This window comes from Zingiber officinale, chromosome 1B (genome assembly GCF_018446385.1).
Source record: "Zingiber officinale cultivar Zhangliang chromosome 1B, Zo_v1.1, whole genome shotgun sequence".
NCBI lineage: Eukaryota > Viridiplantae > Streptophyta > Magnoliopsida > Zingiberales > Zingiberaceae > Zingiber > Zingiber officinale.
Genome location: NC_055986.1, coordinates 119,054,228 through 119,126,316, shown reverse-complemented (window position 1 = coordinate 119,126,316; position 72,089 = coordinate 119,054,228). Strand labels below are relative to the sequence as shown.

At 37.4% G+C, this 72,089-nt stretch overlaps 4 protein-coding genes across 16 annotated transcripts; 2 read left to right on the top strand and 2 right to left on the bottom strand.

Annotated features, from left to right (window-relative positions):
* The first annotated feature begins 37,362 nt into the window (after nt 1–37,362).
* LOC121975565 lies at nt 37,363–46,928 on the top strand. 9 transcript variants are annotated; one of them, XM_042527285.1, is made up of 6 exons: nt 37,363–38,352; nt 39,000–39,115; nt 39,296–39,388; nt 40,205–40,431; nt 43,012–43,756; nt 44,550–46,928. In XM_042527285.1, exons 1-6 carry the CDS (start codon nt 38,321–38,323, stop codon nt 46,766–46,768), a joined length of 3,432 nt encoding a protein of 1,143 aa, XP_042383219.1. In that variant the 5' UTR covers nt 37,363–38,320; the 3' UTR covers nt 46,769–46,928. The 9 variants fall into 9 exon arrangements, with proteins under 9 accessions (XP_042383219.1, XP_042383228.1, XP_042383234.1 ...); XM_042527294.1 differs by lacking the exon at nt 39,296–39,388 and having other exon boundaries at nt 39,000–39,156; nt 40,225–40,431; XM_042527300.1 differs by lacking the exon at nt 39,296–39,388 and having other exon boundaries at nt 37,364–38,352.
* A 2,549-nt stretch (nt 46,929–49,477) lies between these two features.
* LOC121975535 (homeobox protein HOX1A-like) lies at nt 49,478–57,733 on the bottom strand. 5 transcript variants are annotated; one of them, XM_042527246.1, is made up of 8 exons: nt 57,636–57,733; nt 55,327–55,772; nt 54,505–54,670; nt 54,297–54,420; nt 54,106–54,218; nt 53,456–54,004; nt 51,813–52,145; nt 49,478–50,508 (listed from the first exon to the last, which is right to left on the bottom strand). In XM_042527246.1, exons 2-8 carry the CDS (start codon nt 55,737–55,739, stop codon nt 49,999–50,001), a joined length of 2,208 nt encoding a protein of 735 aa, XP_042383180.1. In that variant the 5' UTR covers nt 55,740–55,772; nt 57,636–57,733; the 3' UTR covers nt 49,478–49,998. The 5 variants fall into 5 exon arrangements, with proteins under 5 accessions (XP_042383180.1, XP_042383189.1, XP_042383193.1 ...); XM_042527255.1 differs by having other exon boundaries at nt 57,627–57,728; XM_042527259.1 differs by lacking the exon at nt 57,636–57,733 and adding an exon at nt 57,490–57,508.
* Nucleotides 57,734–61,096: 3,363 nt separating this feature from the next.
* Nucleotides 61,097–63,763, top strand: LOC121975524 (indole-3-acetic acid-amido synthetase GH3.8-like). The gene is made up of 4 exons (XM_042527233.1): nt 61,097–61,481; nt 61,573–61,674; nt 62,067–62,898; nt 62,979–63,763. The coding sequence occupies exons 1-4, from the start codon at nt 61,141–61,143 to the stop codon at nt 63,531–63,533; spliced, it is 1,830 nt and encodes a 609-aa protein (XP_042383167.1). The 5' UTR covers nt 61,097–61,140; the 3' UTR covers nt 63,534–63,763.
* An 889-nt stretch (nt 63,764–64,652) lies between these two features.
* On the bottom strand, nt 64,653–71,771 carry LOC121975517. The gene is made up of 6 exons (XM_042527221.1): nt 71,483–71,771; nt 70,468–70,673; nt 67,738–68,053; nt 65,876–65,983; nt 65,145–65,389; nt 64,653–65,060 (listed from the first exon to the last, which is right to left on the bottom strand). Exons 1-6 carry the CDS (start codon nt 71,696–71,698, stop codon nt 64,979–64,981), a joined length of 1,173 nt encoding a protein of 390 aa, XP_042383155.1. The 5' UTR covers nt 71,699–71,771; the 3' UTR covers nt 64,653–64,978.
* Between the last annotated feature and the right edge of the window lie 318 nt (nt 71,772–72,089).

Here is a 72,089-nt window from a genome sequence, read left to right as displayed (position 1 = left end):
GAGATGTTGAACATGCTCTTAACATGTAGTCAATATGAGGGATTAGAGATGTTCATGATGATGTAAATAATTTAATCTGGGGTAAAAGCAAGCCAATAATGTCTTTGATTCGTTCTATGGGCATTTATGTCTCTGATTCGTTCTGTGGAGCAGCTAAGTAAGGTGTGACAATCTTCTTAGCAATTGAATGCTCACTGTACTTGCTGTCGCACGAACCATTTTCCCTAATGTATGGAATGGATGTTCTTATTTGGTCTTGGTGACTAAATTTTGCTCTGGTCTTCGTGACTTGATCTTCATAAAGTCTTCGTGACTTTTTTGGTCTTTGTGACTAAATTTTGCTCTGGTCTTCGTGACTTGATCCTCATAAAGTCTACGTGACTTATTTAGTCTTTGTGACTAATTTCGCTCTGGTCTTTGTGACATGATCACCTTGTAGTCTATGTGACTGACATGGTCTATGTGACCATATGGATTCACTTGGACGAGTGAGAGATGTTGGGCGTTTGGGCGTTACTGGAGAAGAAGGGTTTCCCTTCGTTACTCTCCTTTTGCTGCAAACGCCAAGGAGACGAAGGGGCGTCCTTTCCCCTTCGTCTTCCATAGCCTTCTTATAAGAGGCGTCCAAGTGCAGATCGACAGAGAGAGCTTTTGGCGAGGTGATCAGGGAGCACCGAGAGATTGTGTGAGAACAAAGGGAGAGCATTCGGCTGGGATTTGGCTCGTGAACTTTGAAGCACTTTCCAATTGCTCCGTGATCGTGCTTCCGACAGCGACAATCTCTTCATCGATCGGCGTCTTCGGTTGCGGTTCTTCGGGAGATCACTGTGAGTTTGTAATTATCGCATCGCTTTGTTTTATCTTTGTATAGTTTCGATTTCATGCTCTCAAATTACCAACACTGCACACTTAGACATAAGGATCAAATACACAGGATCTAACTTAATTTGGTTGACCACATCAAAACTACCACGGGGTACTTAGAATCTTGTCCTTTTTTATGTGCATCAACCCAAGTTAAAGTTAGGGTTAAACATAAAGTAATAAGAAGTTGCAATTAGAATAATACTTCGTGACGTAAAAAATTAAGCAAGTACGAATAAATTCATACAATGTCCGTATTACTCTCCCTTAACTTGTGTCTATTTTTCTCCTTTTGATCACATAAAAAAATAAGAGAAAAATATAACAAAAAGTTAAACACATTTAAAAAAATATTCTAGAGATACTTACAATTTGAGAATTATTTTCGAACTCATGTCATTTTTACTAATTAATCATCTATTTTGATAAAAATAATATAGAAATTAATTATCTATTTTAAAAAATTTTGAAACTTTTTATCAAACTTCAATAGAATAATCTTCATAGTAGAAAATTTTTCACAGAAAAAAAGTTAGTTTAACAAATAAAATTGATTTATTTTATCAGAACAACCAATTTTATGAAAATAAATTTTAAAAAAATTCATCTCTGAAAATTCTTCTAACATTTTCTAGGTATGAAAAATAGATTGTTGAATACTAAAAAAAAAATTAAAGTTCCTGAATTTTTATTTTCCTAAATTTTTAATATTAAAAATTAACTTTTTGAAAAATAATTTATAATAATTCAGACATTATTCGAAAAAATTTAAAAATATTTATAAGGATAGAGAATATTATGTTTTATCATAAAAAGATAGTTTTATAAAATAAGTCTATGAAATAATTTAAAATTTTAAAATATAATTTTTGTTGATAACTTCGTAGAAAGTAATTTAACAGAAAAAAAATGGTTTAACAGAAATACTGCTATTTTATAAATATAATTTGAATATGAAATTCAAACAGACAAATTAAAAAGAAAATGTTTTCTAATAAAAAATTTAGGAATTTAATCAAAGAAGGATTTTGGAACCCAATATAGGTTCCTATCTATTGCATTTATTAAAAATTCCAAAGGTACATAATTTCTAGAAATTTTCCTAATTTATCCTTGGTGATTTCTAATGTACCAGTTGATTCTATTATTATTTGTAAATTTTAATTTTCGATAACTATTGGAATTCAAACATGCATAGTCATTTTCTAATTTATATTCATGCTTTCAATTTATCATTTTCCATTCTTAGATTACCATACATTATTATGGGGCATGAATTAGCCAAGGTTAGGTTTATCTTAGCGTTTTCTCTTTTTAGTTTTACTAAATCCTTGGAAAATACCTTAATAAATTGAAATGACTTTTCAGGAGGTAAGACACGTACCTTACTTACCTCGTATTCTAATGTTTCCTCTTCAATGTAGCTTTCTTTTGAAGATCCTCCCCCTTCATCAATGCTCATCTCTGAACTGATTTCATCTTCTCGTTGATGGTCGGCTAGTAGAGCTAGTCCGGCGTAGGCCTCGATCTCAAACTCGAAGGACAAAGATTCATCCCATGTCGCCTTTAAATTCTTGAGTTTTGATCTTATTAGTCTTTTGCCCTTATCTTTTTCCTTTTTCAATTTGGGGCAATCGTCCTTGATGTGCCCTTCTTCTTGACAGTGGTAGCATCGAATTTTCCTTTTGCTTTGAAAGTCCTTTTTCGTCTGCGATTTGAATTTATTAGATTTAATAAATTTATTAAATTTCTTTACCAATAATGTTATGTTATCTGCGTTGATGGATGCTTCGAAGTCTAAGTCTGGTCCACCTTTCTAGACTTGCAGTGCTAGGTTCTGACTTGGTCTCTTTCTTTGTCTTGCACACCGAGACTCGTGTAATTCAAAAATGAAAATAAGATTTTCTAATGTATTTACCTCGAGATCTTTGGAGATATAATAGGTGTCTACTATAGATATCCATTCTGGTGTTCTTGGGATCGCATTTAAAGCATACCTTTGTGCGCCCCGATTAGTTATCGTTTCTCTGAGGTTTATTAATTCTGTGATTAACTCCTTGATGCTTCCGTGTAGATGTGCAACCAATTCACCCTCTTCCATTCGAAGGTTGCTGATTTGGTTCCGGAGCAGGTCCCATCTCGCGAGCTTTGCTTTGGACGTTTCTTCGTGTCGCTCCAGGAATTTCTCCCACATATCCTTTGCTAATTTGTATGCACCAATTCTACTGACTTCCTGCGGAGGTAGTATGCTCAGCAGATAAAATTTGGCTCGCCCATTAGCTACGAAGTCTGCTTGTTCTTTCTTTGTCCACGAATACTCTTCTTTCTCAGCTCCTTGTTAGTCTGTGGGGACTATAAAATCATATTTCATAATTAAGAGAATTTCAAAGTTCGTTTTAAAAAAATATCCCCATTCGGTGTTTCTATTGCGGGAAGTCTTCCTTGAACTTCAGTGGATAAATGCTCGGTTCAACCATTATTTTTGTACTCCAGTCGGCGATTAGTCCTTCTGAAGTGGTTGGGCTCTGATACCACTTGTTGGAATAGCGGGACGACAAGAGAGGGATGAATTGCTTGTTAAATATAAAATGAAATATTTCCTGATCTCTCAAGTCAGATTAGTAGCAATCGCACAATTATAACAGGTTAATTGAACAACTACAAAATAAAAGAGACAGAAGAATTTACTTAGTTACAACCTAGTGTTAGGACCTTGGCGTCCGCTAGAGGGGGGCTGAATAGCGTCTCACCCAAAATATCGCTTCCTATGTTAGGATGTATACTAAAAGTCTAGCTTTTGGTATAAACATTTATCTAGAAATAAGAATAACATTGGTCAAATGTCTACATTTATGATAAATGTAGTTGTTCAATTAATTTATATTGTAGATAATATGGTGTGTGGTGTCATACACAGAGGATCATGTTATCAGTACCTTATAAATTATAAACAGTAGCTCACGACCAAAATGGAAAGGAACAAACCATTGGAAGGTCGTAGTGTAATTAGGTATTAGTTTATCTTAACTATATAATTACACTAGTACACTTAGAGTGTATTGAATAGGACCATCAGAGGTCGTTTCTTTTATACTGACTTTATAAAGGAACAAAGACCTCAGTTATTATGGAAGTGTGTGCTCTTAATCCTAATATAATAACAAGCACATATATTTGATATTTATTTCTTTAATTTATCAATGGGTGAGATTTAGTTCGATAAATCAATAAGCCCGATAAGTTGGGAAATGATATCACTTATAGTGTGTGTTGTTGATTATAGAAGGAAACTGTGTCCTAGTGATCTAGGTTGATAATGCCCCCAAGAGGAGCTCATAAGGATTGTCATGTTAAACCCTGCAGGTGGACTTAGTCCGACATGACGATAAGGTTGAGTGGTACTACTCTTGGACTAAGATATTAATTAAATGAGTTGTCAGTAACTCACTTAATTAGTGGACATTCGACATCTTAAACACAGGGAGACTAACACACTCATAATAAGAAGGAGCCCAAAATGTAATTTGGGATTGGTACGGTAGTTCAATAATAGTTCTCTAGTGGAATGAATTATTATTGATAAAATTAAGTTGTGTGTTCGGGGCGAACACGGGATGCTTAATTTTATCGGGAGACCAAAACTAATTCCTCCTCTCAGTCCCTATCGTAGCATCTTAATTATAGAGTACTATACCCACCTTCTTACCCATCCCATAGGGGCCGACCAAGCTAGGGCCGGCCAAAGTTTGGTTCATGGGTGCTTCAAGATGGCCAGCCCTAGCTTGGGTTCAAGCTTGGTGTGGTCGGCCCAAATTAAAATAAAAAGATTTTTATTTTTAAAATTTTTCTTATGTGGATAACATGATTTAAAAGAGAGTTTAAAAATTTAAATATTTCCTTTTATAAGATTCTACAAAAGATTAAGAGAAGAGCTAAATCTCTTTCCTTATTTGTAGATTAAAAAGGTTTATTTTAATTTTGGTAAAAACTTTCTTTTTAACCATGTTCATGATTTAAAAGTTTAAAAAATTAATAATTCTCTTTTATTAGTTTCTACAAAAGATTAAGAAAAGATTTGATATCTTTCCTTATTTGTAGATTGAAAGGAGATTTTAATTTTTAGAGATAACTTTCCGAAAATTATCCACATGTTTAAAGAAAGATTTAATTTATAAAATTTCCTTTTAACCAATCATGAAGGGATAAAAATTATTGGAGAAATTTTTATAAAATTTCCAGAAGCAAATAAGGAAGTTTTTATTTGTGTTTAAAATTTTTATTTGTTTGGAGATTTGGTTTGGCCGACCATTATAATAATGAGAAGAAAAATTATTTTTAATTAAATAAAATTTTCCTTTTCATGGCAAAAGAATTAATCAAGTTTTTATTAAAATTTCCTTATTTGCCAAGACCAAGATTATAAAAGAGGAGGTGGAGGAGCCTTTATGGGTGAACAACCTTTATTCTTTTCCTCCCTCGCTTCCTTGGTTTTGGTGGCCGGCCCTATTTCTCTCCTCTCCTCTTGTTGGCCGAAACCTATCTTCTTGGTGGAGCTCTTGTTTGTGGCCGGATCAAGGAAGGAGAAGAAGAAGAGAAAGCAAGCCTCGGCTCTAGCATCCCTTGGAGCATTGGTGGTGGTCGAAATTCTTCATCTTTGAAGAAATTTATTGTGGCCGAAATCTAGAAGAAAGAAGGAAGGTGGAAAGGTGGTTCTCATCTCGGAAGATTGTTGCCCACACAACGTCCGAGGTTAGAAGAGGAATACGGTCGAAGATCAAGAGGTTTTTGTCTTCAAAAGAAAGGTATAACTAGTAATGTTTTTCCGCATCATGCTAGTTTTATTTCTTTGTAAAAATATCAAATACAAGAGGCATGCGATTCTAGTATTTCAAATTAGTTTTCGATGTTGTGTTCTTTTGTTTTCTTTTCGAACTTGTGCTTCGATTGCTCTTTTTGGTTGACCTAGAGTTATTTAAGAAAATTAAATATTAGCTTTCCTTAAAAGGCTTTGTCTAGTCGGTGGTGGTTGTTCCCATATCCAAGAAGGCCATGTGCCTTGCCATGTCAGTACTGGAAGCCAATTTTGGAAATAGATATTTAATTGTCTTCGTAACCTTGGTGATTTGAATCAAACGTGTTAAGTTCCGCAGGAGATCCAAGTCTAAATCTAAAAGAACAAATAAGTTAAACTTAGGATCAAACGTGTTAAGTTCCGCAGGCGATCCAAGTTTAATTTAAAAGAACACATGGTAGCTAGGAAAAGGTTCAGACCTTTGTACAAAATTTTTGTATAGTGGAACCGTTAGGCTTTCCGAGTAGCAACCAACAATTGGTATCAGAGCTAGGGTTTTGCCTCTGTGTATTTGGTATTAGTTTAATTATGCACATGCCATACATAATTTAGGCAGGATAATAGTAGGATTGCTAACTTTGTGAATGCAGGATCCAACTATTATGGCTTATAGTTATTATGTGTGTGATTGGACCCTTGGATATGTCAAGGGCATTTATTGTGTGTGCATGATTGTATTATAAAATACAACAGGAGCTGTATTTAGTTTTATTGGGATTTTATTTTTGATCTAGATACATGTACATTCCTTCGAGGAATATAGGATCAAAAAATGTAAAATTCTATTTATGTCGCGGATCGAATCTTGTAAGGCGTGGAACCTTTTGAGGACCAGAGGCGCAGCGGAACAAGGAGCAAGATGGATGCGACAACTAGACCCGGTGGCGGTGGCCAAAGATGGCAGCAGCTAGGGTTGGCGACACACGGAGGACAGCAATAGATAAAAGCCATAATAGTTGAAAATTAGTTTTTCTATTTATTGCTTTTTATGCTGTGTTGTGTGTGCTTGTTAGTATGCATGCTAAGTAGGCTAACATAGTCAAAATTTCTCACTTTAAATAACTAAGTGGGAGAGGGATTTAATTTTTAAATAAATTCCACGGTCTCCATTACTGGTTTATAAGTGATGCAACAAGCTTGCGCGTTGGCTCTGAGTGCCTTCCTCCATATCGGATGAGCTTGTTTGCGGATCACTAGCTTAAACTTCCATTTTGGATGACTATAGGAAGTTAATTAAGAGCGTGTGATCTTCCCCATCGGAAGGGGCACAATCTTATTAATGGACTTAGTGTCAAGTAATGGTATACACTTAGGCACGTCTAATAGTATCCTCCCCATCGGAGTCACTGCTATTATTTGTGTGGCCAAAGAAAACCAACTATTAATTTGTCAAATAAATAGGTTGACAAGATAATAAAATTAAAAACTCCTCTTACAAATGTTTGATTTTGTATACGTCCACATTATCGTGGCATACAAAATTCAACGGTGTTTGAGGTAATTTTATTTTGTCATAAAGATTTATTGACAAGATAATTAATGGGTAAAACCCTCCTCTTACAAATGTTTAAATTTTGTATATGTCCACACTATCGTGGCATGCAAAATTTACGGTGTTTGAGGTGTTGGTGAATTTAAATAATATTGTTTAAGGAATCAATGTTATTTTAAATTCAAAAAGTTTTGACCAAATATTTGATCAAAGACAGATCAACTATTAATTTTATTCGTCATAAAGTAAAGTTGACGAGATAATAAAATTAATGGATAAAATCTCCTCTTTGATTTTGTATACGTCCACACTATCGTGGCATACAAAATTCATAGGGATTTTAAAGAATTGATCTTGACCAAATATTTTTATGATTCTTAGGATTTAAAATGTTTGTCAATCCCCTAGTTGTTATACTATAGAAAAGACTTAGTAGTCTCAATTGTAATGATTGAAAATAGGACTTGGACATTAAGGTTGACTGTCTTCTTAGAACTAAGAACAATATAGGTGTATTTAATTCATTAGTTGAAACATGTTTAGTGGTGTTATCTACCAGAACCTGGAGTGTGGATACAGATGTCATTAATCATGTCCGCAATTCATTGCAGGGTTCCAGGAAACCCGACAACTAAATGAAAATAAAAACACCGTCCGCATGGGCACTGCTATAAAAATGGTAGCTGTTGCAGTGGGAGATGTTTATCTTTTGATAAGAATAAAATATGGATTTTAAGTAATTGTCTTTACGTACCAAGTTTAGAAAGAACTAGTTTTCAGTTTCTAAACTATTCAAAGAACTTGATATTCTACTTCTTTTAATAACAAAGTTGTTATTAAGAAAAAGAGGGAAGTTATCTGTTCTGGTACGTTGGTTGGCAATTTATAAATCCAATAACTCCCACGATGCAATAAATGAAAATTAGTAACACATCTTCTAACTTTAAGAGAAAGCAACCTTCGGAAATGAACCAATTATATCTTTGACATCTAAGGCTAGGTTATATTAACTTGAGTAGGATTCATTGGTAGCTGATGAACTTTTGGGTTCATTGGTAGTGGAATTCTTTCCAACCTATGAGTCTTACTTGGAAGGAAAAATAACCGAGAAGCTTTTAAGTATAAGGGGTATGGAGCCAAAGATACATTGGAATAGGTTCATTCTGATTTGTGTGATCCTATGACAAGAGTTAGTATAGAATATTTCGTCTATTTTATAGACAACTATTCAAGATACAAATACATTTACTTGATGTGCCGCAAGACTAAATGCTTTGATTAGTTCAAAGAGTACAAGGCTGATGCGGAGAAATGTTAAAGTAAAAGTATTAAGTCACTATGGTAAGATCGTAGTGGCAAGTACCTCTTGGGATAATTTAGGAGTCACTTATCAGAAGTCGAGACTCAATCCCAACTAGCTGCACCTAGTACACCCCAACAGAATGGTGTAATAGAAAGAAGGTATAGGACTCTTATGGAAATAAGTAGATTGATGATAAATTAATTACCAAATTCGTTTTAAGGATATACACTAGAAACAGAAGTGAACATAATACCTTCTAAAGTCAGAACTCTCTACTCCTATAGAATTACAGAATAGGCGTAAGTCTAGTCTGAAGCATATTCGGATTTGGGTGGTCTAACACATGAGAGACACTGATAAGTTGGGCAGGAGTTCACTTGTTTGTGAGTTATCCTAAAGAAATGAAAGTAGGTTTATAGTCTTAAAAAAATCAGAAGGTCATTGTTAGAATCAATGACCGATTTTTAGTAAAGGACTATGTAATAAACCACAAGCCCATAAGTAAATTTGTTCTTAAAGAAATTATAAAGGACATGTCTAATCTAGTACCAACTGTACAAGATGAAATATCACAAGAAACTACAACATGTATCATAAATGATACACAGACAGTGGCTCATCGTAGTGGGAGGGTTGTCAATCAAACCTAAAAAATTCATGTTTTGGGAGAGTTTTTGGACTTGATCCCAAATGAACATGAGTCTGATCCCGGACATATGATGAAGCACTCCAAGATAAAGATGCAGCATCTTGGCAAAGAGCAATGAATACAGAATTAGAATATATGTATTCTAATAAAATCTAGAAGCTTGTAGAATCACCAGATGGTGTAAAAGCCATTGGGTAAAAATAGGTCTACAATAGGAAAAGATGGATAGACAAGAAGGTGTAAACTTTCAAAACAAGGCTTGATGAAAAAGGAAACTTTTTCACTGGTAGTCATGCTTAAGTCTATCTGGATTCTTTTATCTATTTGGCAAGTGGATGCCAAGACAACATTCCTTAATGGAAGTCTTGAAGAAAGCATCCATATAAAGTAACCAGAAGAGTTCATTGCAAAGGGCAAAGAGCATCTTGTGTGCAAGCTCAATCAGTCTATGGACTGAAGCAAAGCTTCAAGGTCTTGGAACATCCGGTTTATCAAAATAATCCAGACCTATGGATTTATTTAGTAACCGGATAAGTCTTGTGTATACAAAAAGTGTGATGGAAATGTGGTGGTATTTCTTGTACTATACGTAGATAACATTTTTGGTAGTTGGAAACAATATCAAAATGTTGTCAGAAGTAAGGGTATGGTTGTCCAAGTAATTCGATATGAAGGACTTGGGAGAATGTATATATTGAGATCAAAGTAATAAGGGATCGCAAGAAAAGAATATTTTACTTATCCCAAGCTTCATATATCGAAAAAATCCTTGCTCGTTTTAAGCATGCAAAACTCCAAGAAAGGTTTCTTACCTTTTTAGCATGGAGTAACTTTATCTAAAGAAATGTCTCCGTAGACATCAAAGGAGATAGAGGAAATGAAGGCAGTTCTTTATGCTTCGGCTGTCGGAAGCCTAATGTATGCTATGCATGAGATCAGAAATCTGTTTTGCCAAGGGCATAGTTAGCAGATATCAAAGTAATCCTGGACAAGGACATTGGACTGCAGTAAAGCATATATTGAAGTACCTTAGAGGCACTAGAGATTATATGCTAGCTTACAAGGCAGTTATTTTGGTCCCTGTGGGTTGCATGGATTTTGACTTCCAGTCGGATAGGGACAATAGTAAGTCAACCTCGGGATTTTGTGTTTACTTTAGGAGGTAAAGTCATAACTATGGAAGAGTGATAAGCATAGGTATTTTTCTGGACTCCACCACAGAAGCTGAGTATATGGCAAACCTCTGAGGTAGTTATAAAAGCTGAATGACTCAATAACCTCAAGATAGACTTAGATATGATTTTCTGGTTTGTCCATAGATTATTACAATTTATTGTAATAATAGTGGTGCAGTAGCAAACTCAAAGAAACCATGAGTCTATAAGGCAAGTAAACACAATAGAGCGCAAGTACCACCCATTACGAGAAATCGTATAAACGAGGAAAAATTGTTGCTACCTAGATTGCATCAGATGATGACCTATAGATCTTTTCACTAAGGCCCTTAAGGCAAGAGCTTTTGATGGGCATGTTGAAGGGTTGGGAATCAGATGTATGACAGCAGATATAGCAGCTTAGTCTTTTAGTATAAATGGGAGTTTGTTAGGATGTATACTAAAAGTCTAGCTTTTGGTATAAACATTTATCTAGAAATAAGAATTACATTGGTCAAATGTCTAGATTTATGATAAATGTAGTTATTCAATTAATTTATATTGTAGATAATATGGTGTGTGGTGTCACACACAGAGGATCATGTTATCAGTACCTTATAAATTATAAACAGTAGCTCACGACCAAAATGTAAAGGAACAAACCATTGGAAGGTCGTAGTGTAATTAGGTATTAGTTTATCTTAACTATATAATTACACTAGTACACTTAGAGTGTATTGAATAGGACCATCAGAGGTCGTTTCTTTTATACTGACTTTATAAAGGAACAAAGACCTCAGTTATTATGGAAGTGTGTGCTCTTAATCCTAATAAAATAACAAGCACATATATTTGATATTTATTTCTTTAATTTATCAATGGGTGAGATTTAGTTCGATAAATCAATAAACCCGATAAGTTGGGAAATGATATCACTTATAGTGTGTGTTGTTGATTATAGAAGGAAACTGTGTCCTAGTAATCTAAGTTGAGAATGTCCCCAAGAGGAGCTCATAAGGATTGTCATGTTAAACCCTGTAGGTGGACTTAGTCCGACATGACGATAAGGTTGAGTGATACTACTCTTGGACTAAGATATTAATTAAATGAGTTGTCAGTAACTCACTTAATTAGTGGACATTCGACATCTTAAACACAGGGAGACTAACACACTCATAATAAGAAGGAGCCCAAAATGTAATTTGGGATTGGTGCGGTAGTTCAATAATAGTTCTCTAGTAGAATGAATTATTATTGATAAAATTAAGTTGTGTGTTCGGGGCGAACACGGGATGCTTAATTTTATCGGGAGACCAAAACCAATTCCTCCTCTCAGTCCCTATCGTAGCATCTTAATTATAGAGTACTATACCCACCTTCTTACCCATCCCATAGGGGCCGGCCAAGCTAGCTTGGAGACCAAGCTAGGGCCGGCCAAAGTTTGGTTCATGGGTGCTTCAAGATGGCCGGCCCTAGCTTAGGTTCAAGCTTGGTGTGGCCGGTCCAAATTAAAATAAAAGGATTTTTATTTTTTAAAATTTTCTTATGTGGATAACATGATTTAAAAGAGAGTTTAAAAATTTAAATCTTTCCTTTTATAAGATTCTACAAAAGATTAAGAGAAGAGCTAAATCTCTTTCCTTATTTGTAGATTAAAAAGGTTGATTTTAATTTTGGTAAAAATTTTCTTTTTAACCATGTTCATGATTTAAAAGTTTAAAAAATTAATAATTCTCTTTTATTAGTTTCTACAAAAGTTTAAGAAAAGATTTGATATCTTTCCTTATTTGTAGATTGAAAGGAGATTTTAATTTTTAGAGATAACTTTCCGGAAATTATCAACATGTTTAAAGAAAGATTTAATTTATAAAATTTCCTTTTAACCAATCATGAAGGGATAAAAATTATTGGAGAAATTTTTATAAAATTTCCGGAAGCAAATAAGGAAGTTTTAATTTGTGTTTAAAATTTTTATTTGTTTGGAGATTTGGTTTGGCCGGCCATTATAATAATGAGAAGAAAAATTATTTTTAATTAAATAAAATTTTCCTTTTCATGGCAAAAGAATTAAGCAAGTTTTTATTAAAATTTCCTTATTTGCCAAGACAAAGGATTATAAAAGAGGAGGTGGAGGAACCTTCATGGGTGAACAACCTTTATTCTTTTCCTCCCTCTCTTCCTTGGTTTTGGTGGCCGGCCCTATTTTTCTCCTCTCCTCTTGTTGGCCGAAACCTATCTTCTTGGTGGAGCTCTTGTTTGTGGCCGGATCAAGGAAGGAGAAGAAGAAGAGAAAGCAAGCCTCGGCTCTAGCATCCCTTGGAGCATTGGTGGTGGCCGAAATTCTTCATCTTTGAAGAAATTTATTGTGGCCGAAATCCATAAGAAAGAAGGAAGGTGGAAAGGTGGTTCTCATCTCGGAAGATTGTTGCCCACACAACGTCCGAGGTTAGAAGAGGAATACGGTAGAAGATCAAGAGGTTTTTGTCTTTAAAAGAAAGGTATAACTAGTAATGTTTTTCCGCATCATGCTACTTTTATTTCTTTGTAAAAATATCAAATACAAGAGGCATGCGATTCTAGTATTTCAAATTAGTTTTCGATGTTGTGTTCTTTTGTTTTTTTTCGAACTTGTGCTTCGATTGCTCTTTTTGGTTGACCTAGAGTTATTTAAGGAAATTAAATATTAGCTTTCCTTAAAAGGCTTTGTCTAGTCGGTGGTGGTTGTTCCCATATCCAAGAAGGTCATGTGCCTTGCCACGTCAGTACTGGAAGCCAATTTTGGAAATAGATATTTAATTGTCTTCGTAACCTAGGTGATTTGGATCAAACGTGTTAAGTTCCGCAGGAGATCCAAGTCTAAACCTAAAAGAATAAATAAGTTAAACTTAGGATCAAACGTGTTAAGTTCCGCAGGCGATCCAAGTTTAATTTAAAAGAACACATGGTAGCTAGGAAAAGGTTCAGACCTTTGTACAAAATTTTTGTACAGTGGAACCGTTAGGCTTTCCGAGTAGCAACCAACATCCTACACTCGTTAGTATGTATAGTGGAATACAAAAATAAATATTAGTAAGAGAAAACAAACCTAACACGTTGATTTAACGTGATTCAGAGATAAAGCTTCTACTCCACGGATGTTCGTAAGGTGGACGATCCCAATTCGTTGGTGGATGATTCCCTGGAGAACTTTCGGCTAGCTCGCGTAGCTCCTTGTGAGTGGAGATATCTCATCACAACTCGCACAAGACCACACTAGATCACTTGAGCATTTGTAGATTCTAATTAGGGTTAACCACCACTAATTTAGTCAACCATGTCCAAACACCCTGAGCTCTATTAAATAGAACTCGGGAGAAAAAAATCAATCTATTTTCTTGCCACCAGTTGACTGGTATAACCACCAGTCGACTGGTCCTAAGTGAAATTCGACCGTTACAAGTCAACGGTAGGATACTAGTTGGCTGATGGAAACATCAGTCAACTGCTTCAGTAACACTACATTATTGCTACAGTGCCCTGAAATTTTACCCTAATTGTAGTCTCTCATGCACTTGTCCTTACCCGCACAACCTATACCTAGCGTTCTAGCCTCCTCCATCAGTCTTGTGTCCCTTGGATGCCTCCCCATCCTTTACGCATTGCCTTCTGGAGCTTCCATCAACTTTGTCATTGTTGTCAGGTGTTCCTTTGCCAAGAGGTCGCGCCTCCAGAACTTCATTTATTGCCAAGTCACACTTGGACTTATGTTGTCAAGACTACATGTTTGGACTTACACTGCCAAAACTCACCCTTGAACTTTCCTCCTTTGCCCAGATCACACTTGGACTCTCCTTGTTGTACTTGTATCCTGCATACTCATAATCCATATCAAATACAACAATACATCTAACTTAAATCTTTGCCCAAATATCAAAACCTAAGGCACCTAAATTGCTCCAACACCTAGGTGGTTGTTAATCCAAGGCAAACGATAAAACATTAAAAATATCTTTCATTGAAGGCGGAGAAGTCTCTTACACTCGTTGAATGCTCAGAAAAGAACTAGAAAATGAATACAAGAGTTGTTGTATATTTCCTAAGTCCAGGGGTCTTTTTATAACCCCTAGAAAACTCTAACTATAGCTTGAAGGTGCCTCTAAGATGGTCCAAGGTTGTCCCCTTCCATCAGATAAGTTTTATCTGCTGAGGATAAAACTCTATCCGTGGCTAACAGCTATCGGAAGGTGCCTTTGGACTGTTCATCGAAGGCACCTTCCAGCCATGGAAGGCGCCTTCCAAGTGGCAGATCAACTTCTTACTAGCTGATCTCTTCACTTGAGTGATTCTCTAGCTAACCGGAGTTGAGCTCACCCGAACCTAACTCTGACTTTCTCCTTGAGCATGCTTCCTCTCTAGCTTCTCGTCCCTCGAACGTCGTGCATGCCCTTCTCGTCCACCGCAGCATCTCGTCTCTCGGATGCACTAATCATGTCGACTCCTTTTTCCATGTCATCCTTCTTGATAGCTATGTCTTCCGCTCGACTTCTTGTGTTCCTAAGCTCCTGCATACTTAGACACAAGGATCAAATACATAGGGCCTAACTTAACCTAGTTGACCACATCAAAATTATCACAGGGTACTTACACTCCATTCATATATTAAGACATATATTATATATCCAATCATTTGATAGCCAACTGAGTTTAAGAGATGTTTGACCTACCATAGAGCTAGTCGGTTATAAGTTCGGCCGGAGTAAGGGGATACAGCTTCCCGCTCTCAGTACAAGTCTTTAAGTATATAATCGGTCAACCCACTACTGGTCAACCCTATGGGTTTTCTCACATGCTAATCCTCCTTTATATAGTTGGTCAGTCATAACTCTAGTTAGAGTTATACAACTCAGCATGCCCGTCGCTTATACGTATAGAAGATAAAAGCGTAAAGTAATATTTCTCCTTATAAACTCGACCGGACTTCTAGATCTCAGGTTCTCTCTTCAAAGGCAAGTCTTCGATCATATGGACAATCAGCTTAAAATACCAATTGAATCTCTCGGGACTTAGTTCCCCATTTCTCAAAGGCAAGTGTCCCGGTATATGACCAGTTGGTCATAGAACTGACTAGACCTAGCGAACTTAACTTCGTATTATTTCAAGAGCAAATCCCTAGCATTATTGTTGGTCCCTTTAAAGGCCAGCAAGAGGGGAGGGGTGAATTGCCCTGAAATAAAAATCTAACCTTTCTCGGATATATCGACTAATTAACAAACACTTGTAATAATAAAAAGAAGAGACTAAATAAAAACAAACATACACAGAGGGTTTACTTGGTTTGCAATCAGGGGATTGCTAATCCAAGAAAAAGACGGTGTAGTATATGATGATCTCCTCTGGGTGGAGTAGCCTCTTACAGCGTTAAGAGCACAGACAGGAAAGTAAAGCACTAAGAAACTGATTACAAGTTGAATGAATAAGCTGTGCAGATCAGTGCTATATTTATTGCACTGGTCGGGGCACCCCGAAGGGGTTCCGAGCACCCTGGGGGGATAAAACTTTATCCTCCAACGTTCAGATCGAGTTTGACTCGATCTGGTCAACATCTTCGGTCCGGGCGCCCGAAAGGGTTCCGGGTGCCCGAAATGGTTCCGAGCGCCCGGAGCCCTAAAGTCAACAGGAATTGACTTTTTTCCTTCTCCGATTCAGCTCGTCTCAGTCCGGGTCTTTTCGCTCCGGCTCTGCTAGCTCGGGTGATCTCGGCCATCCGGAATAGGGCTCACCCGAACCCAAGTTTCGACCTTTTCCTCGAGTAGCCTTCCTTCTCGGTTTCTCGTCCCTCGAACGTCGCGTACATTCTTCTAATCCACCGGTGTACTCTTCCGCGGTCACCTCGTCTCTCGGACGCACCGAGCCCATCGGCTCTCTCCTCGTACCGTCCTTCTCGTTAGCCGCGCCTTCCGCTCGACTTCCTGTGTTCCTAAGCTTCTGCACACTTAGACACAAGGGTTAGACAAAACAGGACCTAGCTTAACTTGTTTGATCACATCAAAACACCTTGGGGTTTCAATAATCTCCCCCTTTTTTATATGAGCAACCCAAGTTAAGCTAGGGTAAACATATGCAATAAAAACAGTTAGTTTGCAAATAAGTCCAAAAGATTTTTCAATATTTAAAAAATATATACCTCCCCCTAGACTTAACATTCTTCTCCCCCTTTGATCACATAAAAATTGGGGTTCCTTTTAACAAGTCTAAGGTAAATTCTAACTTAAAACAAATTGAAGTTAGAAAAAAAAATTAAGTTTTGTAAAAATTCTAAGTAATCAAATTTTAAACACTTTCTTAACATAAATTGAAGTTTTCAAACAAAATTTTAAGGGAAAAAATTTCTAAGTAAGAAAATTTCGAACTTTAATTTTCTAAATTAAAAATGTGCAACAGAATTAGCTTTCTAATAGAAATTGAAGTTTTTTTTTAAAAAAAAATCTTTAAGTTAATTTTTTTTAATTAGCAACGTAAAAATTTTCTAACTTAAAAAAATTTCTAAGTTTTTAAAAATGTTAATATTTTTGAATATATTTTCTAAAACAAATTGAATAACTTTTTAAAGCATTATTTGCAACAGAAACATTTTCTAAGTTAAACAAAATTTTCAAAACAAATGTTTAAAAACTTTAAAGCATTATTTAACTCTAACTTTAATACTTTTTCCAGAAAGTTAATTAAACATTTGATTTCAGTATTTTGGCTTCCAGGTCGTGGCGAGGCACTAGGCCTTCTTGGTTATTAGAGTAACAACCACTTCCTTAGACAAAGCCTCATAAAGAAACTATCTGTTTAACTTTCTCGCTGAAAATGCTAAGTTTAATTTTAAATTCAAGTTAAACATGTTTTTGGAACCCAATAGAGGTTTCTACCTACAGGATTAATTAAATATTTTCTGAGTATATAGGCCTTTGATATTTTTCTGATTTTACTTTGATGAAACCTATAGTACCAATTTAAACCTCTATAATTTCTAAAAGTAGAAATATTTGAGTAGATAGAGTTTTTCAATTTTTTAATTTCTTCTTTTAATTTATCATTTTCAAACTTTATTTTATCAAAGTCTTCTATTAGACAAGATTTTGCTAAAGTTCTTTTTATTTCTAAGTTTTCATTTTTTAATTCAGTATTTTTACTTTTTAACTTAAACATGGATTTTGCCATAGACTTAATTCCAAAGTAAAGTTGATCAGGGGGTAAGAGGCATACCTCACTTACCATATCATACTTAAAGCCTGAATCTCCCCCTACTTCGCTGCTCTCATCTGAGGTCACTCCCCCTTCATCGATGCTGGGTTCTGATGTACTTTGTCCTTCGTAACTTGCCATCAGCGCCAGCCCGACATATTCTTGTATCTCGGACTCAGATGATGAAGTGTCATCCCAAGTAGCTTTTAGGTTCTTGTGCTTCTTGGGAATCTTGCATTTGTCCTTCTTTAGTTCTGGGCAATCCTCTTTTAGGTGTCCTTCCTTTTGACACTGGTAGCAATGCATCCTTCTTCTATTTTTTGGATTCTTTTTATTCTGCATTTCTTTAAACTTATTAGATCTAATTTTTTTTTAAAAGTTTCTTACCATGTATGCTTCCTGGTCCTCTTCTGAGTCTAACTCGGGTTCATCCCTTTTGGTTGCGTTCAGCGCCATTATCTGGCTTGATTCCTTAGTTGTCCCTGCACACCTGGTTTCATGTAATTTAAGAGTAGAAAACAATTCTTCTAAGGTACTTACCTCCAGGTCCTTTGAAATGTAATAGGCGTCGATGATTGATGTCCATTATGGAGTTCTAGGAAACGCGTTGAGAGCGTAGCGTATGGTGTCCCGGTTTGTTACCGTTTCACCGAGGTTCTCGAGACTAGTAATCAATTCTTTTACCTTCGCGTGTAGATCGGCTACCTTCTCACCTTTCTCTAGACGGATGTTCGTCAGTCTGTTCCGAAGGATGTCTCTTCTTGCTAGCTTAGCTTCGGATGTTCCTTCGTGAAGCTCTAGGAACTTCTCCCAGAGTTCTTTGGCCGACGAGTAGCTTCCGATGCGGTTGACTTCTTGAGGCAGCAACTGTTGGTTGCTACTCGGAAAACCTAATGGTTCCACTGTACAAAAATTTTGTACAAAGGTCTGAACCTTTTCCTAGCTACCATGTGTTCTTTTAAATTAAACTTGGATCGCCTGCGGAACTGAACACGTTTGATCCAAAGTTTAATCTATTTGTTCTTTTAGGTTTTGACTTGGATCTCCTGCGGAACTTAACACGTTCGATCCAAATCACCTAGGTTATTAATTTCATTAAATATTAGTTTCCTAAATTGGCTCCCAGTACTGACGTGGCGAGGCACATGACCTTCTTGGATATGGGAACAACCACCACCGACTAGACAAAGCCTTTTAAGGAAAGTTAATATTTAATTTCCTTAAATAACTTTAGGTCAACCGAAAAGAAAAATCAAATCACAAGGAAAAGAAAAAAAAACAAAAGAACACAACATCGAAAACAAATTCGAAATACTAGAATCGCATGCCTCTTGTATTTGGTATTATTTCCAAAAATAACTAGTATAATGCGGAAAGGAAAAAATACTAGTTATACCTTTTAGAAAGACCTCTTGATCTTCTACCGTATTCCTCTTCTAATCCCGGACGTTGTGTGGGCAACGATCTTCCGAGACGAGAACCACCAAGCACCTTCTTCTTCCTTGCAAGTTTCGGCCATCAAAACTTCTCCTAGGATGAAGAGGTTTGGCCACCACCACCATGCTCCAAGGGATGCTAGAAACAAAGCTTTCTTTCTCTCCTTCTTCTTCTTCTTCTCTAAACTTGATCCGGCCACCATATGAATCTCCACAAGAAGGATGAGGTTCGGCCATCAAAGAGAAGAGAGGAGGAGAGGATGGCCGGCCACACCAAGGAAGAAAAAGAGGGAGAAAATAGAATAGAGTTCTTCACTATGAAGCCTTCTCTACCCCCTCTTTTATAATCCTTAGTCTTGGCAAATAAGGAAAATTTAATAAAAACTTCCTTAATTCTTTTGTCATTGAAAAGGAAAATTTATTTAATTAAAAACAAATTTTCTTTTCAATTTACAATGGCCGGCCACACCATAAAATTTCCAAGCAAATAAATTTTAAACACAAATTAAAACTTCCTTATTTGCTTCCGGAAATTTATAAAAAATTTCTCCAATAATTTTCCCTTCATGATTGGTTAATAAAAAGGAAATTTTATAAATTAAAATCTTTCTTTTAACATGTGGATAAAAAGAAAGTTATCTCTAAAAATTAAAATCTCTTTTAATCTACAAATAAGGAAAGATATTAAATCTTTTCTTAATCTTTTGTAGAAACTAATAAAAGAGAATTTTTAATTTTTAAACTTTCTTTTAAATAATAAACATGATTAATAGGAAAGTTTTTACCAAAATTAAAATCAACCTTTTAATCTACAAATAAGGAAAGAGATTTAGCTCTTCTTTTAATCTTTTGTAGAATCTTATAAAAGGAAAAAATTTAAATTTTTAAACTCTCTTTTAAATCATGTTATCCACATAAGAAATTTTTTTAATAAAAATCCTTTTATTTTAATTTGGGCCGGCCACACCAAGCTTGAACCCAAGCTAGGGCCGGCCACCTTGAAGCACCCATGAACCAAACTTTGGCCGGCCCTAGCTTGGTCTCCAAGCTAGCTTGGCCGGCCCCTATGGGATGGGTAAGAAGGTGGGTATAGGTGGGTATAATACTCTATAATTAAGAGGCTACGATAGAGACCGAGAGGAGGAATTGGTTTTGGTCTCCCGATAAAATTAAGCATCCCGTGTTCGCCCCGAACACACAACTTAATTTTATCAATAATAATTCATTCCACTAGAGAACTATTATTGAACTACCGCACCAATCCTAAATTACATTTTGGGCTCCTTCTTATTATGAGTGTGTTAGTCTCCCTGTGTTTAAGATAACAAATGTCCACTAATTAAGTAAGTTACTGACAACTCACTTAATTAATATTTAGCTCCAAGAGCAGTACCACTCAACTTCATCGTCATGTCGGACTAAGTCCACCTGCAGGGTTTAACATGACAATCCTTATGAGCTCCTCTTGAGGACATTCTCAACCTAGATCACTAGGACACAGTTTCCTTCTATAATCAACAACACACACTATAAGTGATATCATTTCCCAACTTATCGGGCTTATTGATTTATTGAACTAAATCTCACCCATTGATAAATTAAAGAAATAAATATCAAATATATGTGCTTGTTATTATATTAGGATTAAGAGCACACACTTCCATAATAACTGAGATCTTTGTTCCTTCATAAAGTCAGTATAAAAGGAACGGCCTCAAATGGTCCTACTCAATACACTCTAAGTGTACTAGTGTAATTATATAGTTAAGATAAACTAACATCTAATTACACTACGACCTTCCAATGGTTTGTTCCTTTCCATCTTGGTCGTGAGCTACTGTTTATAATTTATAAGGAACCGATAACATGATCTTCTGTGTGTGACACCACACACCATGTTATCTACAATATAAATTAATTGAGCAATCTACATTTATCGTTAATGTAGACATTTGACCAATGTGATTCTTATTTCTAGATAAATGTTTATACCAAAAGCTAGGCTTTTAGTATACATTCTAACAGCAACACACTGAGCAGGTGATATTCCGCACGGTTGTTCGCTACGGAATCATTCTGCTCCTTCTTTGTCCACTGGCTCTCTTCTTTTTCTTCTCCATTTTGATTCGTCGGAGCTACAAAGTCATACTTTATAATTAACCAAATTTCGAAATCAGTTTTTAGGAATACCTCCATACGACGCTTCCAGTGTGCGAAGTCCCCCTCGAATTTTGGTGGAACGATGCTTGGTCCGATCATCTCGTTGCTTCGATCGACGGTTAGTCCTCCTGAAGTGCCTTGCTCTGATACCACTTGTTGGTCCCTTTGGAGGCCGACAAGAGGGCAGGGGTGAATTGCCCTGAAATAAAAAATCTAACCTTTCTTGGATATATCGACTAATTAACAGACACTTGTAATAATAAAAAGAAGAGACTAAATAAAAACAAACAGACACAGAGGGTTTACTTGGTTTGCAATCAGGGGATTGCTAATCCAAGAAAAAGACGGTACAGTATCTGATGATCTCCTCTGGGCGGAGTAGCCTCTTACAGCGTTGAGAGCACAGACAGAAAAGTAAAGCACTAAGAAACTGATTACAAGTTGAATGAATAAGCTGTGCAGATCAGTGCTATATTTATAGCACTGGTCAGGGTGCCCCAAAGGGATTCCGGGCGCCCTGGGGGGATAAAACTTTATCCCCCAACATTCAGATCGAGTTTGACTCGATCTGGTCAACATCTTCGGTCCGGGCGCCCGGAAGGGTTCCAGGCACCCGGAATGGTTCCAGGCGCCCGGAGCCCTAAAGTCAACAGAAATTGAATTTTTTCCTTCTCCGGTTCAGCTCGTCTTGGTCCGGGTCTTTTCGCTCCGGCTCCGCTAGCTTGGGTGATCTCGGTCATCCGGAATAGGGCTCACCCGAACCCAAGTTCCGACCTTTTCTTCAAGCAGCCTTCCTTCCCGGTTTCTTGTCCCTCGAACGTCACGTACGTTCTTCTCGTCCACCGATGTACTCTTCCGCGGTCACCTCGTCCCTCGGACGCACCGAGTCCGTCGGCTCTCTCCCCGTGTCGTCCTTCTCGTTAGCCGCGTCTTCCGCTCGACTTCCTATGTTCCTAAGCTCCAGCACACTTAAACACAAGGGTTAGACAAAACAGGACCTAACCTAACTTGTTTGATCACATCAAAACACCTTGGGGTTCCAACAATTACCTAGTGCATAATCGAATGTCTTAAGGGACGGACAACTATACAGTCAGTTGGTTTAAAGATCTGGTCGAGATACACTCAACATTCAGTATGGTTAAAGAATCACAACAACCTGTTAGAGTAACAATTATTTGCTAGAGAATATTTCTCTATTATAATATTAGCATTTACTGGAACCTTCTTTGAAGGTGATTTTACACTCTCCATTAGCTGACATATTATGACAGCATATTTCTTCAATCGTCTCATTAATTGTTGGTTGATACTCGAAATATCATACCGGTTCCCCTGTACAAAAATTTTATACAAGTCCTGAACTATTCCTAACAACCTATTGTGTTCTTTAGAAATTAAATTTGGAATCCCAAACGGAACTTAATATTATTGATTCCAAATTCAACTTATCTGTTCTTAGTGGTTTAGACTTGAATCGCAAACGATGTTTAACATTATTGATCCAAATCCACTCATGTTACAAATTCAATTAAATATTAATTTCAGAGATCGGCTTCTAGGTTAAACATGGCGAGGCACTAGGCCTTCTTGGGTATGGGAGCATCCACCACTTCCTAGACAAAGCCTTTCAATGAAATTTAATATTTAATTTCCTTATAGTAATCCTAGGTTTAACCAAAAAGAACAATCAAATCACAAGTTCGAAAAACAAAAGAAACACAAAATTGAAAAACATAAATTCGATTACCTAGATTCATAGCCTCTTGTGTTTGGTATTTCAAGATCTAAATAAAAGGATGAACTAGTTATGATGTGGAAACTAATAACTAGTTATACCTTTTATAGCTTATAGACCTCACGATCTTCTGCCGTATTCCTCTTCTTATCTCGGACGTTGTGTGGGCGACGATCTACCGATACGAGAATCCACCCAAGCCTCCTTCTTCTCCTTGCAAGTTTCGACCACCAAGATGTTAGGAACTAGAGCGCTAAACACGCGAAAGCACAGCGAAAAACATCTAGTTCCTTTCCAGAAGATCCATGCGAAAGGAAACCATATACTAAGTACTAATTCTTCTACATGAGAAAGTTATACCTTTGATGCGTGCCCTTCGCAATCTCGACAGCAACATTTCTTTAAATGCAGATCTCAACACGATCAGTACGTCCGCGCCTCTACGGTATCCACACGAACACGTTCTCCGTCTGTCTCACAAACTCACAACTTGGAGAAGAAACAACCTTCGTTGTGCTAGCAACTCTACAAGGTTGTTTTTGGTAAAGAGAAGAAAAGGAAGAAGAGCAAAACCAAGAAGAGCACACTCAGCCAAAAGGTCGCTTCATCTATATAAGGTGACTTCACAAAAGGATTACTTTACCAAATAGGTTACTTCACTAAAAGGTTATTTTACCAAAAAGGTTACTTCACCTAAAGGTTACTTTTACAAATGACTTTTGTATTCATCCAATGAATATGAAATACTTTTGTCTCTTGATCTTCCTTTTGATTAATGATATACTAATCTCTATTAATATTCATTAATCTTAATGGGTTGGATTTAGAATATTGGATTAACCATTAACCCAATAAGTCATTAACCCAATAAATCAATGAGTCTAACCCATTACTCAATAAGTCTAATCCGAATTCATTCGAGTCTAACTCAATGTGTATAATTTGGATTAAACTTAACCCCATAATCCATCTCCAAGTCAACGTGTTCTTTGTGTGTGACCCAATAGGCTCTCGTAACATTGACAATGTATCTAAAATCATTTTAGATACATAAACAATGAGTGGTATCTAACAATGCATCATTGCTACCCAAGTGACGAGAAAGTCGAGATTCGACCAAACCTTTCCGTGTCTATTATCTTGTATGACTTGGTCCCTCTATCCTTGATATCTAGGTTGATCAATGAGGCATAGACCATGTCATCCTCTTATCAACCTTTGTGTTACTTGATCTCTAAGTAGACACACTCAATAAAATAAGCTCAATATCTCATATTGACTCATTTGCACATGGTCATGCTTTCTTGTGTCCTACTAATCAAGGGGCCCACAGATATCGCTTCCGTCATATGAAAGGGATAGATCTCATCTATATCACTCACATCCCTCCGCATAATTCATTGCATACCCAGTGATCGACTTTATTGGCCACCTTGTTACAGGTGACGTTTGTCGATACCAAAGTACACAACTCCTTATGTAGGGAACCGTAGTGATTTCAGGTCAAAGGACTATTCATACCAATAGTCACATGAGAATATTTATGACACTCATATAATGATCCATGAAACATTCTCATGGCGGGTTATTCAGTATATATTCTCTAATATATACCCATGTGTCAACCTGATATCTCATATCCATGACTTGTGAGATCAAGTCATCCGTTGACCTACATGCTAGTCTCAATGCATTAATATTGTCCTTTGTATATTAATGCTTGACTAGGAATAGTTCAGAGTAGTGTTCTCTACAATATCTCACTATCAATTCAACCAATTGATATATTGTAGATAAGAACCTACTACTCAAGGACATTATTATACTTATTCAATTAGAACTGAACTGAAATAAATATAATAACCAACTTTACCTTTTATTAATAATGATATATGATACAATAATGTGCCCTTTACAATCATCTCATAATTGGTACTAGGGCTAATAGTAACAATCTCCCACTAGCACTAGTGTCAATCACTAAGATATCGAATACCCATGGACTTAGTGTGATCATCATGCTTTCTCTGTGCTAAAGCCTTGGTCAATTGATCTGTAATGTTAGCATCGGTCGTTACTCTGCATATCTTCATATCTCCTCTATCGATAATCTCTCGAATAAGATGGAATCGCTGTAGTATGTGTTTGGATCTCTGATGAGAACGAGGTTCCTTAGCCTGTGCAATAGCTCCATTGTTATCACAATAGAGGTCTATTGGACTCGCTATACTAGGAACAACATCAAGTTCTGCAATAAACTTCCTGATCCAAAAAGCCTCCTTGTTGCAGCTGAAGCAGCAATATACTCGGCTTCTATTGTAGAATCAGCGACTGTGTCCTGCTTCGAACTCTTCCAGCTCACAGCACCACCATTTAAGCAAAACACATACCCTAACTGCGATCTATAATCATCCTTATCTATTTGGAAGCTAGCATCAGTGTAACCCTTTACAACAAGCTCTTCATCACCTCCAAAGATCAAGAAATAATCTTGAGTCCTTCTCAAGTACTTAAGAATATTCTTGACTGCTGTCCAATGACCTTTACCTGGATCTGACTGGTATCTGCTCGTCATGCTTAAAGCATATGAGACATCTGGGCGAGTAAAAAGCATGGCGTACATGATAGACCCTATAGCAGGTGCATAAGGAATCTGATCCATGCGGTCCCTTTCTACCTTAGAAGAGGGACATTGAGTCGTCGAAAGACTCATACCATGTGACATAGGCAAGAATCTCTTCTTAGAATTCTCCATGGCAAAACGTTTAAGCACATTGTCAATGTATGTACTCCGACTTAGGCCAAGCAATCTTTTAGATCTATCTCTATAAATCTTAAGGCCTAAAATATAGGTTGCTTCACCTAAGTCTTTCATTGAAAAATAATTCCCAAGCCAAGTTTTCACTGACTGAAGAGTAGGGATATCATTTCCAATGAGTAGTATGTCATCTACATACAATATGAGAAAGATGACTGTGCTCCCACTAACCTTCTTGTAGACACAAGGTTCATCTTCATTCTTAATGAAACCAAACGTTTTGATCGCATCATCGAATTGAAGATTCCAGCTTCTAGAAGCTTGCTTTAATCCATAAATGGATCTTTACAACTTACAAACTTTTCCAGCATGCTTTGGATCTACAAAACCCTCAAGTTGTGTCATATACACATCCTCGAGTAGATTTCCGTTAAGAAATGTGGTTTTGACATCCATCTGCCAGATCTCATAATCATAGTAAGCTGCAATAGCAAGTAAAATCTGAATGGACTTAAGCATCGCAACTGGTGAAAAAGTTTCATCATAGTCTATACCATGAATTTGCTTGAAGCCTTTAGCTACCAATCTACCTTTATAGGTATGCTTATGCCCATCCATGTCAGTCTTCACTTTGAAGACCCACTTACACCCAATGGGTTTGATCCCTTTAGGTGGATCAACCAAAGTTCATACTTGGTTAGTGTACATGGATTCTATTTCGGATCTCATGGCCTCTAGCCATTTCTCAGAATCTGGGCCCTGTACAGCTTCCTGATAAGATGTAGGCCCATCAAGACCAATAAGCTCTACATCACCGTGGTCAGACAAGAGAAATGAATATCTCTCAGGTTAACGACGAGTCTTATCAGATCTGCGTAGAGCGTGTGCTACTTGAACAGGTTGTTGCTCCACAACTTCTTGTGGTGCCTGTTCAATTTATATCAAGGCATTAGTGCTAGTTTGTGTATCTTGAATTTCTTCAAGATCGACTTCACTCCTACTAGTCTTTCTAGAAATAAATTCTCTTTCTAGAAAAACACTAGTTTTGGCAATGAACACTTTGCCTTCTGTGGGATTATAGAAGTAATATCTCTTTATTTCCTTGGGATATCCTACAAAATAGCACTTGTCTGATTTGAGTCTAAGTTTATCTGAGACTTGTCGTCGAACGTAAGCCTCACAACCCCAAATCTTCATAAAAGACATCTTGGGACTCTTCCCAGTCCATATTATATATGGTGTCTTTATGACGACCTTAGATGGAACTCGGTTAAGTGTGAAAGTGGTCGTCTCTAGAGCATGCCCCCAGAAGGAAGCAGGAAGTTCTGCCTGACTCATCATCGTTCGAACCATATCTAATAAAGTATGATTTCTCCGTTCTGATAGATCATTCCATTGTAATGTTCCAGGTGGAGTGAGTTGAGATATTATCCCACACTCAACGAGATGGTCATGAAACTCTTGGCTAAGATATTCCCCACCTTGATTTGATCGAAGCATCTTAACACTCTTACCAAGTTGATTTTGTACTTTATTCTTGAATTCTTTGAACTTTTCAAAGGATTCTAACTTATGTCGCATTAGATACACATAGTCATATCTATTGAAATCATCAGTAAAAGTATTGAAGTAATGGTAGCCTCCTCTAGCTGCTATTCTGAAAGGGCCACATACATCTGTATGTATGAGTCCTAACAAGTCATTAGCTCTTTCGCTATGTCCACTAAATGGAGTCTTTGTCATTTTGCCTTGAAGACAAGATTCGCATATCTCATATGATTCAAAATTAAATGAGTCCAAAAGTCCATCCTTATGGAGTTGGGATATGCGACTCTCATTTATGTGACCCAAGAGACAATGCGAGAGATATGTTTGATTCAAATCATTAGACTTGAACCGTTTGGTATTTATGTTATAGATTGGGTTGTCAAAGTCTAGAACATAGAGTCCATTCACAAGATGTGCACTACAATATTTTATTAAAATAAACAGAACAACATTTGTCCTTTATTACAAATGAGAATCCTTTCTTGCCTAAACAAGAAACAGAGATGATGTCCTTAGTTAAGGCAGGCACATAACAGCACTCTTCAAGTTCTAATACAAGTCTAGTGGGCAAAGATAAGGAATATGTTCCTACAGTTATAGCAGCAACTCTTGCAACATTGTCTACTCGTAGGTCTACTTCACCCTTTGTCAATGTTCTACTATTTCTCAAGCCTTGCACATTAGTACAAATGTGAGATGCACATCCGGTATCTAATACCCATGAAGAAGAAATAGATAGATTGACTTCTATAACATGTATACCTGAGGCAGAAGTTTCACTTTTCTTCCTTTTCACTTCCTCTAGGTATAATTTACAGTTCTTCTTCCAATGTTCGGTCTCACCACAGTGGAAGCTGGTTCCTTCCTTAGCTACCCCACTTTTGGGCGTCAATACATGAGCCTTGCCCTTGCCATTGGCTTGGGTCTTACCCTTACCTTTGGACTTCCACTTGTCTTTGCCCTTTAGCACCATCAAAATGGCACTAGGCTTTGCCTTCTTAAGGTTGAGTTCAGCAGTTCTCAACATACTCAACATCTCAGGCAGTGGTTTGTCAATTTCATTCATGTTATAGTTCATGACAAATTGACTGTAGCTATCGAGCAATGACTGCAGAATAAGGTCAGTGGCCAATTCTTGGCCTAGTGGGAATCCCAACTTTTGTAGATTCTCCACATAACCGATCATTTTGAGCACATAAGGCCTTACGGGACTTCCTTCTTGCATTCTACATTAAAATAGAGCCTTGGAGATCTCAAATCTCTCATGCCTTGCTTGTCCTTGATATAGTTGTCTAAGGTGTTCAACCATATCATAAGCATCCATGTTCTCATGTTGCTTCTGAAGCTTAGAATTCATGGTAGTGAGCATAAGGCATGATACATCTAATGCATCATCTTGGTGCTTCTTATAAGCATCCTTATCGGCTCTAGTGGCAGTAGTAGCTGGTGCTTCAGGAATGGGCTGCTCTAGGACGTACAGTTTTCTTTCTTGCTTGAGAACTATCCTCAAGTTTCTGTACCAGTCCAGGAAATTAGCTCCATTGAGCTTGTCCTTATCAAGGACAGATCGTAGAGAGAGAGTATTCGACGTATTTGACGACATGGTGATCTACAAGAGTAAAATACAGAAATAAGTATTATATTTTGATCATTTAACTAGGCCTTTAATTAAATGATTCTCCCACTAAATTGTAAAATTTTGGTAAGAGCAAGTCATGGATGTGGTTGTACCCACACTACTAGCTTCAAATCCAATCGCGATGATATTCATGTGGGACAAGATCCATATTATACTTCATCTTGAGTTAGCTTTGGCTAATCACCCAAGACTTAGTATAACATAGATAGGCAATGTTTACCAATTACATCATATGTAACTCCTGTAGCATTGGGTGAACAAGACTATTTGTTCATTTTTCCCATCTTATGAAATCCGCATTATAACTAATCTTGAGTTAGTTTTGGCTAATCGCCCAAGACTAGTATAATTTGAATTTCATCATATGGGATATGCTTCTAAGTTCTCAACTTAGTTAAGTCACACCCAAAGTTTAGTAGTCGGACATCACAATTGTCCTGTCGCACTCTAGCAAGATAAATCAAATCACTTTGCTTTGGCAAAATCTGACCACAATTGATCGAGCTAGTAGTGAGTACTAAACTTTGGTAGGCATATTTAAAAAAACCAAATCATGTTTAAACTACACATGCATCACATAGCATATCATGGCACACATCACATATATGCATAAAAGAAATGTGACATGGTTATGACCCCATTATCTATGATCCTCTCAAGCCAATGAGAAGATCGAAAAGTCAACCTAGGCAAAAACATCTTCTCCAAGTGCTTCAAAAGCATCTTCTCCAAGTGCTTCCTTGGTCGTCATGTGTTGTTGTCCTTCTCTCTTTTCATCGTCGTCAAGTAGACTTATTCTTCTCTAATTTGTACAGTACAAAATCTAAAGAAAACTCAAGTTACATTCGAGTGTAGTCTAAATTTACAACTAGAATAAAAGAGGAGAGGCACGACACGCAGGCCGTATTATGAATTACAACACACACATCCAATCATATCGGGTTTAAGGGTCATAACCATGCACCATGTCATATAACATTCTCAATCTATTATGACAAAATTTACTATGATTTAAACAACTAATAATGAGCCACAACGCCATGATGGTTTCGCTAAAAACCTCTTGGTCGAAACTTGCTCATAATCATGCAAATCATAATAAACATGTCATGCAATTTCTATATCACATATGAAATTCTACTACAACTTAGTATATGCCTTCGCAAGTGGCTCTGATACCACTGTTAGGGACTAGGGCGCTAAACACGCGAAAACGCATCAGAAAATATCTAGTTCCTTTCCAGAAGATCCATGCGAAAAAAAACCATATACTAAGTACTAATTCTTCTACATGAGAAAGTTATACCTTTGTTGCGTGCCCTTCGCAATCCCGACAGCAACGTTTCTTTAAATGCGGATCTCAGCGCGATCAGTACGTCCGTGCCTCTATGGTATCCACACGAACACGTTCTCCATCTGTCTCACAAACTCACAACTTAGAGAAGAAACAACCTTCGTTGTGCTAGCAACTCTACAAGGTTGTTTTTGGTAAAGAGAAGAAAAGGAAGAAGAGCAAAACCAAGAAGAGCACACTCACCCAAAAGGTCACTTCATCTATATAAGGTGACTTCACAAAAGGGTTACTTTACCAAATAAGTTACTTCACCAAAAGGTTACTTTACCAAAAAGGTTACTTCACCTAAAGGTTACTTTTACAAATAGCTTTTGTATTCATCCAATGAATACGAAATGCTTTTGTCTCTTGATCTTCCTTTTGATTAATGATATATTAATCTCTATTAATATTCATTAATCTTAATGGGTTGGATTTAGAATATTGGATTAACCATTAACCCAATAAACCATTAACCCAATAAACTAATGAGTCTAACCCATTACTCAATAAGTCTAATCCGAATTCATTCGAGTCTAACTCAATGTGTATAATTTGGATTAAACTTAACCCCATAATCTATCTCCAAGTCAACGTGTTCTTTGTGTGTGACCCAATAGACTCTCGTAACGTTGGCAATGTATTTAAAACTATTTTAGATACATAAATAATGAGTGGCATCTAGCAATGCATCATTGCTACCCAAGTGACGAAAAAGTCGAGATCCGACCAAACCTTTCCGTGTCTATTATCTTGTATGACTTGGTCCCTCTATCCTTGATATCTAGGTTGATCAATGAGGCATAGACCGTGTCATCCTCTTATCAACCTTTGTGTTTCTTGATCTCTAAGTAGACACACTCAATAAAATAAGTTCAATATCTCATATTGACTCATTTGCACATGGTCATGCTTTCTTGTGTCCTACTAATCAAGGGGCCCACAGATATCGCTTCCGTCATATGGAAGGGATAGATCCTATCTACATCACTCACATCCCTTCGCATAATTCATTGCATACCCAGTGATCGACTTTATTGTCCACCTTGTTACAGGTGACGTTTGCCGATACCAAAGTACACAACTCCTTATGTAGGGAACCGTAGTGACTTTAGGTCAAAGGACTATTCATATCAATAGTCACATGAGAATATTTATGACACTCATATAACAATCCATGAAACATTCTCATAGCGGGTCATTCAGTATATATTCTCTAATATATACCCATGTGTCAACCTGATATCGACTTGTGAGATCAAGTCATCCGTTGACCTACATGCTAGTCTCAACGCATTAATATTGTCCTTTGTATATTAATGCTTGACTAGGAATAGTTAAGAGTAGTGTTCTCTACAATATCTCACTATCAATTCAACCAATTGATATATTGTAGATAAGAACCTACTACTCAAGGACATTATTATACTTATTCAATTGACACTGAACTGAAATAAATATAATAACCAACTTTACCTTTTATTAATAATGATATATGATACAATAATGTGTCCTTTACAATCATCTCATAATTGGTACTATGGCTAATACTAACACAAGAATCTCCTAGAGATGAAGGTCTTCGGCCACCAATCAAGCTCCAAGGGATACAAAGAAACAAAGCCTCCTTTCTGTACTTCTTCTCCAAGCAAAATCCGGCCACCAACAAGCTCCTTGAGAGTTGATGTCACCGACCATCAATAAAGAAGAAAAGGAGGAGAGGAAGAAGATGAGGGCCAGCCACCACCAAGGAAGAGAGGAATACTAGAGGATATGTTCTTGTAAGATGAGGCACCTCTACCCTCTCTTTTATATTTCTTGGTCTTGGCAAATAAGGAAAGTTTTAATAAAAACTTTCTTATTTTCTTTGCCATAGAAAGGAAAATTTAATTGATAAAAAAATTCCTTTTCTCTTATTAATGTGGCCGGTCATATCAAATCCTCCAAGGAAGGAAAGTTTTAAACACAAAATTAAAACTTTCTAATTTGTTTCCGGAAATTTTTAAATAAAAATTTCTCTTTTAAAAATTCCCTTCATGGTTGGTTATAAAAGGAAACTTTTATAAATTAAAATATCTCTATTAAAACATGTGGATGATTTACAAAAAGGAATGTTTTCTCTAAAATTAAAATCTTCCTTTTAACTATAAATAAGTAAAGATATCAAATCTTTCTCTTAATCTTTTGTAGAAAGTTATAAAAGGAAAGCTTTAATTTTAAAACTCTCTTTTTAAAATCATGAGGATGGTTACAAAAAGGAAAGTTTTATAAAAAATTAAAATCTTCCTTTTAACTACAAATAAGGAAATATATCAAACCTTTCTCTTAATCTTTTGTAGTAAGCTATAAAAGGAAATATTTAAATTTTAAAACTCTCTTTTAAAATCATGAGGATGGTTACGAAAAAGAAAATTTTTATCAAAAATTAAAATCTTCCTTTTAATTACAAATAAGGAAAGATATCAAATCTTTCTCTTAATCTTTTGTAGAAAACTATAAAAGGAAATATTTAAATTTTAAACTCTTTTTTAAAACCATGGCTTCCACATAAGGAAAGATTTTAAATAAACTTCTTTTATTTAATTGTGGCCGACCACCTAAGCTTGGGTTCAAGCTAGGGTCGGCCACCTACTTGACCCATCTAACCTTGGTTTGGTCGGCCCTAGCTTGGGCTCCAAGCTAAGCTTGGCCGGCCACCTTAAGGTGGGTAAGAAGGTGGGTATAAGACTTTATAAATAAGAGGCTACGACAGGGACCGAGAGGAGGAATTGGTTTTGGTCTCCCGATGAACTTGAGCTTCCCGTGTTCGCCCTGAACACCCAACTCGAGTTCATCAATAATATCTCATTCCACTAAAGAGTTATTATTGAACTACCGCACCAATCCCATATTACTATATGAGACCCTTCTTATCATGAGTGTGTTAATCTTTCTGTGTTTAAAATATAGAATGACCACTAATTAAATGAGTTACTGACAACTCACTTAATTAATATCTAGCTCCAAGAGTAGTACCACTCAACCTCATCGTCATGTCGGACTAATCCCACCTGCAGGGTTTGCATGACAATCTTTATGAGCTCCTCTTGAGGACATCATCAACTTAGATTACTAGAACACAATTTCATTCTATAATCAACAACACACCATATAAATAATATCATTTCCCAACTTATCGGGCCTATTGATTTATCGAACTAAATCGCACCCTTTGTTAAATTAAAGAAATGAATATTGAGTATATGTGTTTGTTATTATATCATGATTAAGAGCACATACTTCCATAATAACAAAGGTCTTGTTTTTTTTATGCAGTCAGTATAAAAAGAACTTACCTTAAATGGTTCTGCTCAATGCACTCAGAGTTTACTAGTGTAATTTTATAATCAAGATAAACTAATACCAAATTACACTACGACTATTCCAATGGTTTGTTCCTATCCATCTTAGTCGTGAGCTATTGTTTATAATTTATAAGGAATTGAGAATATGATCTTCTGTGTGTAACACCACACATCATGTTATCTACAATATAAATTAATTGAACAACTACACCTAGCATATAAATGTAGACATTTGACCAATGTGATTCTTATATGTTTATACAAAAAACTAGACTTTTAGTATACACATATGACATTAATAGCATAAGTTACAAAAGAAGTGCACATATGAGTAACGGAAGGTTTCTCGGGCGGTGACATTACATCTCCCAAGTTGTATGTCTTCTCTTACCCTGACAACTTCTAACATTCGACATTCTTTGTCATCTCATGATTACGGAAGTTATAAGAGGTGGTGTATAAAGGGGTCTTTTTCGTTAGTCATGTATATGTCTTACGGTAGTCTTACTTACGCACATGCATTTACTTTTCATCTCTCCATCTTTCCGCTTAAATACTAATTTGAGCGTCGGAGAACTCATACTAGAGACCCCCTCCCTAATTTTGACGCTGATGTTTTGTTAGTCTCTTTGATGTGCACATAGAAGAAGAATAAGAAACCCACTTTTCCCTCCAATTCACAATCTTTTCTCAGTCAGCAATCACCTGCCCAGCGCGTTATATTGCTTGGAAAATCAATGCAATATCGATCGATGGTGGCAATTCACCAACACATTATTTATTCTTGAATTGATGAGTAGGTATATCTGTATTCAACTAATTTTCATCACCTAAATCACTTTTGTTAGACGATACAGATTTTATAACACGCTGACGCTAATTAACTAATTGATCCAAAAATATAATTGTGATTGAATTTTGGATTTATTTGTAGTAGTTTTAGAAATTTATGTTGGAGTTAAAGAGAGTATGTTGCATATAGTTAAAGTCACTTCGTTTATTTTATCAAGCTTGATTCTTAATTTCTTGGTTAAAAGGTCGATCGTAACATAAGCACGTGTTCAACCAACCTGTTAGGTTGTTCATCATGACTTGTTCTCGTTGGATTAATTAGATCATCTAATTTATAGGAAAAGATAAAGATTTCGGTCACTTGTTTAATGACTAGAACAAAATTTCAAGCTTACTATTAAAACTTGTCGGCGGAGTCGTCAAAAGGTAGCATCTCTATTTTCATATTCATATATATATATATATATATATATATATATATATATATATATATATATATATATATATATATATATAGTCGTCAAAAGGTAGCATCTCTATTTTCAAATATATATATAAACATTTTGACTTCTAAAAAAGTTGTAAAATTATAGCAAGTGAAGAAATGGCAAGCCAAGGGAGAAAATCATTCAATTTCATGGGCGTGCATCCACTAATGAGACTAATTAAGTGATTAATTAATTTTTGGTCCAAGGTAATTAATGTAATCAGGAATGCGACCAGATCTGCCTCAACCACTTGCTTCCTAGAGAAGAGTGACAAGAGAGGCTTTCCATTTCATGCTGTTGGCTTTAAACTTGGTAATTAGTGGGCTTTCAAGTATCTTAGTAATTGCTTCAGTCCTCTCTTTAGATCGATTTAAGATGGATCTTCACATGAAACATAGTCAAGATTCTTTCATATTAGGCATGATATCCTACAATATATATTTCGTCCCATAACCCTTGAAGTTCTGATTGTCAAACTCATCTAAATCTTCAAGGCTCTGGTCGTTCAACTTTGAGAGGTTTTCCCTCTATCATCAGTCATTAGTGATCATATAGGACTTTTATTGGCCACTTCATCTTTATCTGTCTGAATTTAGAGCTGCAACATCGAGTTTCTCACATCTGCCAGGCCACTATTAAACAACAAGTATTTTATTTCTGTGGGTGCAAACAACTCTCATTCTCAAAGGGCGTAGGCATTGGGGAGATGAAGGTGGACTTGGTGTTCTAAACCTCGAATACTTCAACATGCCCCTCCTTTGTATCCGGTGGTAGAGGCTAAATGAAGAACAATCTGATGCAGCATGGAAAAAAAATGGGTACGAGTTCAGTGTTTTCAACAAAATCACTGAGTAGAGTCTACACCAAGCAGACATTGGCATGATAATTTATTGCCGAAGCACAAATTCAAGCATATTTGTTTAAGAACTGTACCAACACCAAGGTCAATCTTGGAGAACTGGATCGCCCAAAATGGGACCTGGGCCTGCCATTCACAATAAAGATAGAACTACAACAGTTTCAAGAGTTCAGAAAAATCATAAAAAGGTGTTCATTACACAAATTGTTTCAGGAATTTAATAGACTGGAGGTGGAACAATAATGGCGTGGTACCTTTTCAGTTGAAACTGCTTATCAGGAACTCTTTTAGCCCCAGCAAGGCTAAGACCACTGAGTTGATTTTGCAAGGCAAGGTTAAGAACACCAAGATCAATTTTAAGCCCACATAACGAAGGGTCCAATAGTGCTAGGATAATGTATAGTTGAGTATGACTTTGCAAAAAGTGCCGGGAAAGTGTTCGATTTAATGTCTTCACACGTTTTCTACTACCTTCAATGAAAAGATTGGATAAGTTCGATCCGCTCGACCAATTACTGAATGCAACAACTTCCCTTGGCACTATATATATTTTTAGAAAATAGAATTTTAAAATTGATTTGCCATTGACTCGAGTGAGTGGGGGTACATATTTTTCCACTGCAAGGACGAGTGTTGCACAGGTGCATCTGCCTCGGGCGGCTGCTAGTGCAAGGTGGCCAGTCAAGTTATTCTCCCAAACTTTTTTTTAGCTTTAAAGTTTTATATATACATAAACAAACTTTAAAGTCCTTTCGCGAAGTCAGTGAGACAATTGAGGGCCGAATGCTGGCCATTGGTCACTGAATTGCTTGTCGTTTGTGTGCATTGGAAGTCGTCGTTCACTTAATTTCTAGGAAGTTGAAGGAGATTTATGGCCTTTGGAATTGACCGGATTGAATGTGCTTATCGAATTAGATGAATTAGCTAGGTCCATGAGTTAGGCAAGTTAGGACAGAATGGACATAGCCTCAGGAGGAGAGCTAATGATCTTTCACAATCGATCAACGAGAAAGGAAGGATCATCGATCCTTGTTTAACATGAATATTTTAGTCAAGTCAAGCAAGATGTGCATATCTATTGTTATTCAATTTTATCTTATTTTTTTTTACTTCTTAAACCTTCTCTCTATCCTAAAACACAGCTCTTAAACACTACTTGCTCAACCGCACTTGTCCATTAAACAACTTCATGCCCTCTCCATGACTACTAAATTAGAGATCGGGACCACGCTGATTATACACAATGAAGAAAATTGACTGATCTAATTGTTCATACTCTAAAATATATTAAGAAAAACAAATTATAAATAAATATGAGGTGAATAGTGACATTAATTGCTAAATAAAATAAAAGAAAAAAAATCATCAAATATAGCATCATCACCCAAGGCCAAAGCCAAATGAGTTCGTCCGAGACGGCAACCCACAATTGCTGTCCATTTGCGTCGCGTCACACATGCTTCTGATGCATGCTTAACAGTGGAGGACTGAGGAGGACTTGAATTGTCCACATCGCACACAGATTAGACCTCTAATTTCTTCCCCCCCCCTTTTTTTTCTAGATTATTTCTCTCTCTCTCTCTTTATCAATGGAGAATTGAAAGATAAGATTGTTCACTATCAAACAAACAGTTGGTTGATTTATCGACTGATCAAGATATAATTGGTAATCGATTTGGAAAATAATGAAGCAGCTGTCCAGTGGTAGATTTTCTCAAGTCAATGGTGCAGTCTTGGGAAGTAACTATTGGAGAGATTTACCTTTCAATCTTCCTCCAAAGCATGGTTGATTATAGCAAATTCCATGACTTGACAATGTGCCAAACGAAGTCGATGTCATTCCCACTAGCACCAGAAAATTTTCCACAATTTATTTGAGATACTCCATCTCATTGGTCCCCCGCAGCAACAAACACGATCTTGTGGCCTCGGAAACCATACATGGGACACATCAAAGATAAGAGAGATTCCACCAGGTAAGCTTGTGATAGATCCATCAATAAATCACCTGCCAAATCTTAATCCGAGTGGTTGGCAGAATCAAAAGGAGAAAACCGAAGATTTGGGGTTGCAGATGTAGAATGGAAACAGAGAGGCAAGAGGAGGAGGGGAGGGGAAGGGGAAGGGGAGGGAGGGGAGAATATATGCCTACGACGAAAAAAACAATAAAGATCCAGTTTTGATCACTTCTCGCGAGCTCCAATAAAGGATACTCGGTGGAAAGTAGGGGACGCCTATCCAGGGTGAGAGAAGAGGTGGAAAGGCAGAGAATCAAGGACCAGATGGGGACAAATTTCCTGTCACTGCTGTTCTTAGAAGGTTGTTCGTTCTTGTGAGAGAATTTTCTCTCATCTCGGATCTCTCTATCTCTCTCTTATTTTTCTTGGCCCCCGGGGATCGATGTCTTTCGATCTACGGCTGCATTCCCTGACAATGGGCAACATCGGATGCCTCGGTCTTCTCCCTTAGCGCCATTTCGGTCCGAAAAGTTCGACCTTTGGTGGAGAGAGTGCTGGTTTTGGTGACGCTTCGGCCCCTTCGCTTGGCCTCTGGTGGGTCTCCTGGATAACCGCCGGCGCTCAAACAGTCAAACGCGAGGGCCCTTGGAATTTGGTGTTTCGGTGGAGGAAGGCCATGGCCTCTCCGATTTCTGAGGTTCCACGCGCCGGTGCTGAGTCCGCTCCGGCGACCTTGGCAAGATGGATGAGAGGAGGGATGCGATGCGTCTGAGGTGATTCCTGGTTCATCGGCCAACATTTTCTTTCTCTTTTTCCAGATTTGGGTTTATGATTAGAACTTTGCGCGTTTGGTCATTTTCTTTTTGCTATTACTATAATCTATTATGTAGATTTGTTAGTTTAGGAGAAAAATCCCTAGATAACTTCTTGTATTAAAATAACAAAGAGGCGATTTTAAGTAGACTTGAGGATAGACTTTGTGTGCGCTAGATTCCACTACTGCCTCTGAATGGAACTTTCATAGCGTTCTATATATCATTCAGACGATGGAGTCTCCTTCTAATGGTGTCTATGTAATCAAATTTTGAGTCATAAAGAAGAGAACATCAACTTCAATTGCTTCCTTTGTTAGAATTTAATTGAACTAGAAAGCTGCTTACGTCTCTACAGTACTTATCTCTGTTCCTTCACTTGGCTAATGAAATTATCTCTTAGTTCTTCATTGGATAATGTTTTGTGTTCTTTCTTCTTCTTCTTTTTTACACTTTTTCCCATGATTGTATAGCCATAGGAACCCAAATTTCAGTTAGTATTCTCATTGTGTGAAATCTGCTCTTTCCTGAAATCTAGCTACTTTCGGTTTGAGATGGTAGCTAGGTATTATCCTTTATTTTCTTATGCTGTTATGTTGTCTGGTTAGGTATCTCCGTGACAGGAAATTTGGAGGCTTTCTTCTGTTTGCAATCTCCAAGCGAATGCTCTTTACCAAATCGATTGGCCATGTTTATGAAGATTCAGATGCATCTCATCTTACTGGTGCTGATCGAAGCTTGATGCTTGATTCAGTTTTGCAGAATGTACTTCCTTCTCGTTAGCCTGGTTTAGGTTATTATCAGTTGCTAATTGCTGCAGTGAATTTAGACTTTTCTGCATAGATTACCAGTTGCTCAATTAAATGGTAATTCCCTCTCAGATTCTTTTAGCTGAATTCTGCAGACAGGGCATTCATCATACAGTATCTTTATTCAAATTCAGTTTTCCTAGCCACTGCTGCCACTACTAGCCTAGCTTGGCTTTCTATTCGTCTACGTATGTCTTCCATATTTCTTCTCATATAATTGCTATGTTTGACCTCTGGTGACAACTGTGCCATCTTTCATTTTTCTTTTCATTTATGATTATATGTCTAGAGATCCTTTTTTCAGTAATGTCATAAACAGATTCTGCATTTGTACATTGCTGCAACCATCCTATTATTGCAAACATGTATAGGTACCACTGGGGCCAGTTATTGGTATCATAAATGATGTACTATCAGTTGTTAAAAAATTAAGATGGTGGCATAAATGCTGTGCTGTAAGTTAGAACTTAGGATGAATGTATTTTGTTTCGTCTTGTATATTTTTCCTCAGTCACGGAGTGGAAAGATTGAAGTACTTTGGTGGTTATTATCACTTTTTCCTTTTCTGCTCAAGGTTATGTCGATTTGTCTTAACTATTTACCTATCCACTTTTTTCTGACCTTTCAAAGAACCAGTTTAACTTCCTAATAAACTATTGTTCACTTTATGGATGATGTGCAGACAAAATAATTTTTTAGTATAACTACTCAAATAACCCTTACTGGACTTGAGGTTTTAGATTACAATTCGACAAGTAGTTTAATGACTAGTACCAAATGCTGAAACGAGGGAAAATAATTTTAGAGAACTAGATTGTCCATACTAGATTTGGTATTGATGTGTACTGCATGATTGGCATATGAACTATCTATGGTTTCAACTGTTTGCCATCTGTGTAGTATTTGCTTATCTGCTTCCTGGATAAGGTTAAAAGAAATTATATCTTGAATACCTTTGCATCGTATTCCTATTATTCTTTGTTGACTAGTTTTACAATCTGCAGAAATGTGTACAAACGTGCAGACTAAAAATTACCTTCCGGAATATAATTCAATGCATGGTATCAAGGAGGATGCAACCAGTAGTTGGTCCAGTTACTGTCATCAGAGGAAATTAAGTGAGCACATCTTCAGCACTTACATGCCAAGGCATGTGAATGGATGCACTGAACAAGATAAAGAAATATTAAAAAGGACTATTCTTGAACATGAAGCAATATTCAGAAAGCAGGTAAAGATACAGTTCACTCCGGATTATTTTGAGGAATAAATAAATTCACTCTATAAGTTGATTGTTCCATTCTCCCTGTTTCCTTTAGTCAGATGACTTTATTCGTTATTAATCTTTAGAAAAATAAGTAAAGTCCACCAAATTTAGTTATCTTGTGTTTTAGTGATTGTGTATGTCTAAATTTGGTTTATTTGGATATGTGAAGCATTAGCAGATAGCAAAGTATTAGTAGGTATTAGCAAATTCAGTGTCCTCATACATTGACCTAAACATAGATTCACCTTGGAACATGTGGAGCCTGGTTAGCAGAAATTCCCTCAAACTGAGATGTTTTTCTTGGTTTGTTGACTTGATTTGAAGACATGCTTGGTCAACCCTACTAAGTGGTCAACTTGAAACAGTTGTCCCATGATTCTTTTTGTTCATATTGGAGGCAAAAGTTTTATCTGTAGAATGATTTCAAGAACAAGAAATTTCTTCATGATGCTTTCTTAAACTAGTTTTTAACACGATAGTTTTTTCTTCTATACACCGTTCTAGGAAGTTGTGCCTCTAATACATCTCATTTCTTATACAATAATAGGACAGCAACAAGTAAAATTGATTTCTCATAAAGTTGTGAATATGCTTGTTTGCCACTGAGTATATTACCATGCAAACTTCTATGTTTTCCATGTCTGAACAGTTTGGGCTCATTCTCCTTCTGGTTCCAATATAGAGCAATCTAATCTCGATATATTTGTCTCTCCCAGTTCTGATTGTTATTCAGTTGTATGTGTTTGGTAATCCTCCCACGATACAGTTCACTCCGGATTATTTTGAGGAATAAATAAATTCACTCTATAAGTTGATTGTTCCATTCTCCCTGTTTCCTTTAGTCAGATGACTTTATTCGTTATTAATCTTTAGAAAAATAAGTAAAGTCCACCAAATTTAGTTATCTTGTGTTTTAGTGATTGTGTATGTCTAAATTTGGTTTATTTGGATATGTGAAGCATTAGCAGATAGCAAAGTATTAGTAGGTATTAGCAAATTCAGTGTCCTCATACATTGACCTAAACATAGATTCACCTTGGAACATGTGGAGCCTGGTTAGCAGAAATTCCCTCAAACTGAGATGTTTTTCTTGGTTTGTTGACTTGATTTGAAGACATGCTTGGTCAACCCTACTAAGTGGTCAACTTGAAACAGTTGTCCCATGATTCTTTTTGTTCATATTGGAGGCAAAAGTTTTATCTGTAGAATGATTTCAAGAACAAGAAATTTCTTCATGATGCTTTCTTAAACTAGTTTTTAACACGATAGTTTTTTCTTCTATACACCGTTCTAGGAAGTTGTGCCTCTAATACATCTCATTTCTTATACAATAATAGGACAGCAACAAGTAAAATTGATTTCTCATAAAGTTGTGAATATGCTTGTTTGCCACTGAGTATATTACCATGCAAACTTCTATGTTTTCCATGTCTGAACAGTTTGGGCTCATTCTCCTTCTGGTTCCAATATAGAGCAATCTAATCTCGATATATTTGTCTCTCCCAGTTCTGATTGTTATTCAGTTGTATGTGTTTGGTAATCCTCCCACGATACAGTTCACTCCGGATTATTTTGAGGAATAAATAAATTCACTCTATAAGTTGATTGTTCCATTCTCCCTGTTTCCTTTAGTCAGATGACTTTATTCGTTATTAATCTTTAGAAAAATAAGTAAAGTCCACCAAATTTAGTTATCTTGTGTTTTAGTGATTGTGTATGTCTAAATTTGGTTTATTTGGATATGTGAAGCATTAGCAGATAGCAAAGTATTAGTAGGTATTAGCAAATTCAGTGTCCTCATACATTGACCTAAACATAGATTCACCTTGGAACATGTGGAGCCTGGTTAGCAGAAATTCCCTCAAACTGAGATGTTTTTCTTGGTTTGTTGACTTGATTTGAAGACATGCTTGGTCAACCCTACTAAGTGGTCAACTTGAAACAGTTGTCCCATGATTCTTTTTGTTCATATTGGAGGCAAAAGTTTTATCTGTAGAATGATTTCAAGAACAAGAAATTTCTTCATGATGCTTTCTTAAACTAGTTTTTAACACGATAGTTTTTTCTTCTATACACCGTTCTAGGAAGTTGTGCCTCTAATACATCTCATTTCTTATACAATAATAGGACAGCAACAAGTAAAATTGATTTCTCATAAAGTTGTGAATATGCTTGTTTGCCACTGAGTATATTACCATGCAAACTTCTATGTTTTCCATGTCTGAACAGTTTGGGCTCATTCTCCTTCTGGTTCCAATATAGAGCAATCTAATCTCGATATATTTGTCTCTCCCAGTTCTGATTGTTATTCAGTTGTATGTGTTTGGTAATCCTCCCACTATTCACATGGTTTATGTATTAGATGATAAACACACACACACACAAAAAAAATCAAAATTGTAACCCACCACCATTAGATTATTGTTAGGATATGTTGTATCTATCAGAAAGTCAACTCTTAGAAAAAAAAAGTATGTTGTATTTTTCCTATTATTTGTAACATTTAAATAAGTCTCTTCTAATAAATTGTCACTTCTTTTGCAGATTTGTGAACTCCATCGTCTTTATAGAATACAGAAAGATCTGATGAATGAGTTCCAAGCTAGAAACTTTAATAGATCTTCTGTGCCAGCAGAATTATCATACTCAAGTTCTTTTTCATCTCAAAGATGGCCTGAATATACAGAAACGATATCACAGATGTCTGGCTTTCCTATTGGAGTCACCAGTTGGGGAAATATGCCTTGTGCCATCAACGAAAAGACCCGCCTTAGTTTTAAAAGGGACAGAAGCATCCATTTTGCTCAGATACCATTTCCTAGTGGAGCTTCTAAAAAGGACAGTGAGGTACTGGACTATAAGCCTCAGAAGAGAACATTTGACCTCCAACTTCCAGCTGATGTATATATGGATATTGAAGATACAGGTGGATTTCAGAAAAAAAATATTGCTGAACCTACAAATGATGCTACTACCCCAAAGAATGGAACTTTCTATGTGCTTCCTGACAATGGCTTGAAGCTCACTTTGCAGAGTGATGAAGTAAACCATCAGGTCACAAATTTAACAAAACAGATTGGTAGATCAGCCTGTATAATGGTTGACTTAAATAAACCTTCAACAAAAATCTCTTTTGAAAGTCCATCAAACTCAGCATCTAATCAATTGCTTGGCACGAAGCCTCACAACAAATTGCAACAAGGTTATTTGGACAGGCTTGGAGATCAACAGACTCCTTTCCATAAGAATGTGTACTCAAAAGGAGAATGGCCCTTGAATCATGAATCTGGTAATGTCCCGACCTCCTAGAGTTGGTACTTTTGCCTAATTATTGTCTTGGGATATGCCAAGAGATTATGATTTAGTCATCTAATTTAAGATATATCAAGATTAACAATGATTGTGCATATTTGACCGTGCTCTCAGATTCCCATATACTTGCCTTGCACAAATTGTGAGCAGCATAAATATAATGCCTTCTTGGTTGATTAAAAACCTGAGGCTGCATTAGGTAGGGGATATTGATTGGCAAAATCCCTGTTAGCTAGTATTTACATGGATAGTCACATACATTTGGGTTTGGGTCTTTTTCATACTTAACTCCTTTCTATTCTTTAATGATACGATCTGTAAGTGGCAGCAGTATCAAACAATTGTGTATTCACTAAGGAAAATTATCCATTGAATAAATTAAATCAGAAATTCTGAAATTTTTAACATAATCAAACCAGTTAAACCAATTTCATAAATTATTATTTTAATGATATTATGTGGATGTGACAATAGTACCAAACAACTGTGTATTCAATTAAGAAAAATTATCCATTGAAGAATTAATTCAGAAGTTTTAAAATTATAACACAATCATAACGGTTAAACCAATTTATAAATATATTATTTGTATGATTTAATATTCCTTGTTAAACGAAGTTATAGTCTTTTTCTTATTTTATTTATGTTACTTTTTTCTTTGTTGTTTCCCTTTTAAAGTTCATATGTAGTGTATATCCTCTGCCTATAATGCATTGCTTGTTCTACTATTTCCCCTTATCCTCTGATTTGGATGTCAATGTAAAATACAGGGAACAAAGGGAGCACAGTGGATGACTTTTCTCGATTTTCTCAAGCCTCTAACCATAATGGTCCAACTTTACCTGAAAGGTTACAATCAAATTCAAATTCATATTGTGAAACTTTTCAGTATGACCATTACAATCCTGAGGCATGGTCTAGACAAGAGCTAACTCATCCAATCCAGACATTTCCAAGATTCCATTCAGTCACTTGCTTAAATTCATCTATGATATCTCCTTCAGTACCTTCAATCTCAACTTCACAGGCTGACTTAACCAGTTGTACATCTTCATTTGCTCTGCCCTTGAGAAACACTGCCGCTTGTAAAAGCAACACACTAGTAGCTGCTCATGCACCTTCATTCTTTAGTGGATCGGCATACGTTAATAATGAGAGTTTGAGTTCCAATATAGATGCTCAAACACCTATTACTCATTGTCAAGAGTGGCATAATAGGAGCTTGAATGTAAGTGTAGGAAATGTTAAAACACTCCCTCACACAAATAAAATGCACCTTAATTCTGTTCCATATCTGAACACTGCATCCTATAAACCTGACCCGATTAATAATGGTAAAGAAAATCTTCATGATAATTTACCTGGAAGCCCTATACAGTGTTCTCATAGCAGAGATTTGAAGACTCCATTAGAGCTGAACCTAAATCAAGCATTGCCAAGTGTCATGGAAGATACTAATACACTCAGACAGGATCCAATGTGCTATGATGGTTGTTATAGGTTCCCAGGTGATGCATCTGGGCAGAAGAAAGCATCAATTAGTGAGACTGAGGAGAAGAAAACCTCCATAGTAGATTTTAGCTTGTCGAACGAACATCCTAAGTTTATTTATGGATCCAATGTTGTGACCCCTAATATCAAGAAGGGGGAAAAGGAGTTGGATTTATCAGCATGCAACTTGCAGGAAGTCACATCAACCATGCCGTTTAGAGATCATACAATGCAGGGAGATAAAGATTCTGAGAAAAATGGGAAAAGAATTCTTGGCTTTCCTATTGATGGTGTCGAGAGACATTCCAGCATACTTGTTTCCACCAAATATACGGAGAAGGTATTAGCTGAGAAAGCTATGTTTATGGAAAATGATGACAGAAAATTCGCTAACTTCCTCTGTGGTACAAAAATATTGAGTATGCAGAAGAACATTCAAAATGGTGATTCTGCCACCGAAGTTTGTGGTGCAATGAACACTGCAAACTCTAGGCCTCATATTAACCTGAATGCTGAGCTGGCATATGCAGATGATTCTACACCTTCAGAGTTGATACCTGAAGGAGTAGTGGTTCAGCCTTCACATTGTATATCAATTTTTGGAGCAAAAATTGTTTCTGATCCTGATCTTCAAGCCTCTACTTCTCAGGCTGAAACTAGCATTATAAATCAATATAAACACATTTCATCGAATAAGGCAGATAATTCAGAGAAAAAGGATTTTTCCTGTGAGAAACTTGTAAGATTGGCTGCAGAAAATTTAGTTGCTATCTCAGCGGATTGTAATGATTGCCACAATGATATTGGCTCTAACCGGTTATCCCTGCCTCAATTTGACACCTTGTGTTGGTTTGCAGAGCTAGTATCACATGGTTCAGAAAACCTCGTGCTAGTTGATAATGGTAGAAATGGGTATGCTCAATCTTTGGATGTTGATGCTGACAACAATGATGCTGGTGGTGGTTTGGATCTATTTGAGGCCATGACATTGGAACTTGAAGAAGTCAAGGTGGATCAGCAATGTCATGAAGCAAAAGAAACTGAGGCCAAAGGCGATGAAGAAAATGAGCAGGAAGTTAAAACTCCTGCTTCACTGCTTTTCACAAAGGCTCGGCGTGGCCAGGGAAGAAAAAGGAGGCAGAAGAGGGACTTCCAAAAGGATGTCTTGCCAGGCCTTGCATCACTCTCAAGGCTTGAAGTTTCAGAGGATCTTCAAACTATTGGGGGAATGCTGAAATCATCAGGTAGGCCTTGGCAAACAAGTTTACTAAGGCAAAACATTGGCCAAAAGAGAATGAACACCCAAAGAAAGGGAACGAGGCAGCTGAGCATGTCCATTGCAGTTGAAGAGGCTCAAGTTACCTCCTGTCAACCCTCACCACTCAGTAATACTGAACTAGGTGTTGTTGGAAGCAGTATGATCGGGTGGGGAAGGACAACACGGCGATGCAGTAGAAGGAGATGCCTCCCGCAAAGTTTCATTGGCCCTTTGAGTTAAATAGGAGCATCATACTAGCAATGGTTATTCTATAGAAGAAATCAGACTAGGTACTTTATCAGATTAGCTTGTACATTCCATAATAAATTAACATTGCTTCATGAAACAGTGCACAAAATGTGATTGAAACGAAGGAATTGAATTAGTTTGATAGATTCAATGAGGTGGGACTTCATTTATGAGGAAACACTCTTGGTGTTGAACTAATTAGGGTATCGTTTTAACCTGGTGATACATGGACAGAGATTTCTGAAACTGTTTACGACTTTCTATGATTCCATTTTCTGTTAATGGTGGCAACTCTTTCCAAAATTTTCCATGTGTTAAAGTGTGACATGTCTTTAAGGTTCTTGAAGCTTTTCTTATATGTAAATATCAAGTAGGGGAAAATGAACTCAAACATCTCATCCTGAAAAAGATTTTCTGGATGATGGAATATTGAAAACCTGCGTCTTCACTACAAAATTGTGCATTTTTTTGTAGCATTTTTCTTCTCGAGGAGAAACATTAAACATAAGATATCAACAGTTCGCTTAATTAGAGATAAAAGCAATTTAACTGAAGTTATCTGTGGTCCTCATTATGCATCATTATTATTTTTGAAAACCCATAATCCTTTGTATAAATTTTATTTTTTTATTCCAAGAGTTATATTATAAAAAAATGATGCAAAGTGTCTAAAAAATAAATTTCTAAATTAGCTTACTAGGGTTATTTTAATAAAGATAAGACATTTGAATTCGTAGTTTCTCAATCTTAATTGTGTAGGACTTGATAATTTTAAATGCATAAGTTGATTCAATAGATTAAATCTCTTCCAAAAATATTCATTTTTGAATCTACACCTTAATTTATATAGATTTGAGTTTTAAACCCCAAAAGATAATATATGTTCTTATTTTTCACCACAGTTACTTTTTAAATCAAATCAATTTGTTGGATTAAAATTTTAATTTGTGTAAAAGTAAGATGTGAAGTATCTTTCGATGGTCATCTTAGAATGAAAAAAAAAAAAATCCAAATATATATATTTTTAGAGTGGACATTCGTTGGTCTTTTACTTTAAGGATACAATTCTTCTATGCCAATTGAAGATCCAGTTAAATGTTGGATAATTAACTTTATGGGCGATCATGTCATTCTCCTATTTCAGTATCACAATTGTCCCCGGAGGTATGGTATAGTGAAAGGACGTCAATTTATTACTCAGGTATCAGCAGTTCAATCCCAACTACGATATATTTATAGAGATTTTTCCTTTAAATAGGGCGCAAACATTGGATGCTAAGCTTCTTGACCCTCTGCTGCGAGAGCTTTTGGATTTACCCAAGCGATTTGTGAAAAATTTATATGAAACCGGATTGGTCACCCTAGATTTGATGTAACCTGATTCATTAATATTTCAGTATCAAGATCAAAACTTAAATCAAGGTATATTAAAGGTCAAGCGGTGAAATCATTTACAAGTCATCAGCTACCTCAGTCAAGTAAGAAAGATGAGTGATTTGACAATGGTATGTTAGATCCTCTAACAGACAATCAAGAGATTTAAGATTCAGCTACGATGCACTATAGGATATTTTCCTTCCAGTAAAAAATGGGACTAAAATGATCATCATTTTAAGGGATTTTCCTGAGTACTTTTTGATTTACTCTGATGACAAGTGAAAAATATTTATAAGACTAGATTAATCATCCTTAGGATTAATCGGTTCAAAGAGTTAAGATGAGTGATTTGACCTTGAAAAGTTTCAGAAGGGGGCAAACTGAGGCTTCATATAACAGAGACAGTATCTGATCTTGCATCCAATGGACATCTATAGATTCTAGTGAAGAGAGTTCGATGTGGAGAGATGAGATGGATGAAGCATAGTTAGATACAAGAAGAATGTAAAAGGAAACATCCTATACCAGAAGCTGACGAAGCAGATAGTTATTGTTTAAGCAATAGGCAAAGTTGATAACATGCTAGTTTGGGGTAGTAAACGTGACTCCATCAACATAGTTTCAATTCTTGTTTTTTTTTCATAAAATACATCATTTAGGTAAAAGGCTCTTGATCTTTAACAAAACACATCATTTAGGTAAAAACCTAATTAACTCGTCACTTCTCTTCCCATATTGTTTTGCAAAAATGCAGGAGGTATTACAAGTGCACTAACATGGGATGCAGTGCACGGAAAACCATATTCAAAGCGCTTCCTCATATGCTTAAGTTGTCATTATATACAGTTGATTTTTGCAGATTGAAAGTGCAGTTGATCCTGTGCTCTGTGCAAGAACTTCAGTGTGTTTATATTATTTCAACAGTTGTGTTTCATTTCCTTCCATATTCTTTGTGGATCCTGGCTAAGAATCCTAAAAGCTTGTGGATGAAATATAGGTGAAGGGATATTTACATTCTTTTGAAGAAAATTAGAGGTATACCAGGTCACTGAATTATGTATCGTGATCAACTTTAGGTCCAATGAATCGGAGAACATGACAAACATCTTAGTGGGGCGCTTTTAACAGATCAGATTCAATTGTTTAAAAACTGAAAGGAAAACAGAGAAAAAGGCTACTACCGAGCTTAATGAGCTGTTTTAGTATTGACACAGGAAAATCAATATCCGCATTTGCGTAGAATCCAACATTTTACCTATCTCATCTTGATTGAATCAGGGTGTTCAATAAGAAACAGTCATAACAGAAGCACAGGCCAAAATGTTTCATGAATTGTGCACTCTTCAGAAGCATTGTAACATAATCGCCATGCTAAATTGACTAATTTTGGTAACATGTACTTACCCTTTGAGTTCTCTTAAGCTTCTTCAGTTACAAAAACCCTCGAACGTACAAAAAGTCATCCGCCAAACAAAAGCAAAAGAATGAGCAGGTTCATTTTTCAGATATCAATATTCAATCAGAAGAGAATCTCGAGCTCCAAAAATTCTGGGCTTTGCTTAACACTAGTTGATCGTCAAGAATCCTCTTACGACATTAATGTTAAAAAAAAGAGAGTGCAGGAAGGCCTTGCAAGCTTCTTCACCTGATAATCTTCCTCTTCTACCACCAACACTGGACTGCCTCAACTGTTTCATTGATCTCTCATCATGACTAACTTGATTCTTGCAATTATTCACTTTGCTTGATCTTCTTGTGTGCTTCCATTAGCAAGGGTGTCCTTAAAATTCAACTCAATTGACTTAGTGTTCTTTCTTCTGGATTGGATTGAAGTGTTTGATTGCTCAAGAATGGCGGGGTGTTATCAGCATTTGCTTGGCATTCTTTCTGCTGGATCTGATTAAACAGTTTGGTTGGTCAAGAGTAGCAACGGTGTTCGCATTTGCTTTACTTGACTTGGCATTCGTTCTGCTGGATCTGATTAAGCTGTTCAGCTGATCAAGAGTAGCAGGGGTGTCCGCATTTGCTTTACTTGACTTGACATTCTTTCCGCTGGTTCTGATTAAGCTGTTCGGTTGGTCAAGAGTAGCAGAGGTGTTACAACCAGTGCTCTTCGGTTGGTCAAGAGTAGCAGAGGTTTTACTACCAGTGTTCTTTCTGTTAGAGCTCGTCAAGGTTTTCCTTTGTCCAGGTGTATTCTCAATCTTCCGCTTACTTGACTTCTTGTTTCTGACAGATGTGACTGAATTGTCTTGATCAGGAGTAGTACTTGAATGAATGGTTTCTTTACCAGAAGTCTTTCCTGTAGTTCCATAAACATTGGATACATTGGAAGCTCTTCGGCTATTACTTATCTGCAAAAGGAAGCACTATAAAGCATAAACGCCCAAGAGGAGAGAATATTGGAGCATGGAGCAATGAGCAGAAATGAGAGGAGAAACAGAAGGAAGAAGAACAGAATTGAAATAGTCATCCCAAGGTCAGTTTTTGCAGATATAGAAACACAGGCTTTCTGGTAGCTGCCAGTGCTCAGAGATTATAAATGTAAAAATATGTGAACCAAAAGACATTATCTCGGTATGACAATTAGTAGCATGAGAACCAAAACTGAATTTGGTTCCATGACTTCAGTCAACTAAGCTATGACAAGGTAAAAAGGGATTAATGCCAAGCCGCGCACCAAAAGGGATTATAGTAGACAGATACGATCCATTTAGCTCAACACTGGTAAGAAATGGATGGTTTATGTCAACAAGAATAGCTACCCTTGCGAGAACATAATGTGAAAGCATGGATGAAGCAGCACAATTTGGTTAGTCCAATCCACCCGCTTCTCTCGCTTTCTTAATTTTCTTGATTTATACAGAGAATACAGATTTTCATAAACACATACTTGAAATCTCAACATAGAAAGGAAAAGATCTGAATGATGGAATCAATTCATTTACGTGTGGAAACTTCATAAATGACATAGAAAGGAAAAGATCTGAATGATGGAATCAATTCATTTATGTGTGGAAACTTCATTCATTTATGGTTTGAATTTTCCAAGTTTTTTAGGTTACCTGGATTTGCCAGTATGATAGCATCCAGTGCTGCAATATGGAACCCACAACCAATATTGGTGGGAGTTTCATGCACCGAGTTACCCTTTTTTCAAGTTATAGATATTGTAGTATAAAAATTAATAATTATATATGGATATCTATGTTTATAGGGACCAAATTTTTCAGGCTGGTTCACATTTTTTTAGGGGTTTAAGAACCCAAAATCTATTCCAAATTCCTCAAACCCAAAAGAACAATGCCAGTTCAGAGATTCAGTTTGGTTACCAGGCTTTTTGTGCAGCCCTTAGCAGAACAAATGGCTGTTCAGCAGGGCGACTGACAGCTCAGATAAGAATTCCAGACATTTGAAGAATGTCTGGAATGTGGGTCAAACAACTTGCAATTATATAACTGGTCTATGCATGATCACTGGCTAACCACCAAGAACTATATACAACCAAATTTAGGACTGGACCATGATTCTGAAAATCTCTATCACAGGCAACCAAATAGTTCAAAATCTCAGAATATAGAAGAGATGTTTTTTCAATATATTATCTTAACAGTAATTAACCAAAAATATGCTGGACCAAACAAGAATACTTTGATACCTGATATGCATTTTGACCAAGAAGCCTTCTTGAAATTGTGGTTGTTTTGTTTTGATTGTCATCATTCCTGCTCACCTTTTCCTGTGCTCGGTCTGAAGTACTCTCATAAATTGCTTTTGATGGTTGTTGTTGATCTAATTTTGAAATATCTTGTGTGTTACCCTTCTTGACAATGTGTTTAACTCTGGAGCCTCGCTGATTACTACTAGATTGAGCATTTTCATCTGGCAATTTAGAAGGTTCTTCTCTACTAACATTTTTCTTAATTTTCTTCACTGTAGACTTCTCAGATTCATTTTGACTTGGTTTGGATGATTCATCAGCATCAACCTCCTTCAATGTTTGGGCACAAAATTAGGAGACAGGTAAGAACATATTAAGTATGGTGAGGGACAAATACACAACCAAAATAGAAATGCATAACCTCAATTGTTAAAAAATGTCACATATGAATGCATTGATGGCAAAAAAAAAAAAAGTAATAACAATAAGTAGACAATTGCATGACAAAATATAAGATATTTACCAAAAAAAAATAAACCAACAGATAAGAGGGAGTTCTATGTTGCAGTCTGAACTTAGTTTCTATGATTCATCTCATCCTAGGAAATTAATCTAATTACTGTTTCAAATTAGGGATGAAGCCATGTCAATTAAGGTTAATTTCTAATTAATTAGTCCTGAAGTGGGTCTAATTAGAGGGGGGGTAATGGACTCCAACTCGTGGAATTGCTGTTGGATTAGTAAAACTTGAGCTGGGTTCAATTTGGACTCGAATCAGGGATAAGTCAGGTGTGTTTTGATTAAACCAAGCTTGAGCTGGAATATTTGTGCACTGAACCAGTGGAAGGCCCAAGTACGCTGATAAAATATTTAGTCACTTAATTCTATTGTTCATAGCTTTCCCCCCTTCCTTGTGTTTTAACCCATCACAAGCAGCCAACTCACTTTCTCCCTCTCCATGACTATCTTCTTCCCTCGAAAAACAACTGCCTCCTGGCAAAGAAGCACCACCCACAAGGTCCTGCAGTGCCTTTCCTTGCCATGAGCAACAATACTTCCTCGTCACGAGCAATATTTCCCTCCAGCAACCGCATTAGTGAGCAGCATGCATGCAGAATTGCAGCTTTTTCTCCTCTCCTGTATTCAGACAGTGAGCTGCTCTCCGTTTGAGTACACCCCTCATCTCTATCTTCTCATTTAACATATGACGATCTTATCTCGATGAGTGTCAAAATGGGATTCATCTTCTTCTTTGCTGTTGAGGATGCACAAAGTCTCTTGTTTTTGAATGTGACAATCCTTCAGCAAGATCACGTTGCTAGTCAGTGCCACTAGTGGACGTCGAGCCTTGATTTTACTTTTCATTCTGAGCATGCTATTCGTGTGGTAAATTTTCATCATTGCGATCGTTATGTTTGTGAGTCACGTATAGCCACACATCATGCAAGAAATGACCACACCAACCCACTTTCTATTCTAAAGATAATCTATCCTCAGCCAACTTAAAATACCATGGGATCCTAACACAACAAGGTTATCCACACATCACATAGTAAATACTAGGGCTTGTGGGTTATGTATGAAAAAGTTACTAGAATTCATTATGAAGCTAGAACTACAAGATGGAGAAGTATACTCACGTCATGCAACTTCTTAAAATCTGAACTCTCCCGCTGCCTCTTCTTTGATGTTGGATAATTGGTCCCTTGACCAGCATCTACCTCTACAAGTGGATTCTCAGCGTTTAAAGGGAACTGCATAGTAGCTCTCAACTGACCAGAACCATCAAGTGGCTCAGAATCACATAAATTGGACGAAACTGCATTGGCATTCACAGTTTTACAAAGGTCAGCACAGAAATCATCAGAGTCAGACATAAAATCTGATTCATTCAAATCTGAATCTTTATCCTTATCAGGTTCTGGCTGATCAGGATCATAGTCATCATCCTCAGAATCATCAGAAGGGAGGCCAAGATAATCAATTTTGTTCTGTACAGGCTGGCCCAAGTCCTCTGACAATGAAGCAGAATCTGATTCATCAGAACTTGACCGTTCTTCCTGATCTTCAGCATTACCTTCTACGTGATCAGGTTGATAATCATAATCTTCTGAATCTTCTGATGGATAGATAGAATCATCAAATTGGTTATTACCATTTGCAACAGCAGTTGCCTCGGGAAAAATTTTCTATATGGAAAGCGGTAGGCTAAGTAAGAACGCATATAATCATCAGCACTAAGTCATTATCACTAAGTTCATCAACCAGATAACAAAACAATCATGCTTACTTCCCACGTGTCCTCAATCGAGAAATCAGTTCCTTGAGAATCATTAAACAAATCAAGGCAATCCACCTTGCAGTCACATGCAGGACATAACCATCCTTGATCTTCAGGAGGAACTTGTTAAAAGCAAGAAAGAGTTGAGTGATCATAAATTAATGCAAAGGGAATATTAAACTAAAATAATCAAGATTTACTTTCATTAGTTGCTAATGGCGGGCTCAAACATTTCTGGTGAAAAGCTCTGTCGCAAATGCCATCACACAGTATGATATCGTTGTCAGCAGATATATCCTTAGAACCACATTTTGCACAGAACATCTGCAGTAAGATGAAGTTCCATAAATCAGGTGCACCCAAACATGATGGTTAAATAACATATGACATAGACAAGGTAGGACTAACATCCTCACTGTCAATTTCTCCATTATCATCAAACAGATTTTCCTCAAGCCTTCCTATAGAAAGCAAGGAATCTAGTTGCTGGAAAGCATCACGAATCCTTAATTTGCACTGTAGAATTTCAGATTTGGCTCGTTCAAGCTCTTTCTCAGGCCTTATTTTTTCCAAACTGCAAAAAGACAATTGTCACTGTAAAGCAGAGATCAGTAGAAAACAGTCATGGCCACTATAAACTCTTCAGTTTCCCAAATAGCAAGAACAAATTGAAAGGGAAATATGCAATTTTTAAGGCAAACTAAATAAATTAGTACAATAAGAAGCTCTATTATTTATGTAAATGAACAAATAATGATAAAGGGGGGAGATCAGTTACTTGTAATGACAGAGAAGTAGAAAATAAAGCTCAAACAGCCAAGATAATGAAAATAAAACACCAGACAAAGAGCAATAGTTTGCTGAATAACACCGTAGTACAATATCACAGGCATCTGTGCGGGGCATAGATATCTATGTTAAACTAAGGGCAGTGGCATCTCTTACAAGATTTTTCCTGATAAATAAAACTAATCTAACCAACTCAGTTCAACCAACGGCAAACTTAACCCCCCTTTTTTGTCTTCTCCCACAATAGATAGCTCATCATATCTTCTACAGGATCTACCTAGATATTACAATTGAAAACATATCTCATAGAATGTCTACCAAACATTGTATCAACATGCTCATCATACTTCCATTCTACCAATATATTTTTAAATTTGAATACAGGTTTCAAGTATATAGATATCTAGAAGCGGAAAAAAATCAAGGTCGTCAAGAACAAACCTTAGACCTTTCCAACCTTCATTCACATATGCATCAATAAGGCTTTGCTCAAAGTTGATTTTTCTCAATAAGTAACTTATGTGTTTTCTCCTTTGTGAAAATTCATTGCTTGGAGCACTCTTTCCTTTCCTTTTCTTCTTTCTCTTCTTGGTTACTGGACTCACTGCGGAATTGCTGGGTTCAGAGGAAATCTTAACCTTACATTTTGACATGGAGCGAAGAACTCTGAGCGAAGATCTTAGTGAATATCTTGCTCTCCCATTTTGCAACAACTTTCCCCTTTTCCTAACTGATTTGTTTGAGTTATGTTTTCTGTGCTGAAGATTATTTTCAATACCAGTATGCTCACGACCAGGAAGCTCAGCATCCCGGTAGTCATTCGCAGCTGTCTCAGAGTTGGGATCTTTATCCATATTTACTTTCTCCTAAAGAATGCCCCTTCTTTTCTGCTCATCAACAAAACAATTCTTCATGAATAAACCACCAACATTGGGTCATTTTAACTTATTACTTTATGGAACAGGAAAAAAGGACGACGAAACATGTGCAAATTAGCAGCAAAAGCAAAGAAAAAGTTTTATATCAATGCTACCACAAATTAGCTGCAAAAGCAAAAAAAAAGTTTTATATCAATGCTACTACACTAAAATAAATTACATGGCTGACAAGAAACACAATAAAGAAAATCACAGTGCAAAGACTACTACTCAATGTATAAAGAGGAGGGATCTGGACAAGTAAAGGCCAGCCTTGTGTTATAAGGTGAGAGAAAATAGAGGTTTGACACAAACAAATCAAAAACAAGAAAAGTATGCTAGTAGGGACAAGAAATTAGTGTGTCGCGGAAACTTTATTAACATAATTTCTGTTAATGATGGATCCAATCCATCACATTTATCATATTCAAAATATAAGATAAATTCAATAAATATCTTCTATAATGCGAGACAGAATGATTACATTTCCACACACTAGACACCGCTATAGTATTACCTAAATGTTTGTCTAGCTCACTAGGTCAAAAGTCAAACGGGGAGTAGGCTGGTGGTGGATATTCAGAAAGACAGGTTGATAGAACAGACTGTCAAAGCATATGGACCTAGGTAAAAAAATTGTTGCAAAATGTCGCATAAAAAAATAGAGCATTTGAATTGGTATAATTAATTTAAGATTTGTTCATCAATTTGATTTCAAGATACTAATATCATACAGGAAATTTCGGATGCCAGAAAGTAGGATTCCAATAATAGCTTAGTGAGATAGTTATCAAAATAAACATTTTGGTATAAACAAGAACTAAATATAGACTAAAGTTCCTTCTTTTTTTTGCAGTTATAGTTAATTCCTACAGCATATTGATTTAGTAGACTTGCTTAAAAAATAGCTATCTTTGCAAATGAAAAACATAAGGTGCTCATAGAGACAGCATACTCTCACATTCATCGGGGGCAATAATTTAGAAGCAAGGATCGTAACATCTTAGAATATGAGATAAATCAAAAAGGGGAAGAGAATTAGTATTCATTTATTCCAGTACACGAAATGATAATTTGACTCAATAGTTTAAGGACAAACATCAACCGTTGCTGCGATAATTAGACAAGAGGAAAAATAAACTATTCTTCTTTTAAAAAGGAAAAAAATGCATAGAAATAATGTTTTACATGGCAAACCAAAAAAGACATAGAAATAAAGATAAGAAAAAACGAGAAAGGGGACATGAAAACCTTCTAACCACTCAATCAATACCTTGCATACGTGCCAACTCGTCTTAAAGGAGTTTTGAACTTACATACATTTGGCACCATAATTTACTGAATAATATAAAATTTATAATTTCTCAAGATTATCGGTTGTATCTTACTATAATCATGCATTTGAGTTTGATAAATTTTTTCTTTAATTTCAGTACGTCGCTATTACTACGACAAAAGAACACTACAATTGGCGACCACTCCAACTACATTGTCTTATGTTAATCTTCCTTGATTCCTTCTTTTTATTAGGGCACACATACGAGGAACAGGCCAACATAAGAATCTTCTTTGACCACGAAAACAACCATACAGAAAGAAAATCCACAAGCACGAACGCGCCGTTTAAAGGGAGAGGGGAAAAAAAAAAGCAACAGTAACAGCAGACAAGAAGAGGAGAAAAGCAAACTGTTAAGCATTTGAAAGATTCATCGAAGGGAAGCAATTTCGCATCATGCCGTACTAATTAATGCCTTCCGCTCTCTCGCCACTGCACAAAGACAATGACAGAGACCAAAGGAAAAAAAGAAGAAGACAGAGAAAGACATGGCTCACAAATGCTCGCTGTGACGGCGGAGCTCCCGAAGGCGAGAAGCCAGCGGCGAGTTTGGTGGAGGGCTGCGAGTACTGTCACTGTGAACAGATTGCAGAAGTGATCAATTGGGTTAGCAATCTAAATAGTGGCCCGTAACGGACCGGACTCATTTAAGGGTGAATAAAGCCCAATTAGCCCAAGCCCAAGATCAACCTCAAACCAAAGGGTAATATAGTCTGATCCTAACATTATATTCAAACGCTGTTCGAAATAAATATATAATTTTAATAATATTATATATAATATTTATATTTATATATTATATATATGAGGTAAGTTGTCGAGTTCAAGATGAAGTGATCATAGACAAGAATCAAGAAATGACCTAAAAAAATATATGGTATTATACAGTTATTGTGCTTGTATTCCCTAAGTCTATTCAAAGTCTACATGTTTTCCATAAACAATATGCTATGACAGTCGTAGAGAACCTTTCTTCATCTTGATTGAATTACCTAACTTCTTGTGATTGTTATTCAAAGCACTTGCACAAACCATTGATTAGGACAAGCAATGAGTGACATGATTAAGTAAAATTTCACTGTTCCTTAAAAAAAAAAAAAAAAGATGTGTGAAAAAAGAGAGTCCAAAGTGTTTATTTTGACCATTGTCATGCTCGCAAAGATCACATATCTTACTGAAAATGCACTAACAATCCTACAAAATCTTGCTATGGTCCCTCAACCCTAGACCAAAATGTCAAATTCTTGTCACATAGTAATGACCAAGAACAGCATGCAATCCTAAAATGACCTGGAGATAATAAATTATTCATGGAACCATGCCTAGCTACAAAGGCACTAGGCATAGGTCCAACCAACAGGGGAGTAGTGGAGGAGGGGCATGACTTTTCTTTGGCTTATATGCAAGTGAACGATCAGAAGTCAACGACGACAAATCGCATGTGATCATATATTATTTGTTTCCCTGATATTTTAAGTAGGAAAGTTCACTTTTTCCTATGCAATTTGGTCACTTCTGGCAAAGGCATTTTAAGAAAATGTTCTTTTAAAAAAACATATATAATCTTGTACTCATTTTTGGTGGTTTAGATCATTGATGACACATTCAGATTGGAATTAGTGCTTTCACTTTTCAAAGCCTTAATGTTAAACAAACAACAAAAAATAGAATACTCAAATTATATATTATTCAATGGAAATTAAGCTTTCATCACGGTTGAATTTGATGTGCCAAACATTTTTATACAAATAATGATAAAAAAAAGAGCAAATAAAAGAGAATACATTAATGTGGATGCTTGACTTATTGTTAGTTTGTATAATATTTGAGAAAAGGTAGTAAACTTTTGGACAAAGCTAGCTAGACACTAAAACATCCGTGCACTCTTATTATGCCTAGACTCGTTTCATACTACAAATCTTCATAAACATCAAATTAATGAAAGAGGACAATTGGGTGGCATCTATAATTAGGCAAATTAAACCAATTTAGTGTTCAATATGAACAGCTTAGTTTGAATGAGCTGATCATCACTCTTCAATTAATTATTCCTCTTTCCTTTCATGCAGTCCAATGCAGTCTTCAGAATCAACCTTTAAACCTTGCTCACCAAAATATGATTATCCTAAACAAGTGGCAGTACTGATCCAATTCAAAGTCGTCGTGTCTTTTCTTAAGAAAGTAAAAAACACACAGACATAAAAACTAGCCCCCAAGAAAAAAGTACAGTAAGATCGAGTTTGAAAGTTATCTTGTTTCTTCTGCAACATGTTCAGCATGAGACATAGAGGAACAGCTAATTTTTCACCCAACCTCAGCATGGAAAATTTTAACCTAGCTTCCACTTCCTTATTTAATTAGCTCGCTGGGGTTACAACAAGGTGTTTGTTGAAACGTCCATTGTCAAACCTTATCCGCTGCTTTGAAAAACCAAGCCAATTCCTTCAGGAGATGAAAAGGAGAGAGAGAGGGGATGAGCTTGCCCCATCAGGTCGATCCCTGCCATCAGACTGTTTTAAAATGCTCAGTGTCTGCTCGATGCATGGGAGTTGAGGATTCCTATACCTAATCCTGCTACCAAACCCTAGCTATAGCTAGCTAGCTATTAAATGAAGTCAATGGTTTTGGGTGCATCTCTTGAGCGTGATTTGCAACGACCAAACTGTTGAATATATAATGTTTTTGCGCTGATCGATCGAATCAATCATCATCACAAACACACGATGAACAAGTCACTAGCTACTCGTCGAAATGCTTTTGATTCTTAACCTTGCTAGCTCCTTTAATAGCAAGGAGCATTGTAACACCAAATTAATGGCACGCAGGGATTGACCAGTCCTCACTTATTCGTCAAAGAGAGGACAAAGTTTGAAAACCTTGAACCACCTCTGAAGCATCAAAAGTAGAGAAAGTTGGCCGCGTCACGAAAGAGACGGACTAAAGCATCGTAAATCCTGGAAGAAGATTCCCTTCAATATAATTTCGGGTCGACCACTCGAACTAAGCCTCATCCGTCTCTACTGCTTCCCTCCAAATTGATACAGTTGATTCGGACGAAGAAGCCAACCGCGCGATCAGAGCCATCGGCCTTGGAATTAACAACACGCTAGCTTTTTGCTGTGCTCATCGATCCTTAATTAATTGTTGATAAGTCATCATATGATCTCATTACGGCAGACTTGTTAATGCTAATTATGTGAGCAAGAACACTAATTAATTAAAGCACCTCTTAATTATACACAAGGTGAAAAAAGATACGTGGTCCTCGGATGAACGGATCAAAGGAGGAGACACGCTGCCCTACACATAGCCTGCAAAAATATTCGATCACGGGCTGAGTATGCACCCAAACATTTGGCATCGAGACAGAAATGTCATTTAAATAGTAACTACTGTCTCTTGGTTATCCGTCAAAACAATTCAACATTTATCCTTCTAGTCCTGACATAACAGCGTATATGACAACGAGAACAAATCTGGAAGATATCGGTTTTTATATATTTATTTATTCATTGATTTATTTTCAGAAAAAGAAAATGCATCCAAATTTTCGAGGCTAAAAGGTAGCGTGCGGTGCTCCGGACACGGCACAGCGTCGCAGCGTTCCGGCTACTCGACACGCGTACACTATGCGCGGGGAAGCCAAAGGCGGGGCCCGACGTCAGCCGGAGCGGCAGCTTTCTGTGACGCCGGCTGGCCGTCGCTGTCGCGGGCCACCGCGGGTGACGCGAGCCGCGACAGTGCTCCGACGTGGCCGCTGCCTACGTGGCCAGCACCGAGGCCCACCGCTGTCGGATCCTTTCCGGACACTGACGCCACGCGGGACACCGGTTGCCCCCTCTCCTCCCCGACACGCCCCTGGCCTCGCCTACGCCTCCCTCCGCCGCCTACGTGCATGGCTCCATCCCCCTCGCCCGTCCTATAAATAAACCCTCCTCCTCGATTCCCCTCCCACCCACAACCATCGAGATCTCATCTGTGCTACTTGATCAAATCGAATCAATGGCGGTGCTGAAGGCGGCGAGCACGACGGCGGCGCCGGCGACCACCAAGCTAGGGCCGGCGGCGTGCGAGAAGGACGCCGAGAAACTCGCGTTCATCGAGGAGATGACGGTGAACGTTCACAAGGAGCAAGAGCGGGTGCTGGCTGAGATCCTGACGCAGAACGCCGAAACAGAGTACCTGGGCCGGTACGAGCTCCGAGGCGCCACCGACCGCGCCACCTTCAAGTCCAAAATTCCGATGGTCACGTACGAGGACCTTCAACCGGAGATCCAGAGGATCGCCAACGGCGACCGCTCCGCCATCCTATCCGGCCACCCCATCTCGGAGTTCCTAACAAGGTAATTAATTATCAGCCGATCATTTCTTTCAATAATTTCTGGCTTATTTTTATTCTTAATTTGTGGTTAATATTGACTCTTGCGGATGTAGTTCGGGGACGTCGGCCGGCGAGAGGAAGCTGATGCCGACCATCCAAGCGGAGCTCGACCGGCGGCAACTCCTCTACAGTCTTTTGATGCCTGTTATGAACCCGTCCGTACTGCTGCCTTTTCCTCCTCCTCCTCCTCTCTCTCTCTCTCTCTCTTTTTGTCTTTTCTTCGAAGAATATTTCATGGTATATGATCCATGCGAATCCTTGGGTAATTAATCTCCAGTTTCAACAAATTAATTATATATGTTTTCTTCTTCTAGGTTCTATAATCTCAGTTGCAACCACCAAATCGAGCTTCCATAAACAAAGCTTTAGCTCTTCTTGCAAAAGTTGATTTTAAAGATGCATGATTATAGCGGTTTATTAATTAAACATCCTCAATTATTGTTGTTTACATCAGACCGATGCTGATTCGTTTAATTAATCTCTAGTACCTTAACTTATTAATCTTTGACAAGATAATTAATAAAATTTTCCATGGATTCTTGGTTAGGTACGTGCCGGGATTGGACAAGGGGAAGGCACTCTACTTCTTGTTCGTGAAGTCGGAGAGCCGGACGTCTGGGGGCCTGCCGGCGAGGCCGGTGCTCACTAGCTACTACAAGAGCGACCACTTCCGGTCGCGCCCGTTCGACCCCTACAACGTCTACACGAGTCCCACCGCCGCTATCCTCTGCGCCGACGCATTCCAGAGCATGTACACGCAGATGCTCTGCGGCCTCATCGATCGCCTTGCCGTCCTCCGTGTCGGCGCTGTCTTCGCCTCCGGTCTTCTCCGAGCTATCCGCTTCCTCCAGCTCCACTGGCACGACCTCGCCGCCGACATCTTTGCCGGCGTCCTCACTCCCAAAATCACCGACCCCGCTATCCGCGAGGCGGTGGCGGAGCTCCTGAGGCCCGACCCGGCGCTCGCGGAGTTCATCGAGGCGGAGTGTGCGGGAGGCGACTGGGCCGGGATCGTGAAGCGGATCTGGCCCAATACCAAGTACCTAGACGTGATTGTGACGGGAGCGATGGCGCAGTATATTCCGACACTGGAGTACTACGGCGGCAGGCTGCCGATGACGTGCACCATGTACGCCTCGTCGGAGTGCTATTTTGGACTCAACCTCCGGCCGATGTGCAAGCCCAGTGAAGTTTCCTACACCATCATGCCTATGATGGGCTACTTCGAGTTCCTTCCCCACGAGGATGGCTCCGCCGTCGCTGGCGGAGCGGCGCCGCAGCTCGTCGACCTGGCCGACGTCGAGGTCGGTAAGCATTATGAGCTTGTTGTCACCACCTACGCCGGCCTCTGCCGCTACCGCGTCGGCGACATTCTCCAGGTAATTAATCAACTTATTGCTCTATATAATCAATTTGGTAATGCAATATTTAATATTTCAAAGCGACATACATCTTCCAGGTGACGGGGTTTCACAACGCGGCGCCGGAGTTCCGGTTCGTGCGGAGGAAGAACGTGCTGCTGAGCATCGAGTCAGACAAAACCGACGAGGCGGAGCTGCAGGCTGCGGTGGAGCGGGCAGCGGCGCTTCTGCGGCCGTGGGGAACGACGGTGGTGGAGTACACGAGCCAGGCGGATACGAAGGTCATTCCGGGGCATTACGTCATCTACTGGGAGCTGCTGGTGAAGGAAGGGGAAGGGGGGCACTGGCCGCCGGCAGAGACACTGCAGGCATGCTGCCTGGAGATGGAAGAGGCGATGAACACGGTGTACCGACAGAGCCGGGTGGCGGACGGCTCCATCGGGCCGCTGGAAATCAGGGTGGTGGGCGGCGGCACGTTCGATGAGCTCATGGACTACGCGCTCTCCCGGGGCGCCTCCATCAACCAGTACAAGGTCCCACGCTGCGTCACCTTCCCACCCATTATCGATCTCTTGGACTCCAGAGTCGTGGAGGCCCACTTCAGCCAGAGCTGCCCCAATTGGGCCCCCATTAACAACAAGCTTATAAATTAAAATGGTCGATTAGGTAGTATGTATAAATAAATATAAAATGTAGCGGATAGGATTAGGATTAAAACGGTGTCAACGGCGAAGAATAATAAAAAAAAATGGCATGCCATCACCCGTCGATGACTTCAGAATAGGATCGATCCATCACTATCTCTCTGCTCAGGTTATTTGTTCGGAAATGTAATGTAGTTAACTATATATATGTAATGTGTTTTTAAAATGTTGGTTTCTCACTTCAATACTTTGTACAGCTAATGTTATTAGAGCAGTCACCCACCCTTCTTCTTATGTTGAATAACTAGGTGATTTTGTAATAATAATAATAATAATAATAAAATAAAAAGAACGGATGGATAAACAATGGATGAAACGCGGATTCAGAATTGTTATTATCACTAAGGACGAGATAAGTGTAGACAGATTGAACAATAATGTCAACGAAAACAAAAGTTGAAAAAGTAGGTCAACGAAAGAGGTTAGAACTTAGAAGCTGGCATGGTCGCTAGTTATGGGCGCCTTACACAACATCTTATCCAGGACGTTGAAGGGATAACCCTATCTACAACATTAAATACCTTTAGGCGCGTAAAAATATAAAAATAAAAATAAAAATAAAAGGCCAACGCAACGGCAGTGACTTAACCTGGTACATGCCAGTCTCAATCGGTAACGCACGTCGTTGGCCTGTGCAATTATTGGCACAAAAACATGGGCAAACAAAGGTGGAACACAATGAATATTTGGTGGCAATCAATTTGAATTCCAGGATTTTGTAGGCTCATCCTCCGGGAATCATGCTGAAACATTTTTAATTTCTGCTCTGTAACTTACCAAGTGCACAACAAGCAGGCAGACAAGTCTGAAAATTTTCTAGCCATGATGAGCCAGCATACTTGTGCCGGTAGACAAGATTTTAAAGCCCCAGCAATTAACTTTTACCATGCAATCCAGTTGTCTGATAGAGATTTCAAGTTGCGAGGAGTCTGACAGAGGGGTCTGGATAAATAGAAACACCAAAGAAAGACTGCACTTGATTGCGGTTGGCCTGCGGGATGCACGTTCTTAGACATAAATAAAGTTGTCAAAAGGCATGTACTTGAGAGTCCCTAACATGAATGCATCTACGATAACCAATCTCTTTGTAGCACTTATTTCAAGTATTTACAGACGCTATTTACATTTTTGGCGCCTACTCACTAAGACAGACTTGCAGTAACTTCTGCCGACCAGATGTTCCTACATTAGTTAGTTTAAAGGACACGATGCTTTGTGCTACCAGATTTTGCAGGGGTTGAAGGAAGTATCTTTGCCCGGCTTGCTAATAACCCAAATCAGTGTCATTGAGCTTGTTCTTACTGAATAAGGGGAAGAACTTGAATTATTATATGGGCCTCTCCTACAAAAACATGTATTACTTACTCGGCGGTGCCATCTGCTGATGTAGCTCGTTAATTGTCGGATATGTTGAATAGTTGCACAAGCCCTAGCCTGAACTCGAGGCCTCTAATGTAATGGCCCAATAACATGCACCTAGTACCAGCACAAGGGTTTCAAATTAGAGAATTACAGAGCATAAGCTGCAACTGTGTAAGTTCTTTGATATGTCATTCATACCAGAAAAGAAGGCGTGCAAGAAAATCCCTAGGGACTGTAACCATAGGCTGAAACTTAAGGTAGGTGTTATCGACATGTTCTGAAGAGTCATCGTTCCATGCGTTTAAGATCCCGGCTGTCATGTTTTCGGATTGTTGTGGTGGCCTAGAATACATTTTTGGCGATAGAGTTGCGAGTAGACTATGTCCTACTGAGTGAATCACATCGTCTACCTCAGAGCAGGTCAGCTCAGAAATTTCAGCAACCTGCAGGAAAAAAAATCAATTAAAATATACCACATTAATCAAACAAGCTATTAGCTTAAAAAAACTCACTTTTTACAATAAAATGCTAAATCAGTAAATTTCATAAGGTCTTAAGAACAAAACCCTGAAACTCATAAGTTCTCAAGTACAAAAAAAAGTAAAAAAAAAAAATCTGAACTTTGGTTTTATAAGTCTTGTCAGGTTCTCCTGCTTTTGCCAAATCCAAATCACATGGGGAGTGATTCATATTGATGGAAATATCTCCTCCCAAAATTAAGAAAAATAAATAAATTTCTTTAACTAGATTGTGTAGATTCTATATAAATTTGCACCGTTTTAAATCTGGAAAATGGTCGGAGAAAACCCCAGAACTTTGTGAATTAACATGAAGCACACAACAACACTGGTTGATAGCATCAAGATGAGCTGCAAGCTTACTAGAAATTCAACATAGTGGGAATAGTTGCACGTAGTAGTATATCTCACCTTCTCAGGTTGCAATGATCTCAAATAATCCAATAGCTCATTTTTTTCGTCTCCTACAAACTGTTGCATCTGAAGGGCAGAATGTTTCCTTTTCATAGCATATAAGTCCTGGAGATTCATAACATTATGAACAATGGTAAGCAAAATCTGACAAATTATCATTTGAAATGTATCGATTTTTTAAACTGGAAATGATAATAGTACAAACTAAAAAGTGAATGTAAGAGTAGGGGTATCTGTGTCAAGACATTATTTGTAGTAGAAATAGGTCATATGGTATAGGAAGATCAAGAAGACAGAGAGATGAAAAATACATCTGCAATTTGATGATGCTAATAAGACAAATAACAAGACAGGAATGCTAGCCAGCATAAGAATAACTGCTATGAGTTATGTGACATTAGTTGGCAAAAGTTGCTCTTATTTATGAGCTACCCATCCCAAATAAGCCAATACAACATCTGTGGTGACAAATTCAAAATAATTACACTCATGGTTTAAAGTGTCGTGCCGAGACGATCGAAACGGGCGAAACATCTTGTTCCACTCAGCGACCGACACCGGCACTACCCCGACACCAGATCCGCAACGGCTGCGACGTGTTGCGCGACCCATGGCCGCAATGGAGGGGTCGCTCGACCCTGCAACAGCAGCGAAGGGGTTGCATAACCCTTCCGCTGCCGCCTCGGAGACGCCACGTAACCCTGCGGGCACTGCAAAGGGGTCACACGACCACCGCGGTCACACCGGAGGAGTCACGCGATCCTCGTGGCCATGGCTAAGGGGTCGCACAACCCTGCGGCAGTGCCAAAGTCGCACAAGCTCACGAGTGGTGTTGGATTTCGGATTTTTTTTTAATTAAACTTAGGTTAATTATTTCAATCAACTCCTAGATAAGATGGAGATAATCTAAAGAGCCTTTATTAAACCCTAATAAAATTATCTAATTAATTTTATATTTTATTTATTTAAATTTAAAAATTATAATAAAATTTGTATTTATTTATTTATCTATTTTCATATCTTTTCCTTTTTTAAAGATTAGTTTTTATATTGTTTATTTTTTAAATATTTATGTTAAATATTTTATTTTTTTAATTAATATATTTTATATTTAAAAAATACCGAAATTATATCGACACGGCACGATACAGTACCAAAATCGTATCATTCCGATCCAAAACTGAAACCTCGGCACGGGTCGAAATTTTAAACCTTGATTACACTATTACCCAAATAAGCCTATAGAAGTGGACCATCACTTTGTTACACACTTTACCATCAATTTGTACATTTTTTTTGTCAAATTCCATGCACTCAGATTACTCTGAATGGACTGAGGACTTAGCTCCACAGCTTTATAATTCAAACAAGAAATATAATCACTACAGTTTACCTTTGTTTTTTCATTCAAAAGGTGGCACAAGGCCATTTATTCCAATAGAGAAGCTAGTATCACACAACAGACAAATAAGCGAAGGCACCTCACTAAGGGGGAAACACCCACCCAGAGAGAAAAAAGCAAAGTGAAAATCACTATTTATGGCAAAAAGATAATTAGAGACTTTGGACTTCTGTTAAAAACCCATCCCCAATGAAAATTAGAAAATAAATAATCCAAATCAGAAAAACACGCTAGATCAAAGGTGCATTTAAAATGCCAGCAATCCTTCATGGAAATAGCATATTTCCCTTGCTTCAAAATTGGGACAGCAAACCAACCATTTGTACTTCTTCAGCAAAGAAAGAGACTTGTTCAAAACTGAAAATTTAGTAAGAGACATTTTCTTGTTGAAGGAAATCTCTTAATTTGTGGAAGATTGCAAACTTAGAACACTATTGTTGCATATAAAACATAGTACCTTTTCCACAGATCTCAACTTAGATTGCAGCTGCTGAATATATTCTATGGCTTGAGGTGTCAGATTACCACAAATTTTAGTGCTCATATCCTCACATGATTCATCATGTTCATGCATATTATGCTTATTATGATCTTTTAGAACATCCTTTTCCTCCAAAGAGTTGAACATTGCATTAGTCCTTTCAGAGAAAATATCAGTATTCTCAATTCCTGAAGTATCTGTTTTTCCTTTTTCATCATGATCTACATTCTTTTCAGGAATATCTATATTCTTTTCAAGACAAAGTCTATATTCTGCATTGCACAATGTGTACCTGCAAGCATAATTCAAATTATGTACTCAGTGCTAAGATTAAAATTATCAGTTAAACTAGTCAAGGTGAGACAGACAAACAGAGTTGACAGGTTAAAATTTGTTAAAACTCATTGCATTCAAAGTAACCTTATAAAAATAGAATAAGCACGGGCCAAGTATCATGGCTATGAAATCTTTACTTTAGGATTGTAAATGGTGACCAGGAAATGATTTTAGCACCATATATTGCCGATCCAGCAAATACAATATTCTCTAGAGTGATGGCATTGTTTGGATGGAACAACTTCTGCATGGGGTCCATCCTAAGCGGTCTTAGCAGAACATTTATGTAGAGATCTTTTGTGAAAAACAATAAATATATGTGGCGGAAAAATCAATCCCTCCAAATATCCATGCGAATACAGTATACAAAGTTTGATAGAATGACTACCTTTGTTGCATGAACGGTACAATCCCGGCGGCAACTTTGATTCGACAAATCTCAGTACGATCAGAATGATCGCGCCTCTTCAGCATCTACACGAACAGGTTCCATGTTCGTTGCACGAACTCGATTTTGGAGAAGAACCACCTTCGTTGTGCTAGCAACTTGGATGGTTCGGCCAAGAGAAGAAGAGGAAGACTAGAAAAAAATTCATTTGAAAATGCATTGCAAAATAACTTTTGTACTAATCGAATGAATACAAAGATTTTTTTTCCTTTTGGTCTCTTTTTCATTAATGCCACATTAATCTCTATTAATGGACAGTGATTGAGTCTAATCCAATGAGTCTAATTCGAATTAGACTCAATCCAATAATCCAATGGTTGGATTCATTTTAGTCTAACTCAATGAGTCTAATTCGGATTAGACCGAACCCTATAATCTTAGGGTCCATCATATTTTAGTCAAACTAAAATAAACTCATCTCCAAATCAACATATTCTTTGTGTGTAATCCAATAGGTTCTCGTAATGTTGACAATATCTCTAAAACCATTTTAGATACATATGCAATGAGAGACATCTAACAATGCATTGGTTACCCAAGTGACGAGAATGTCGAGATCCGACCTAACCTTTCTATGTTTATTATCTTGTATAACTTGGTCATTCTATCCTTGATATCTAGATTGATCTATGAGACATAGACCGTGTCATCTCCTTATCAATCTTTGTGTTTCTTGATCTCTAAGTAGACACACTCAATAAAATAAGCTCAATATCTCATATTGACTAATTTGAGAATGACCATGAATTCTTGTATCCTACTTAATCAAGGGGCCCATAGATATCACCTCTGTCATATGGAAGAGATAGATTCCATCTACATCACTCACATCCCTTCACATAACTTATTGCATACCAATGATCGACTTTAAAGTCCATCTTATTACAGGTAAGGTTTGCCGATACCAAAGTACACAACTTTTTATGTAAGAAACCGTAGTAACTTCAGGTACAAAGACTATTCATACCAATAGTCACAATGAGAATATTTATGATACTCACATAACAATCCATTAAATATTCTCATGGCGGATCAATTCAGTACATATTCTCTAATATATACTCATGTGTCAACTTGATATCTTATATTCATGACTTGTGAGATTCAATCATTAATTGACCTAAATGTTAGTATCAACGCATTAATATTGTCCACGTATATTAATGCTTGACTAGAAATAGTTAAGAATGGTGTTCTATATATAGTCTTCCACTATCAATTTGACCAATTGATATGCTGTACACTAGAACCTACTACTTTAGGACATTATTATACTTATTCATTTGGTACAGATTTGAAGTAAATAATAACCATAAACTTTACCTTTTATTGATGAAATATGATACAAAAGTTTCCTTGTCAATCATCTTATAATTGACTCCAAGGGCTAACACTAACAATTTATTCCTCTCTCTCACTGCAAAAAAATGTTTCCCTCATACATTTAGGAATGCCATATTATGAACACGCTTGGGAATAATTAATTCCTAGACTCACAAAAAAGGTTTTCCTGCTAAGCACATTCTTCATTTGATCCTAAAAGACAAGTATTTTTATGTTGTTATTTCTTTCCTTGTTTCTATTCTTCCTCTTAAGAAAACAAGAAAGTATTATGTAATGAAATAGACATCCCTTTGTGTTCCAATCCCTTAGTTGATTCAATTGACCAAGATATCTACTTTGAAATTCCTCATAAAAACTCAAATTGATGAACTCCAAAAAGGTAACACGGAAATAATAAAATGTCTTTGATCCAATACAAGGCCACTGGTTGTGATTATCTGGAAAGAAAAGTGCACCGTGATAAAAATAAATAAACAAGAACATTTGTGCACTAGTAATATTTAAATTATAGACTCAAAAATAATTTTACAGATGCTACACAGAATATTTGAAAAGGTGAAAGCTAACTATTTGCATACCCTGTTTTTATTGAAGAAATTAGTAACTTGAAAAGTGATTCCCAAAGAACTTCAACTGTCACATTGAATTGGTTGGATGGAAGAAGACCCAGCATGCTTGAAATAGTTCTTTTCATTGCGCTGACTGTGTTAGGTGGAACATCTTTTTGGATGCGTCTCAGATCCAAAGGTTCAATCTCATCTACCAAGCTTAATAGTGAGGATTTCTGAAAAACAAAGAATTATCATAGAAGGTAGATATGGATGAAAGATCTTGGAGTTAACTAAGTGATATCCTAATGCGAAAACTAATCCAGAACAAATGCTGAGAAACTTATTTCCACAAGGCAGAAATTGACAAAGCAATATCAAGATAAACATGTGATTTAGTTATTGCGTCACTCTGTGTCATGAAAGAATGTCAGCACTCCGCCAAATGACAAAATCCATGAATTGAACCTTCGATGCAATTTAGCATAGTGGAAATAATTTGGAACGAAAGTGATTGCTGATAATATTTTATGGAAAGGTCACTGCATACATTTCATCTCAAAGCAGTTATACATTTCATATCGCCAAGCAGCAAGAGAGAGAGAGAGAGAGATGAAATACAAACTATGCTCAAGTAATTGGTTCAGGGCGAAGTTCTAAAAATTGGCCACACAATTTTTTTTATGACACTTAATTCACTTTCTAGAAATTTATAGGCGAAAAATAGAACCTATATTGATATTCAAGGAGCGAATTCAATTATTACAAGTAAAGATTGGCTCATTTCCTAATATTAAACTTTTGGAACAAGTAGAAACCCGGCAGAGAATTGTTGTCCTTAGCCGAATTTCATCTCATTCGACTGGTCATACTGGGTAATTCATATTACCCAACTTTCCCAAAAATTGCTTCCTGAATATGATTTTCCTCCTGTGAATCCGATCTAGTCGAAATAAACCAACATAGTACACCACGATGCCCATAGATTCGTATCTTTTCTGGTAACCCACTATACGGAGATTAAATGGAAAAGAAAATTACTAACCTTGGATGAGTGGATCTTGGATCTGACCTTGGCGTCAAATTCGTTGAAGGGGACTGCAGAGCAGGCGAGGACGAGGGGCAGCCGGGTCTTCGAGCGCCCAAAAGGTGAGAGGAGATGGGCAACGTGAAGGTCATACAGGGAGGTGATTGACAACGGCAGTGGGCGTGGCCGCGAGAAGAACGTGGCCTGGGGAAGCAACGCGGCGACCGTCGGCATCCGCTCCGCTGTCCCCGGTTTCTCTCTCTTCCTCTCCTCGTCTTCTCGGTGTGGGTTACGGCGTAGATCGGGAGCTGCTAATACTTATTAATTAGGTGAGTCCAATTGGAACGGCTCAGAGTACACGCGGTCGAACCCGAAGAATTCCGTGGCTGGCCAGTTCATGTCATACAACGTAACTGGACTGGTCAAACCGGTGAAATCTGGCATTCTTATGCTCGGATTTCTTTTTTATAATCCCATTTTGTTTTTAAGTAATAAAAATAGATAATCGCCTGTTTGCACTGTCACCCATATTTACAAAAAATTCTGTTTTTTTTCAGCAATAACTTATTACTTGAACCTGAGTAAACCGATCAACAACCGCACATCTTCCTGGCCTCCCCTGTGT

Coding starts and splice junctions, on each gene's coding strand:
- LOC121975565 (XM_042527285.1), top strand. CDS start 38,321: ATGGATGAGAGGAGGGATGCGATGCGTCTGAG. Junction 38,353..38,999: donor AGGGATGCGATGCGTCTGAG/GTGATTCCTGGT, acceptor TTGTCTGGTTAG/GTATCTCCGTGACAGGAAAT. Junction 39,116..39,295: donor AGATGCATCTCATCTTACTG/GTGCTGATCGAA, acceptor TGAATTCTGCAG/ACAGGGCATTCATCATACAG.
- LOC121975535 (XM_042527246.1), bottom strand. CDS start 55,739: ATGGATAAAGATCCCAACTCTGAGACAGCTGCGAATGACTACCGGGAT. Junction 52,146..53,455: donor ATTTTAAGAAGTTGCATGAC/GTGAGTATACTT, acceptor CAAACATTGAAG/GAGGTTGATGCTGATGAATC. Junction 50,509..51,812: donor TTGGTCAAAATGCATATCAG/GTATCAAAGTAT, acceptor TTCCTTTTGCAG/ATAAGTAATAGCCGAAGAGC.
- LOC121975524 (XM_042527233.1), top strand. CDS start 61,141: ATGGCGGTGCTGAAGGCGGCGAGCACGACGGCGGCGCCGGCGACCACC. Junction 61,482..61,572: donor ATCTCGGAGTTCCTAACAAG/GTAATTAATTAT, acceptor TTGCGGATGTAG/TTCGGGGACGTCGGCCGGCG. Junction 61,675..62,066: donor TTGATGCCTGTTATGAACCC/GTCCGTACTGCT, acceptor ATTCTTGGTTAG/GTACGTGCCGGGATTGGACA.
- LOC121975517 (XM_042527221.1), bottom strand. CDS start 71,698: ATGCCGACGGTCGCCGCGTTGCTTCCCCAGGCCACGTTCTTCTCGCGG. Junction 70,674..71,482: donor CCAAGATCCACTCATCCAAG/GTTAGTAATTTT, acceptor TTTGTTTTTCAG/AAATCCTCACTATTAAGCTT. Junction 65,984..67,737: donor AGTTGAGATCTGTGGAAAAG/GTACTATGTTTT, acceptor ATGAATCTCCAG/GACTTATATGCTATGAAAAG.